General features: G+C 40.1%; 1 protein-coding gene across 5 annotated transcripts; it reads left to right on the forward strand.

Moving 5' to 3' along the window:
- The first annotated feature begins 14,088 nt into the window (after positions 1-14,088).
- LOC122414468 (serine protease inhibitor 42Dd-like) lies at positions 14,089-35,139 on the forward strand. Of its 5 annotated transcripts, none has more exons than XM_043425756.1 (11): positions 14,089-14,353; positions 29,743-30,300; positions 30,835-30,960; positions 31,086-31,252; positions 33,008-33,187; positions 33,438-33,642; positions 33,715-33,929; positions 34,172-34,363; positions 34,478-34,628; positions 34,702-34,743; positions 34,902-35,139. In XM_043425756.1, exons 3-11 carry the CDS (start codon positions 30,921-30,923, stop codon positions 35,030-35,032), a joined length of 1,323 nt encoding a protein of 440 aa, XP_043281691.1. In that variant the 5' UTR covers positions 14,089-14,353; positions 29,743-30,300; positions 30,835-30,920; the 3' UTR covers positions 35,033-35,139. The 5 variants fall into 5 exon arrangements, with proteins under 5 accessions (XP_043281691.1, XP_043281696.1, XP_043281694.1 ...); XM_043425759.1 differs by lacking the exon at positions 14,089-14,353 and adding an exon at positions 16,783-17,151 and having other exon boundaries at positions 29,988-30,300; XM_043425758.1 differs by lacking the exon at positions 14,089-14,353 and having other exon boundaries at positions 29,630-29,887; positions 29,988-30,300.
- Positions 35,140-72,089: the final 36,950 nt, after the last annotated feature.

Raw genomic sequence — 72,089 nt, forward strand, 5'->3', positions numbered from 1 at the left:
CCTTGTTGCATTTTTCCAACAACATACGTGTCGCCTATGGATGCGAGTATTGGCGACGGACTGCCAGCCAGAAGGACCTATTTCTCAAGGATTACCGTCATTAACTAAAGTACTGAAGCGGAAACTCAATTTTTTAAATATTTTAGGAAAAAGGAAACGAAATTGGGCGACCAGGATGGTAACTTCCTTGGCGTCTGTCAGGGTTGACGTCAGGAGGGGATAAAATGTTAGAATTACTAGAATTTCGAACAGCGAAAATCTCGAGTTTATAATCTTCGAATGATAATACGAAGACAGATGAATTCGACTAGAGCTTTGAATGTCGAAATTAAATAAAACAGAAACTTCAAGGTTCGAAGCACGTTCACGTCGAAAATAGAATGCAACAATCGCCCATAGAACGACGACTAAAATATGGATTTTTCGAAAATTCGATTTGAAAATTACTACAATCAGCAATACTGTGAATATTTGCAACTTTGAAAATATAATAACGAAAGATCAAATATCATTGGGGTTGAAGTACTGAAACACCAAAAAGTCGAACGGTCAAAATAGCGAAACGCTAGAAAGTCGATCGATCAAAATAAAGAAATGCAGCGTAGCTCCAAATACACGCCTCTCACTCACTCACTTACTCAGACCGGTGATCTCCAATTTTAAACATCGTCATTTTGACTTATTTCGCCTTTTCGGACCACCGCTATTCAGCATGGTCTGAAAAGTTTCATAGACTCGAAAAATTCACTTTCCATTTTTTCCTACTCCATTTTGAATTTGAAAATATGAATTTCGGACACTCGTATGGTCCGTTAAAATTGCATTCGAATCGAAAACTATCGAAATACATATATTTTCGAGTAAGCACGAATCCAAAGAAGGAATATTCTGTTAACACATAATCTGCTAAATAGCCGATCGAAAATAAGAATTTCGAATAACTTATTGTTCCCCAATCTTTTATTACAACTATAAAATTTCGAAATATCGACTGCTTTACAATTTGTTCATTTGACATATCGAATCCCATACCCGGTCAAAGTGAAGCGTTCAGTTCCATACGCGTTGCGACTTATTCTCCATCGGTCTGCGATGATAAAAGGAAGTTGAAAGAGCGAGAGAATGAGAAAAAAACAAACGAGGAGAATGAGAAGCACGTGGAGAGAAAATCTTGGGTCGCGATGAAACAGATCGGAGAAGAGGGTCCTAATTAATGACGGTACATACTGCGCTTGACATGTTTACCCTGGCTCCTGCAACAACCCCTTGGTGTATGTACGTATTCCATTCTTTGCGAGGATGTACGGGGCGGGGGGCGTGGGTGATACAGAATCCCTCTGAAGCTCCTCTTTTTCTTCTCCCGCGTTTCTTCCTCTTCTTCTTCTTCTTCTTCTTCCACTCTCATTCGTATTCCATTTCTCATTTTTTCTCGATCCCTTCTCCCGGTATCCTCGCTTATTTCACCGTAAAAAAGGGGCAAATATACTATAGACAAAACACGAGGAGTCGGTGCAGAAGAGTACTCGGGAGGAAGGGGTCGAGGCAATTATTGTTGTACTCCTCGGTGTGTGTAGTCCGGGCTACAGGACTCGGAACTTTAGAGTTCTGATTAAACACCGGCTCCCTTAATGGATGGTCCTTCCGCGATGCGTGACGAGGGAAAGAGAGGGAGGACGGCCTCGCCGAGTTGACTCTCGAGATATCGCGAAATCTACCGAAAAGCGTTCTATTAAGCAGGCGTCTCTGATCCCTCGTGGAGCCTTTATATACGTACACGAAAATAATAACGATATACGAGGACGCTAGTAAAATTCCAAAGGTAATACGTCGGGCAAGAATGTCTAAAGCATTCTGACAAACATACTCGATTTCCGGTTGGACCTTCCGCACGATAATATCGCAACTTTATCTCATGAACCTTCGTCTTCGTCTCTCGACTCTGTTAATTGTCTTTCGCGACGCTACACTCGCGTTTTGTGCCCGCACTCGAAAGCGCGTGGAATCCAGCTCGCATATAGATTAACTTGACGAAGTAATCAGCTAATTACTTCGCTGGAAGTCATTCCAGTTCCCCGTTTCTCAAGATTTTGATTTTCTTTTTACTATATAATAACGCAGCTCGAATGATATCAATGATAAAATTGGTCTTGTCAAATTGACGAAGGTATTAAAACCTCGACAGAACCGCGGGATCACAACGACGATAATAGTGGCATGAATTTTTCATGCACGTCAGGAATCCCATTATCGTGAGAAAAACACTCGCACATAAATCCGATACTCTCCTCTTTTCTCCGCGTGTATTGCGTGGAGCGTCCACCCCGGGTACAAATCGCCCCGGGGGTGGACTCGCGAACGACTTCATTCGCAGTGTGCTCTTCTCCGGTGATAAATAAATTCGCCACGCGATGCCCACAACTTTTCGCGTGGCTTCGAGTACTCTTCTCTCTCTGTTTATATATTCATCGTGCCAATATATCTGTACTCTCCTCTGTATGCAGCCTTGCACAAGGGAAAACGACTCGCTGATTTCTCTCTCGGGCCACATTGCGGCGGAGCTCATCCACGTACAACTTTATTTTAAAAAACGTAGCTTAAAAATCGAAGTCACTCGGACGAAGATTCGTCAAAAGCAGTTAAAAACTGACTCCAAAATGTCTTCGGTTCGTGGCGCGATTTCATAGATTTGATGTCCCGTTTTTTGTGACTTTTTGCCATCAACTTTCAAAGCGAGGGATGACGCGAGTGAGAGATTCCAAGCTGCGTTATTTTATGGAGAAATTTGTTTGAAAGTTGAATTTTAAGATTTTTTTTAGACGCTATAGATGATCAAAATTTATTTTATTGATTGTGACATGATAATACAAAATATGAACAATATTTCCGGAATTTTTCAAACTCAAAGATCGATAATTATTTATTTTATATAATTATCAATTTTACTATGAAGGCTTATTTTTTTTAGGCGACGAATCGGTGCTTTCACTTCTAACGCGGTCACAAAAAACAAAAAATCGAGAAAAACAAAATCCTCCCGTAGATACCTGGTCAATTATGTAATTAAGTGGTATGCCAAATTTCAGGGAATAGGACGAGTATAGATTTCGATTTGTACTGTTCACCCGCGGCTAACCTTTTCCCGAAGTGCCTCTGCTACCATCGAGTCAATTGGTGACACTTGGGTTTTAGAAATTCATCAAATTTTGCTCATATTCATTGTATAGTGATGTCGCACAATCGATGAAACAAATTTCTGTTATCTGCAGCATATCTAAAAAAATTTTTTAAATTGGGCCTTTTCTATGACCGACTTGACGTTAATCCCCTCCCCTTAATGAGTTTCGAATCTCGCGTTATTTGCAGTTGAATCGACGAGGGGCCTTAAGGAGGGGCTGGAATGGGGGTGCGAGAGTGAAGAAGGGCTTGGACTGACAGTGCTTGGCGTTTTTTTCAAAGGAAAGCCGCGATCTGTAGCGTGAAACGTTTCTCCGCAACGTGCTTCGCGAGTCGCCAAGTACAATTTGTACGCTCGTAGAACGCGCGCGGGGCCATCAGGATCGCTGTTGGAGGGTCCCGCGAGCAATTGAATGTCATGGCATTGTCCGGCGTATTTTGACCGTGCGATATTGCCGCGGCGAGTGATCGGGGCAAAGGAGAAGGAGGAGAAGAGAAGGAGAGAGAATACTGACGAGGGATTACACCGAAATATAAGGGTGTGAGGGAAAAATAGAGCGGCGGAGGGTCAAGGAGAAATATAATAGCGAGGTTAGAAGCCCGAACGTACGAGGATGGATCGAGCATCGCGTCGTCTCGCTCTTCTGCTGAGATTTATGAGACGCCCTTTGCTCGACCTAAAGGAGATGTTAAATTATGTCTCTTCGGACCTCGCATTCTTTTCTCCTCCTGAAATATTCTTTTTTGTCTCTTTCTTCTCAATTTTTCATACATTCCAATTTATGTCTTGTGCGGCGGGGGCACCGAGAGGCTGTCTCGCAATAACACCGTGTTGATTTATCCGCCGGTACTGCGAATATACAAATTGTCGATAAATAAGTCTCATTCTTCCTGATTAATTGGATCGTTACAGCCGCGGAGAATATGTGTATACGGTGGGTTGGACATTTTTTCTTTTGTCAATCGTAAAATTAATGAGATCAAATTACTCCTCGAGCATAATATATACATTTTTTCCGGATATCCTTGTCGTTTCGAAGCGATATTTCTTGTTGGTGATATTAACGAGATAGCGACGATCGGGAGAGACAGGAAAGGGCCGACATTTTATAGCCCGGATCGCGATGGGAGCCGCAAAATGGCGTCGTCGAATAAGGGACTCGGATAACGGGAGGTTCGAGGGAGATAAAGGGCAGGGAGTAATGCAGACAACTTGAGAATATCCTGTAACGAGGGACTCTCAAAAATATAAGAGAAGTTCGACGCCACGATTGTCGTGGGTCAGTCTACCGTGGCTTAACTGCAAGTGTCCATTTTTATTATTCCTCTCTCTCTCTCTCTCTTTTTCTCCCTCCCTTTTTTCTCTTGTATATCGACTCGAACCTTCTTTATTCTTGCCGCTCTCATTTTATTTCGCGCTCGCCCTTCATCGCCAAATCCTCCCGCGCGCGCGTCTCTTAGCGAAAGACTGAGAGATTCTGGTAGCAGGAAAGAATCGCGCGCGCGGGGGGATGAGAAAACGGAGAATGGTCGGCGATAAATTTAAGGCGGTTACTGCTTTCCGATGCTGCGAACGCAGGCGGAGGGAATTGAGTGGCTGGAACAACCGCCTGTTCCGATCTCGGTCCCCGCCCGCGCCCGGAAATATAATTGCATTGACACCCAGCACGCGAGACGTTGAAATACCTAGGACATATATTTACAAGCTCGCACATGCAAATGATGAATTTCCCGTGAAAATATACAATTTTAAATAATCCGAGCCCCTAAAAATGCCCTCAAGCGCCCACCTATCTGACTTCGAGTTATTTATCGAGCCAAGTCGAGAGAGTCAAAGTTTATCAAATTCGACGAGTGCTTCGGAGTGCATATCCCCGGTCAGCCTTCCTGGGAATGCGATCGCCAGAGACAATAATACACGCCTACTGCAAAAGCATAAATAGATATACAAAGACAGTCGTCATGATCGCGTTTCGCCGCGTGGAATCATTGCCGCTGGACTACGCCTGTGGTCCCGCGGGCTTACAGCATCGTCCGGCGCACACGGGATAAACGAGTGAAATGCTTGTGACGTCGAGTGGCGCCGGTTCTCTCCCTCTCTAGAGAAAGGATGGCCCACGGATCGCCCAGCAGTCGCTGCACACCAACCTATTCCGTCCATCCTACCATTCCATAATCCATTGTGTCCAATCCCAATTAAACGGTGCTACCATGCGTATGCTCAGGCACTAACCGCCCGTTCTCAACGTACTCGTGAGATATTCTCCATCCAAACATCGCACGCATATCTGTGTGTATACATTCGTATAGGCACATCCACGTTTAGCCGTATCAGGGAGTAGTACATACGCACGTACGCACATGCATCTCCAACTCTGGCCTGCTCGCGTCCGGATCGGGACAACCGCTGATTGGGAAGCATCTGGACCACGTTCGTCTCGGCAATTACCGGCTCAGCTTCCGTCTCTCCTTCAATATATATGTAATATATATATATACAGATATGTTTGTGTATGTACACAATATAGAGAAATGAATTCGTCTGATATATATGCGGTGATGTATATCGATACACGTGTATACGGTACACTGCAACTTGAATCTTTTGGCGAAATCCGATCGGGAAGATGACCTGTTGACGGTGTTCGTATGCTGAAAAGGTAATGACAGTACGATCTGATCGATAGGTCGATTTATTGAAATTTTTGGAGGAAGGATTTTAAGTACGCACTGAGAATAAAATGTGAATAACCAAATTGTGAGAAGGGTCGATGTTGCGAAATTTTTTAAGTTGTGATAGAAGATTTGAGGAAAATAAGGTTATTCGATATTCTTATTTCCGATCGGCTATTTAGCAGATTATGTGTTAAACGAATATTTTTTCTTTGCATTCGTATTTACTCGAAAATATATATATTTCGATAGTTCACATTTCGAATGCAATTTTAACAGACCATACGAATGTCAAAAGTTTATATTTTCGAATTCAAAATGGAGAGTAGTTGTTTTATAGATAGACCAAAATGTAGAGTAGGAAAAAATTGAAGTGAATTTTTCGAGCCTGTATATAGGGTAATATGGGGCAAAACGGACAGTGTCCATTTTGCGCCATAAAGTTGAATTCCGGGGCAAAACGGACTTTCCCGGAACTGAAATTTCATAAAATGCGTAAAATTTTTTTTTCGGTTCCAAATCATTTCCTGACCATAAATCATGGTAGATTGTGGAATTCCACGGTGACATCCCCAAAAAATTCAAGTTTCAGAACAAAATAGATCCCAAATTACTTTCTCACTATCTATTCGCTTTTTGAATTATTTCAAAAAACCACGATAGTAATCAAAGTACGAATAAGGAAAAAAGGTTTTTTATTCATTTTTTACAAAAATCGCACTCGTAGCTGACATCTTCGTCTTCAACACTTGTACACAAGGTGTGTGCCCATTTGCATGTTACACAGTACATCCAATCTTCGGAGGACGACGAATATAACCCTTCGCAAAAAATGCAAGAAACGTCTTCAAAAAACGAGGACTTGGCTGTCTTGGTGAGCTTTTTTTCTGTTTGCTGAACTGCTACATTTCGAAAAATTTCGATATTTCAATTTTTATGCCTCTTGGAGGTTGTGTCCGTTGTGCCCCGGAAAATTTTTTTGAAGAAATTCCGGAAGCTAGGACCATGAATCAATGGTGGGACTCCGATATAGTGCGAATACGAAATATACCCCAGCACGATGGACCCAAAGTTGATTTTTTACATTCCTCAAAAACATGACGGAAATGGGATATAAGATTTGACTCATTTCTTTTCATTTACATCCAAAGAATGGAACCTGAGTGGTCCCATTTCTTTCCTGTTGTCCGTTTTGCCCCGGAAATTTTTTTTTTACGAAATTCGGGAAACAAGGACTGGGCATAAATTTTGGGACTCAAAAATAGTTGAAAGATCATATGCTCATCAATGAAACTTGCTTAAATACTTAAGTGTCCATTTTGCCCCATACTACCCTACATGATCTTTAATATCACACCGGAGTAGATATATTTTAAGGAGCGAAGTTATTATCGAGAATGGTTATCGAAAAAGTTGTTAACTAGCAGGTACATCATCACAGCTCTACACTATAACAACTCCGCTCTTTGAGCATGTATTTAGAGGAGAACTGTTATTGAATACGTTACTGAGAGCAGAATTGTTGACTTGTTGCAACACAACTCGACCCTTACAAATCTACTCGATAACATTTCTACTCCGAAGATTTTTATTTTATGTATGAATGACGTCTCTACTCTTTAACATTTCTAGGTGGATAACACAGAAGATTAATGACAAAAGAGGAGACATATTGATTTTCAAATTTTAGAGTAGAGCTGTTAGGAGCAGCGTTGTTTTTTAGTAGAGCTGTAAAGAGGACGGTTGTTATTTTGCCACCAATCTGAGCAAATGAGTGTGATTTTTATTTTGATCGGTCGACTTTCTAGCGTTTCGCTATTTTGACCGTTAGACTTTTTGGTGTTTCAGTATTTCAACCCCAGTAATATTTAGTCTTTCGTTATTATATTTTCAAAGTTACAAATATTCACGCAGTATTGCTGATTGTAGTAATTTTCAAATCGAAAGAGTGATATAGTCGAATTTTCGAAAAATCGATATTTTAGTCGTCGTTCTATGGGCGATTATGTTGCATTCTATTTTTGACGTGAACGTGCTTCGAATCTTGAAGTTTCTGCTTCATTTATTTTCGACATTCAAAGCTCCAGTCGAATTGATCTGTCTCGATATTATCATTTGAGGTTTATAAACTCGAGATTTTAGCTGTTCGAAATCCAATTTACTAGAAAATCGAAGGGATTTTTGTTCATCGAGCCAAAATCCCTTTAACGAATAAAACTTTTTCTCAGTCTCGTAGATTTTGGTTTTTGAACTTCTCGCTGATAAATATGGGAGTTGCTTCACAGTTGCTAATTTCTAGGTTTAAAGGGTATTTGAATCGAATCTTCAAAGTGAAACTACACACGTGGTAAAGCGTCGATGAAACTTATTCTAATAATGCCTCTTTTTATGTTGCCTCTTTCATGAGTGACTCGGAAAGTTACTCATACCAAACACAACAGTGTTAATTGAGGTATAACTGGATGGATAGCTCGACCGAAAATTATATCTGATTGCAATTTCCGTACTTCGTGATGCAATAAAAATCTGAAAAAATTCAACAACATTTGGGAAGCTATGAACAACGATTATCAATAATAATATTGCCCAAAAGTTAATAACAAATTGTTTAAACAATTAATTATTCAATAATTTTGCGGTGACCTATTGTTTTTTTTTACAAATTTTTTCAGAATTTTCGTGGATTTTTGAAATTTCTTGAAAAAATGTTGAAAAAAATTTTTAAAAATTTGAACTTTGGATATGTTTTAGAAGACATATTTACCATCAGTTGTGAAAAGTCTCAAGGTTACTGGATCAAAAATGTACAAATAGAGCCACTTAAAAAATTTAAAAAAGGGAATTTCAAAAATCCACGAAAATTCTGAAAAAAATCATGACCATTCAGAAAAATGCGCACATTCGATTCGTAAAAAAAAACAAGGGTTTACTGTAAAATTGTTAAAAAATTATTTATTTAAACAATTTATTAATGACTTTTGGGCAATATTATTATTGATAATTGTAGTTCATAACTGTCCAAATGTTGCTGAATTTTTTCAGATTTTTATTGTATCACGAAGCACGGGAATTCCGATCAGGTACAATTTATCGGCAGCTTTTGAAAATCTTTCCTATATACAATGGAATTCTATGGATTGGATACAAATGCTTGTTATTCATTGTTCTCGATTGATTTCGACTCTCGCTTTTCCACGAACTACAACTTTGACTAAATTTTACTTATCCCCAGTTTCTTTACTCAAGTTTTTTCTTACGGATTTACACGAGTTTCGAGGAAAATTGTCGAAAGCAAAATTCATGATCAATTGAAATGACACTCTTGAATATGGCTGTGGCAGTAAGCTACGCAGAGCTTCGTATATGCATCATTTTTTCTCGAGGCAGCTATATAGGAAGTTGTGCACACCCAGGCTCACACGAGGTAAGGTCAGTGCCGTGTATTACATGAAATGGTTAGTGATGCGTGAGTTAACGCGTTGGTCTCGAGAACGAGGTGGAGGATGCAGGCAGTTTGAACCTCGACCACGTGGGGATGGACGCGTATGGCGCGACTGCAGTGGGATCTATGTACTACATCCGTACGAATATACGTATATTATGTGCATCATACCGTGCCCACTGAATTGTATATGCAACTTGCAGTGAGAGAGAGAGAGAGGAAGACGACGATTGACTCTGTCGTTGACCACATGTTTGGGTCAACGTTATATACTAGCCGTGCATTCGTCTTGATCCAAGATCATTTGACGAAGTAATTCGTGAATTAGAAAAGTAAATTGAAATTTCAGGTAAAAAAATGGTGTCAGCTAGTCAATGTTTCGTGAGCTTATGGATCTTTCGTTGGGTTTCGTAATGAATTTTTTCTTCTCCAATGAAGAAAAAAAATAAAAATGAAGAAATTGAAGGTGATGGAATACTGTTTAATCGTCCGGTCAGTATCCATTTTGAATGGTGAAACGAATGATGAAGGTTTCAGTTACTGAACGAAGGGTTAAAACAGTCGTTCGACTCGAAAACTACGTTTTGAATATTTCGATTTATTAGCAACGTGGAAACTTGGATTCAGCACTGAATCGTACTTCAGACGGATTTTCCTATAGAGTTTGAAAATTTGAGTGCACAGGAATGTTGAAGGCTCTGTGCTACAGAGGTTGAAATAAAAAAAAGGTTTTTGAACATTCCAGTTTGGAGTGGCCGAAAGTATGTTATTAAAACGAACGTAAAATAGTGATTCGATTGTTTTCGACGTTTCGCGATGCTCAAACGTCTAAAAAAGAGAGGGCAAACAGCGGACAGATGGGTGGACAGAAATAAGCAGCTATAATTGACTGAAAAAGCAAAGCAACGAATGAATGTTAAAAAAAATTGATCAGAATTGCTTCGCTCGTTCTCGAGTTATATACGAGGCTACTGACAGCCAGACTCTTGTGTAGAGAAGATACAGGGTGTCCTGAAACCGAATTTTAATTATACCACGTCTGAGAAAATCTGAGAATGCGTTATTTCATTCCTGAAAAAATTTACATCCCAAATTTGCTTCCAAAGCAGTTTTTTCGTCACCTTATATAAGTTAATTCTCTAGTCAATATCCAACGATCCAGATACGACTTAACAATTCCTCAATAAATGATCATTATGTTTCGTCCCACGAGAATGCAAAAACCCAATCTTTTGTGAAAAATACAAGACCACTTGGAGTTTCAAAAATCAATCTCTGAAAATAAATGGTCAAAATCTTTGTTCTTTTGCCAATTCCCTTTGAAAATCGAAAAAAAAAAAAATGTTACGAAATTTGTGGACGTTGTGCAATCCCGAATATCTCGATTACACAAAATCCTGCTTATCCCGAATCCTGAAAATGAACCCGAATTTCAAATGAACTTGTGACATTCCCAAGAGATCAACAGTCTTGAGTTCGTCCAACACGAAGCAAATATTTAGGTCGATTTTTCAATTTCCAATCTTTCAAAGTCCAGAAATATTTCTCTGGACACCCTGTGCATTCGCTTTCGCATGCATGGATCTGCACATAAGAGTTGCGGTGGGGGGCAGAGGAGGAAGAGGAGGAGGAGTCGAGAGGGGCAGACTCGTAGTACTACGAGTCGTACTATACGCACGTGCGTGCGTGTAATACGTTGGAGGATGCGATAACGAACGTTGCACTGGGTGCAGCCGGGACTGGCGCGTATGCATTGCACATCAATATAGACTACCAGCCTCGGGCATAATGGTCATGTACAAATGCGTATTTTGGACGAATAGTGTGCATTTCATGGCAACGTCATAAAACCTTAACAAGTTTCTCATGATTAACAGAGTAATTTGGACTAAAATATGATAATCAGAATATTATTGTGAAATCAGATGAAACGATTGGTAATTGAGTATTTTTAATGAAAATACCAGAATTCATCGATTATGTTGAAAAAAGCGACTGATCAGAAATCTCTTCGTGTAAACAATAATTACGGGAGAATTATCAGTTGAAAACTTTATTTGGCGAAAGTGACAGTGGCAAGAACATATGGAAGATTCCCATTGGCCCGAAAGAGCACGATGAACTGCGGTCGTGTTTTTTCCCATCTATAAATACGCGAAAAATGAAATAAATTTCGAACAAACTGTAGGAACTGATGGAAAAAGACTGGCGGCGAACTAAAAAGTGCAAAAAACCACACTCTTACCACACTGACACACGCGGGAGCGTGAAACGAAAAAAAGTACTACTACAGCGCGAGATAAAATGCAAATAAATAAACGAGTGGGTGCGATGCCGCATTCGTCCCTCGTAGATGAAGAAAAAATCTTAAAAATTCACGATACAATGAGGGAGGGGAGAAGGCAGATAAATAAATGAGAGGACGATTGCAACGTAGGCAAATCATTTTAACGATAATTATAAAACGTGCTGCAGGATGACTGATAATTTTCCTATCGTTCAAGGATGTTAATAATAATAACAATAATAAGAATAATATTTATTACGAGTTAAGCCCGATTTCCAAATCATTATATGCAAATAGAAATTTACTGTGATGCAAAATCATCGGTCCTTGAATCACGATTCGAAAATGGAAAATTCAGCTGTAAAAGTATTTGCCTTCCGTGATAATAATTCGTAGACGCCACGCTTCCTTTGAGGTCGCACACTCACCACACTGGTGCAAATTTGCACTTGGACTTGTCGAAACGTTTTTACTTCATGCATGAATGTATGGAATTAATGTTACAACGAGACCTTTTCGGGGTAACAATTCCTTAGTAATCGATAACGATCATTAAAAAAATTGAAAAATGAAGTTTTGATATAGAAAAATGGGCAAATTGAAGAAAGGAATTGAAAAAGTTCTAGACACTGAAATTTTCGTTTAATGTTTCGTAGAGACATTCAACGACATGCAAATTTGCATCAGTGTGGTGTCTCTAATGATCGTTCGAATGTATCGACTGCCCCGAAAATTAATTGAAAAAATAGGAAAAAAATATAAATTAATCAATTGCAGTAATGTTTTCGGACGTGAAACTTGAGAGAGAAAACTTAAGAAAGGTCAGAACGTGAACGAAGGAACGAGAGAGCGGTGATGGGAGCGAGGGACAGTGGCGAGATCGCGAGGGTTTGTTCTGTAATAACGCCGGGTATTGTTGAGCTTATCAAGCGAGGCTAATTGGACGCAAACAGCTGTGTGTTTGTCAATGCGCGCACGAACCATAACTGCGTTTAAACCGCGTGTCGCACTCTCGGAATACATACACGTATACACCGTCTGCTTGTAACACACTGATAATGTAATAGGCCCTATCTGGAACACAAAAGCCAACCGTAATAGATATAATTTACTTCTCGTGTGCGTATGACGTTGTTCTTGCTTTTAAATTCGAAAAAAATCAGTGTCCTCGCTAACCAAAACACTGCTGCTTGTAAGCCATCACGAGAAACCGTTTTTTCATTCGAAAAGATTTGATTTATAGCTCATTTTCAATTTTCTGTTTATTCGCTGCTTCGGAAATCCTTTACGTTTTGGTCCCCGACAGAATCTCGTGTAGACAGGCACGTTTTTTTTTTATATTTTTGTGAATATGGTTAGTATTTTCGAAAATTTATTTTTTGTTAAATTCTCATCATGGTCCAGCATCGATAAGAAAAATTCTAGATTTTCAGTTGGATTTGCGCTGCAGAGTCCAAAATTCTTGTGATTTATCAGGAAATTTGACGAATGAAATTTCCAAAATACGAAGAGGAGTTTTAAGTTTCACGAGTTTTGGAACTTTGTACAGTTCAATATTTGATTCGCCATGTTTTCATTAGTAAGTCGTTTCAAAGCAAAAAAAATGTTGCCAATGGATCCTCCGAAATTTAAACAATTTAACGGAAAGTAGCGAGAGTCTATTTGCTGAACCCGTTAATGTCGTCTGATACGAAAATGCGTTTTTTAACCTCTGTGAATTCCAACAGCTTCGAGGAAAGAGAAACGAAAGTACATGAAAATAGAGATATTTTTTTTTTTTTTTTTTCGTAGCAGTAGATACACATTTCGAAGGTGTTTTTCAGAACGGAGTCGAGGTGTATGAGAGTGAAGAAATAATTGAAACGACGTTCTCCGAACGGAATTTAAATCAGTTTAAGACATCACACACACACACACACACACACACACACACACACACACACACACACACACACACACACACACACACACACACACACACACACACACACACACACACACACACACACACACACACACACACACACACACACACACACACACACACACACACACACACACACACACAAATATATACGAGCACGTGGAATTTTATTTTCATTTTGTTTCTTGTACAAGGAAGCTCTCTCGTTCGCAGGATAAACACGAAGCGTGAAACGTGACGCTTTTAATAATCGCACGAGTCTCACCATACGAAGATCGTACGTTCTTATTTATAATAACACATGCGCATTTATATTCTAACTTATAATACATATATTCTGCAGTAGTAGGAAGCAGGTTGCATGAAAACGTAGAAAAACTGCATACGCGAGGTCGGAAAAGAAACCAGAGACACAACAGACATTAGCTCGTTTCATTTAAGTCCTTTTATTTCACTTTTTATCGGGTGTTTTCTGCTTCTTTTTGTTCAAAGAGTCGTCGTACGAACGCAACGCACGCACCAATGTAGAGAGAAAAAGGGAGTTTGGAGAGGCGTCGACACAGATGTCGTGGCACATGTATTTAGCGTTAATGTCTCGTCTTCGTCAACTCGTCTCGCTTTGTTCACCGCAGTTGTTCTTACAATTTTAATCCCGTGGAACAACTCGTAACGAGCAGCCGCTTTTTTTTCGAAAAGTCATCGAGCAACGGGATGACTTTTGAAGACTGTTTGCACTTTGTATTCTGGGAGGTGAAAAATTGTATTGAATATACACGAAACGACTGTAACGAATTTACAGTTGTAAGTTGAGCGTTCAGAAAATTTACTGATTCATTTTTACGGAGAGAAGAAAGTAAGTGTTTTTGGGCTAATTTACGTTAATCTCTCGATTTGCCACTTTTGACACTAGCCACACCTACAGAAAAATCCGATTAGACACTGAGAGAATTAAATGGTAATAATATTCAGCGTGAATTTCACTGTAAAATTTATTGAATGTGCGTTTGACTCCGGGGACAATAAGTTAATTCAAGCGTTAACTTTTATTCTTTAGTATACTCACAAAAATGAACTTTTAAGGAAACCTGAAAAAACAGGGTTTTTACCGTTTTTTTTCGATTTCTTGATTCTTCGATAGGCAAACATTTTTTCATCGCGCTGTCAAAATGGCGGCTGAAGGAATGAGTTTTCATTTCGATGGCGATGATTACGAATGTTTATCGGTTCGGTTTCATGTTTTCGAAGACAAAGTAACATTTATTGGGGTTTTTTGGGTCGCTGATCACGATTTCTGATGTCAGAATTACGAAATTCAAGATGGCAGCTATATGCATTCAAATTTGTTGTATTTTTTAAAATATTTTTTGTAATTTTATGAATTTGTTGTTTTTTTTAAATATTCGTAAACTTTTTGTTTTTTTTTGGTGTGTTTTTATTCAATTTTTAGTCAATTTTACGGTGCATCACGGTAATATGTCTTTGACCCAACGCAGGTATCGATCCCTCACTTCCGAATTCCGTAGCACACACTGAATTTGTGATTTACACACTTCCACAAAGTGATAAACATTCGTACGGAAATTTTAACAGTACGGCGCAGTAAAATTCCCCGTGTGACGTTCATCTAATATTTCCAAATAAATATTGAAATAACCTTCAAAAGTACGGCACCTTTAACCCAACATTTCTTTTGGACATGAGCCTGTAAAAGTTCCTACTTTGAACAATGAATATTGTTTAATGCACAGGAAAATTCAATTATTTTCCAACCATAACGTCATGAATTGCAGCCCCCATCACAGCAATGTCGTCACTGGACGGTAATTTTTCAATAATTTAATTCTCTCCGTGGATATTCCTCAGTTTTCTTTCGCCTTTTCGTTTTCGTTTTATCTTTTTTTTTTTTTTTTTCTCATCTTCTCTGTGCTATTCCATTGCTCGCGAGGCGGCGTGTTCATTATTTATCCACTCAATCGCTCCGAGTAGTCAATCTGCTCGTGGGTTACACTGGATAAAAGAGAACTCGAGTAGCAGACCGTCCGTGTTTGTCTTTTACGGTGCACACTGTAACATTATGCAACGCTTAATGCCACCAGAAAGTATAGATATAGGAAGAAGAACACGCACGTTGCGGTACGAACACACGCTCATGCGAATGTGTGTATCATCGCATTCATTTGAAATACACATACGTCTGGCTCGTACGCTAAATGGCCATTGAGTCAATTACACGGATAAAGTGACCATTGTGCGATGCATCGACATTTTTCTAACCCCGTTTTACCATCACTCGTGGAAGAGAGAGAGAGAGAGAGAGAGAGAGAGAGAGAGAGAGAGAGAAAGCCTGAGAAATATCAAGAGGAAGAAAGTAACGATGATTTTTATCAGTCTCTCCCTCTCATTGTGAGCTTCCGAGCTTGCAAATACTGTTCATTTGACCTGTGTGACGGATAGGCACGCTTAATGATGCGACGACGCGTCCAGGCCAAGCCCCCGTCGCCATTATTTGCTCCCACGTGCCGTGTGTCTTTCTCGTCGAGCTGCCCGAGCCCAGGCTCTTCTATGCGGTTGCGAGAAAACTGTCAATTTTTCGGGAACTTTGGTTTCAACGAATTTCGTTAATTGTCTAAAAGTTTTCAGCGAGCCCATTTCTCTGCTCGTCTTTTCAAGTTCCTGCGGACAGGCTGTCGGCAATTTGATTTTCCCGCAGGAAAACTCGGATGAATTCATAGCGCGCCCCCGCTCCGAAATGAGCCAAATAAAGGGAGTCTTCCATCGAGTCGAGGAGGGGTATGACGATAAATCAGAAAATTACTGTTACCAGATCTTTTTTTACGCTTGAAAGAGGGTCAATGTGAAATCCGCCCGCGCGAAGAATTCTGGGGAAAAACTAGAAAAAAGTGCTCTCGAGGGGGGCTCTCGTCGCACGAACGACGCGGGGGTTCCCGCTGCGGTTTCGATGCGGGGTCTCTCGACATCAAACACTACTGCGTGAGTTCGAGGCTTCGTCGAGTCTCACAACGCCCACCTTTCGCCAATACACGTTACGCTCAATTCTCGGACTGCATCGCGGTGCGGCATTCGTTCTCACCCTCTCGAATACCACGCCATTCCCCAATAATACGATTACACACGTATTTACATTCGTATAACTCGCTATTTTGAGCCTGCGTTTCCAAAAACGCAGGCTTCGGAGTCGAAAGTAAATAACCAGCAGGATGGGCCAGCGCGCGTCGGTGCTCGTTGTTGGTTGGGCGACCGCGGACCGGTAATGGCCGGGTTAACACCACCGTGTTCCGGCCGCCGAGCCACGTGACCGAGCCCGAGTTAATGATCGGTTTATGTGTCACTCGAGTGTCATACCCAAGCGAGTACGAACTTGGCTGTATAACTGTGTTTGGATTCACCGATCTCGAATGTGTTCTGGGTGCGTTACAACCCCTCGAAGTTTGATTTAGTTTTCTCGGGCGATACCACACGCCTCGCGCCGCGAGCGGATGTCGATACACGTGCGTTACAAATCACCGTTATTATACAGGCGCGGCATTGAAACCGCCTCGATCATCCGGTCAATTTGGGAACTTGGATCTCTTCGGAATCGCAGGATATTATTTGCTCCACCGTAGCGGAACCTCCTCGGGGGCGCGCGGGGTAAGAATTAGAATTTTGGCAAAGCTCCCCTCTCGAGGCTCGAGCTTCAGCAGCACTTTTTTCAGGCGCTCTTCTTTTTGCTTGCTTGTCCTCTAAAAGTTTCATCGGACGAGTCTGCCAGTTGTGCGCGCGATATCGCAAACGAGGTGAAATTGCCATTGCCGTGCGCTTGCAGGAAACGAGACGAGGGAGCGAAAGCTCCCTACAACCTCACCTGTGCATTATGTTTATATATAAACGCTCTGCGAATGAGATGAGAGAGAGTCGGGAAAATACTTGTCACGCAAGAGTCTCGGCTCGTACTCTTGCGTGCTCGGGTTTTAACGCAGTCTCCTCTCCTCATCAGCTAAGTGCACGTGCTCTATACTACGATCATCGGCTTGCCACGGAGTCTCGAATAACCGTATGGCCTCGCACCAACGATTTGTTTTTAACGAAATGAAGAACACGACAACGCCAAATAAACTCCCCCAATTTTCTCTCCGCACTCACACACGTCGATTGCCTCTTTTCTCTTATCCATTCTTATCAATTATACAATTTCAAATCAATGGCAATTGGATGGTTTTAAATCCGTTGGGTTTCGCAGTTCAATCTCGATGTAAACATGAGAAACGAGCATTATTTTATAGTTTTCTCTCAAACGTCACACGGTGATTTGTCAGTTTATTAAATCCGATTGCAAATTTTGAAAAATTTCATCGAGCAAAAATCTTTTTTCCATTTATTAATGAAAACAAAATGTCGTTGAAATATTGACATATTTTGTGGTACTCAACGAATTTTTTTGTTTCTTCAGTCAACAAAATTTTCGAGAACACAACAAAGTTTCTTCGCGAGCCGAAACAACGTTTTGTTGAGCCGACGAAACCCGTTATTACATGGAAAAAATATTTTTCAAAATACTCAACAAAATATTCAGAGATTTCACCAAAATTTCATTTCCAGTGTACAAAAATCCACGAAAAATCACTGTGAATCATTGTCGTGAACAATTTTCTTCGAGTCCGACGTTCCCGTGATGAAAATTGCCACGATTCGTCGTGGATGGACTCTTGAGAAATGTGATATTCCCGAGGATTCGTTACGCCATTCGTTCGATTAAAATGATCCGCGAACACTCCAGTTACAGTTCATAAATGAAGGGACGAAATGCATGACTGCATAATTCGAGTTTCTCATCGCGTGATCGCACGTTATTTACCAGATGATCGAGGATCAGGAATAAATATATTCCGGAGGTTTTCTGGATTATTTCTCATAAGCGTCGCTCACTAATGATATGTGGTCGAGGGATAATTTCATCAAACTCGTCCGGCATTCGTCGAGGAAGTAATCATATGGCTCACGGTATAAGTAATGCGACGATTTGCGTGAACTCCGTCGTCGAGTTCACAGGAAGAGGTTTAAGAAGTAATATGTGCGAGTAGACTCAAGCTCTGAGCATATTCATTCTGCACGGCTCGAACGATTCTGCGTCATCGGAAGTGCACGTCAATACGAATTCGCGTACCCTCGGAAAACTCTCATATACGACAAATTATATAGAGAAATGTAGGAGATTTCAGTCGTTGAATTGTTCGTGCACGCGTCACTTTTGTGCATGCAACTGTTCATTTAACGCTTGCTCATTGAAAAGTAATTTTTTAAGTTGCTCATAGCATTGAAGCTCAATTCAGACGAATAAGAAAAGTAGTTATTAATTTATATGGTAGAAAAGAATTACAAATGGAAAAACTACCGGAACGGAAACGGCAATAGCCTTAATTCTCCGGCATTATTCCCGATGATGAAAAACTTTTGTTAAAATGAAATAATGTCTTAATCGTATACAGAATACATTTATCCGATCGAGTGTCATGCAAATTTGCACTCTGTTCAGTACAGTGATTAGAGTAGTTCACGGTTTCTTTCCATTTTTATTACTGCACCGTTATTTTTTCATATTGCCTCTCTTCGTGTGTCGAATAAGTCTTTAAATTTTTTTGGAAATGAATAATTTTAAATAACGAACAAATTTTGTTGCTCATATCTTCAGATGGACCAAGATCGATTTCGTATATATTCAACACATGACCAAAGCTTAAAAAATTTGGAAAGATCGTTGATCTTTCATGTGTTTTATTTATTAGAATGCTGCACACTGAGAAAAAAAATGGTGATTCAATAGCAATTGATGTTATTGGAAGAGTTTTTTTTTTCATGAAATGTTTTCGGAGAGAATGAATTGGCAGTTTGATTAAAAACTGTTTTGTTCGTTTAATCAAGTTTGGCCTTGTGATGTTCATGTATATTTCATGGGCACCTGCTCGTAATGGCACATTCCGTTATTCCAATGACTTATTTTTTCTCTCCGTGTATACAAAGTTGAAAAACGTGTAAATTACGTTGGTGACGAAAATGTTGTAATTGTGACAAAATCCTCTCCGAGGAGAAAAAAAAAAATTCAAGTTTACTTGATCGACGACTACTGTCCATTTTACATCGAAATAAAGTTTCATGAATTCGAGAAGGGTCTCGCGTCATTTGCAGTGGAATAGGGAGCGAGGGCGAAGAGCGAGAGAGGGAGAGTGAGAGATTTAGATAAATCCTGATGGGCCTCGATAGCAAAGCTCTCACAGGATCCTCCATCGGTATAATATGTATTCATACATACCTCAACTGCTAACGCACAAATAGACGTAACTGGTGTAAATCAACGTTTTGATATTGCGAAGGTCTTGCCCTTTGGGCGGACAACAAACATGGGAATATTTATATACACATGGAATGTATCCGTACCATCACCCCTGATGGTTTTCGCCCATCGCTCTGTCGTCCGTACTAATCTGTGGTCCAGTCGTAAACCGTTTAATTCCGTTTTGTGATAAACCGTCCGCGTGAGCCGTTGGCCGTTTATGGCCTCGATTTTGAATGCGTATTCTCATGCATGTACGAGTGTACCGCCATGATTCCTTGTTTCGTACAACAAACGTTATTCATTTGTGCATCGAGGAATACGCTGCCCTTGGATGAACGAGGAAATATATATATTTCCTATACTATTCGAATAAATTTGTAATTGCATAAAAAAGTCTCTGGATCATCGATGGCGGTGGACGTTACAAAAACTAACGTAATCGTCAGACTTGACCCAAGTGGACCCAAGTAAATTGGATGAATTTTCAAAAAGTTTTTTTTTAGTATTGCGGCCTTTAAAGTATATCATGCCCGAAAGATCTTATTTTATGGATGCGTCTAAATTGGATCCAAATATACAATCACTTTAAATAAATGTCAAATTTATTAATTCCAAATTGTAAATACATTTTTCAAATTATTCTTTGGGGAATGAAATTACAAGCCATTAATTAGTCGGGGATCCATCACTCACTGAACCCCAAATTTCATTCGTCCCTCGCAAAAATACTGTAATTTTTGACGTAAAAAATAGCATCAGAGAGTGCAAAGAGAAAACACAAAGGGAAAGACAGAAGCCTTTGACAGAAATGGCCCAAGCTAGGAAGAAACAAAATACCAAAATAAGCAAATGTGAGGTTATACGAGTGCTCGTTAACAATTTCGTTCAATCTTTAACGCAATATATCTTCATTACTCGTAAGACAATTGTCTTGACTTTTTTCCCAGACCTTAATTTATACTGCATTGTTATAGTGTACTTTTTCATAAACTTCGTAAGAAGCGTTCGTTCGTTATACGGAAAGATAAACGATTTTTTACTCGTAGTCTCTATAACCACGTGTATTTTTCTTCACATTCAAACACGTTTATCTCAACAACGAATAAAACGAACCTTTTAGAATTTGATGTGCGTGTCAGTCGACTAGCTATTCAAACTCTGTATATAAATTTCAAAACTTCCTTAAGAAAATCGTTTCGTGTATGAACCAACTCAAATCGAACCACGAATCATCAACCGACTGAAAATCAGTTTTTTCTCTCCAGATAATGTGCATGAATATTGAATGCCATGCTTGCGGAGAGCAGAGCGAGCTGAAGATGAGGAAAAAGTGAGAGGAGATAAATTCGTGATTTACGTTAAACTTCAGTGAGAGATACGGGGATTTAATGTGAGCTCGGAGCCCGTTGGCATCTATCAATTTAATTGGGCAATGTTAATTTCAGCGACGATAGCCTATAAACCTGCGCGCGAGGAAAAGGGGGATGTTGGTATTGCTAACGAGAAACAGCACGGGTTAGTTCGAACGAACGTCGAGATCCTTCTCTCTCCCCCCCCCCCCCCCCCCCCCCGCCTCAGCATCCGCTCTGGATCCTTTCCTACTCTCCGAAGCACGAATCGCAAACACGTTTCATGTGTATGATGTCGAGTCAAGCTGAAGGGAGACAGCGAGAGAATGCGCGCGGGTCTCTCAGCTACTGGCTACTGTTAATCAGTTTAGAGTTTATGTCGACCATAAACCGTCCTCTGATGCTTTCCTCTTCGACCTCCCCCCTTACCCAGGTCCACCCCTACGGTCTAGCTCCTCCATCATTAATAAAACCCCTACAGTCCCCCGCAGTTGATATCTCGAAAAGTCGAGCCAAATAATGCGGGATTCCACAGGTTTTCAAATAATCGTATGAATATTTCGTCCTTGAGCACGAGTTTTCTCACCCTTTCGAGACTCTTTTTGTCCTAGCTCTCGCAATTTTAAGGGTGCCAACAAAACTTAATCCCCAATAATATTATTTTCTGAATAAACACATTTTCAAACGGTTCTCCAAGTCCTTTTAGCGTGCCATGTCCAGTGAATGAGTCGTTCGAAGAGAGCGTACCAAAATGGTAGAGCCGTCATCGCGATTATTCTGAATTTCATCAATTCGAAGGATTGAACCGTTTCAGTAATGAGTCTGCGAATCTTGATTCTTATATTTTGAAGAATCGATCTTCAAGTGTCAAAATATTCTGACTTTTGACGTTCAGAATTACCACAATTTGGATAATCGAATTATTCTTTCAGCAACAACAATGCAGGATTCGTTCGTGAGTCATTAATCACTCTCGGACATTTGGTTTTTTTCGGAGCCTCTTTAATTGAATTCACTCGCGGCTTTTGTGAAAAGCGCGGTTGAAAATTTCCGTCAGGGGAGAATCCGGGGGTGGGGGACGAGTGGAGTGAAAGGTGAGTACACCGAGGAGAGCGGCGAGAGGGCGGGGGCGGCGGACGCTTAAATATTTCGTGCATGGCCGAACGTTTAATCCTACCGTGCGAGCTGCTCGGGTTGATTAATCGCGAGCCACGCATGATGAGGGCGTAGAACGTCCAGCAGTCGCGTATATTTGCCGGTAGCGAGAGAGATGCCAAAATTGTCGAGAGAGAGAGAGAGAGAAAGAGACGAAAACGAAAATTTAAAAAATTGCATCGCGTTTGGGTTTGAGAAGCGGTCGCGTGTGATACGATGACGAATGCCGGAGGGCTTTATCACACACACCCACACACACACATACACGAGGACCAACCGAACGCTGGATTATGGTGAATGCCACGAATTTCCGAGGGTCACCCTAACCCATCCCGACCAGAATGAATCCGTCCACAAAATTCGTACGTTTCGACTGCGGAGCTCCGTCCCCAATTTTATGGGATTACGCGACCACACATACGCGAATGTAAGTCGATAAAATCGATTTTTCAAACGTTTTTTTATTTCATGTAACGATTAAAAAAATCGACTATAAATGTACACAGAATATTGCAATTTGATTACCTGAACGCTGTTCACATTGCGCTGGGTTGGTGATTAACTGGTTTTCCTCTCGGGTTGATGCATTGCTTTCTGGAAATTGAGATATTTCGATACGAATCGAGGTTTTCGGAGAAATTGTAAAAATATTATTTTTTTTAATCCGTAGACACGACACTGGTGCAAATTTGCAGCCACGAAAATTTCAAGTGTTGAGCTTTAGAATTCCTTTCTTCAATTTGCCCATTTTTCTATATTAAAACTTGATTTCTCAATTTTTTTAATGATCGTAATCGATTACTATGTAATTGTTACTCCTAAAAAGTCTCGTTGTAAGATTAATTCCATGCATTCATAGCTGAAACAAAAAATTTGAAAAGTCCAAGAGCAAATTTGCACCAGTGTGGTGAGTGTGCGACCTTAAAGGGAGTGTCGTGTCTGCGGGTTAAAGATGACTGTGGTGAAGTCGAAAAGAACGAAAATTGTTGAGAAATTTCCAGTTACAGGAAGTTTTGAAAAAAGTAAGTGCTGCTATTCAAAATTATTTAGAAAATAATACATCGAAATGAATGTTGACGGACTTTTTAAAAATTTTTCACTCGAAAATCAAATCGGATTGAAATTTCAATCGATCCTCACTCTCTTTGGAGGTAAGTGTTCTCCTGATCATTTTTTTTAGACCTCCAACGAATTTTTAATAATCACGAGGCAACGAATAACGAAGATGTCATTCGTGAAGAATATCAAATTTTCGTAGCTCCCTTCATTAAATTCGATATCCCAGTTTATTGCTGGAACCCTTTGAACTTCCTGGATATGCTTACATTATTGAAAGTATGAAAGTCATCATCAGCAAATTGAGAGTCGAACAAGCTTACCATATTTCAATGGTGCATTTACTACCCACCAGCAGACCAATGCAATCGAAGATCATTTTCGAAGAAGTTCATTCATGAGAGCTGGTGTCGAAAGCCTCAAAAAATGGACTTTACAGAAAGAATCGAAAAGCATGCTCCATACGTTCTGTCAAATATATTTTTTCTGAAAACACGTAGATATTGCTGCTGCTAATAACCTTCGTGGATTGCCTCTTTGCATCACATGCATGAAATTTCATTTTTTCAAATATTTCTTTCCCAAAACGAGTCCATCTCGAAATATGATTTTCCTAAAAAAAATTCTTCCCATTCACATTTTTAGGTACTTGAAAAAAAATGTAGCAACGCAAAATTCTATTTTTTCTCCACATATTCTGTCTCCGGATACTTTCCTCTACGAGCAACGCATCTTCATCAATCGAGTGAGAGTTGAGAGTATCTGATTATGAATTGTCATCACAAAGGACGAGCAGTAGAAGTCAGATGATCGTGTCATTTCGTTGAAGAGTTCGTCATCAGTGAATTAGCCGAAAAATTGTAACCTTCGGAAATTTTTACATTTCGGGGTAGCCGGAAAATCCAGTGTGATCGAAAACACAGCGAGTCAGTCTGATGAACGTTCGCAGTTGGTTTAGCAAGAGTGCTTTACGCGGGGGTCCCTGACTGATACATTTCTAGTTTTAACGATGATCCGGGCAATAACTCGAGGCTTAACTATGAGACTGGCCTCCGAATATCTATACGAGCCAGATACATTTCTGTATATGTTCGGTTGGTGCGAGTTGTAGTCCGGCGTATCGCGATCACCAATCATTGGTTATGTCTCCGCTAATTAACTAATGTTCTTCTCTATGCAAATTACCGTTTCGAGTGCGCTTGCAATTCTGTTTCGATAATCGTCCTCCGAAAAGGGAACACGCACGAGGCTCGATGCGATATATTCGTTGGATTATTGAAGGTCTATGTATGGTTACTCGATCCATGTCCGCGCATCGATGATCACAGGAATAAATTATCGATACTGTGCGTTTATCGAAAATGAGTTATTTCGAAGGGTTTCGATATTTTTTGAATCTTCCGTATTATCAATGACTTTAAGGTAGTTCTTTAAGGTAGCTTTATGCACAAAGAGCTTCCACGGGCCGCTCTTTTGTGCTATTTTTTAAGTCACCTTAATCTTAAGGTAGTTCACGCACGAAACAATTTTTTTAAGAAAGTCTTGGAATTTACACAGAGTTTGAATGGGTAGTCGACTGACACGCACATCAAATTTTAAGGGGCTCGTCTTATTGGTTGTTGAGATAGACGTGTTTAAATACGAAGAAAAATACACAGGGTTATAGGGACTGTGCGTAAAAAATTGTTTATCTTTCCATATAACGAATAAAAATTTCTTACGAAGTTTATGAAAATAAGTACACTATTATAGTGAAGTAAATAATGAAGGTTTGGGACAAAATTCAAGACGATTGCGTCTTGCTATAGTAATAAAGACACATTACGTTAAAAATTAAACGAAATTATTAATGAGCATTCGTATAACCTCGCGTTTTCTTATTTTGGCATTTTGTTACTTCTTGACTTGGTCCATTCCTCTGTCATAGCCTTTTGTCTTTTTATTACTACTTTTTTCTCGATCCATTTCCCTTTGTGTGTTTCTCTTTGCGCTCTCTAATGCGATTTTTGATAAATATTCGATATCGCCGCACCAGCTGTAATCGGCTTGTAAATTTTTTAATGACTTCTGTATGACCTGAAAACATCATTAGTATTCATGTTATGTTGGCGCATGACCTTGTTTAAGATATTTTTTTATTTTTTTATGAAATATCATAAATTTGTGAATATATATTGTGACGAAACACTCGCGCGACGGCCCGAGCCCGTCGAAACTAACGAAACTCCGCGATCTTTAGATCGCGGACAAAACATCGCGGCGACCACGCTCGTCGCTGTTGACAGGTGGCGGTCATCTTAGGCCGGTAGGCATGAGCCCGAGCGGGGCAACCGGCGCCGCTCTGAATTTCGCCGCGCTTTAATTCCTTTTGCATTTTGTTATTTCAAGTCGCCCGAGCACGTAAATACGATCAAAATTTTCAGAAAAATAACACGAGTTTAAGAAAAATGATCACAAGTCAAATTAATAATGTAAAATCTAATCACAATGAAAAATGTAAAAATCGACTGCGACGCATGCGCGGGCAGAGCGTTGATGGGCTATAGGACGCGTACGTGACTTTTAGCGATTATAATTATTTGAATCAGATTAAACAAAGTAATAACGCCAAATCAAAGAAAAAATTAAATAATAATTGATCAAATTCAGGTTTTTATTGTTAAAAATCGAAATAAGCTGAAAAACATAAAAAGCGGTAGTCCGCGCATCGTATGTTAGACCGCTCCACTAACGGGCGAGCGTGAATCATGGCAACGGGCCAATCAGAGTAGGCGTTACAGAAAGGTGCGCAGAACCGAGCGAAAACGGAGATTCTCGGCGCTCGAGAATTTTGTAGTGGGGACACGGGTATAAGAAGCGCTACGCGACTCATTCGGCAGACAGTTCTCCCTGGCTAAAGAATCAACTCGGACCTCTCTTAGTACACCTCTACATCAGCCTCAATAATAGTCAACCTATCCTCAAAATTTCTGGGGTTCCCGTAGCGCGGACTCTCGGATCGACTCGGCGACGTCTCGATCCCATAGCCCGTGGACGGTGAATTGCCTATTTTCCTTGGATGCCTGGATTCTCGGAGCGACTCGGCGACGTCTCGATCCCATAATCCAGGGTCCGCACCCAACCTCTAAAAAATTTTCCGGCTTTCCGTTGCACGGAGTTCTCGGATCGATTCGGTGACGTCTCGATCCCATAACACGTGGACGGGAAGTTACCTCTACCCTGTAGATGCTCGGACTCTCGGAAAGATTCGGCGACGTTTCGATCCCATAGCCCGCGGTCTACTTCCTACCTTTTCACACTTTATTTCTTTCTTATTGTTGAGGAGGATTAAAAAATTATCCTATTATCAAAAATTATATTCTCGTTTGAAAAACATTGTCCGAGGTGGTCCAGGTAGGGAGATCTAGATCCATTTTAGAAAATAATCATCCAAGAGGCGATAGATAACACTAGAATTTATATCGAATCAAAAACGGAGATAAGAATTGTAAAAGTGAGAAATACTCTTATTTGATTTTAAAAGCGAGCGTAACAGGACATCGGAAAAACCGCGTCTAATAGCACGAAGCATCGAATCGAGAGGTTTTTAAGTTCGAGGCGTAACGAACGCGACCATTTAATTTAAAATTGTTTTATTTCTAATTATTATTTTTGTACAATTAAATTCCGAAAATTGAGAAATTAAAAATTATCTCAGACAGAGAATTTGCAACGTTTTCGGGTCTGTCGGGTCTTTTTCTCGCCAGATCCGATTAAACAAAGCAAGACAGTTTAAAAACAAAAAACACAAAATTGTTTTCGAATTAGCGAGCAAAGGCGCAAAATTTCTTTTATTTTTGTCAGAATTCGGTCAAATAATTGAATAAAATTGATTATTTTTATATTTTACCAAAATTAACAGTGTCCGCGTTTCCTTCATACCTGCTCCTTATTATTAAGGTTGCTCGAACCGACGCGTGGCGGCGTTCAGGCCAGATCGGCAAGAGCGTTTCGTTACAATATATCTTGGCATTTAGTGGGAATCAAAACATAAAACTATGATGATAAAAACATTTTTGATTCGTGTGAGGACCAACACACCTTCGATGGGTGCGGAATCGTTGGGTGGGTTTGGAGCGTTATCGCTGGTGCCGCGACATCGAATATTTACCAATAACTCTGACATTAATTTAAAGTGGTACGTGAGCAATAAAACAATCCACAATGACCTACAAGTGACGCACATGAAAGAAAACTTCCAACACAACTCAGCAAAAGATACATATGGAAAGGCTCCGGAACTATCCCAAAACACTAGGGCAAGAACTATTGGATCGCCTTAGAGAAAAAAAAGACTTAAACGCGTAAAGCCCCTCGATCTTGTGAACCGAAGGAACTTCTAACAAACATTAGATGGAATGTCATTGGACATTTAATCTATAGCGGGCGTAGTGATGAAAAGTAACATCGGAACTAATAAATGTCTTCTATTAAGACAGATTGTAGTTTTTCAACCAAGTGAAAAAAAAAAATTTCAAGTCATTGTATATTTAATTGGGGAGTAGAAATCGATCCAATTCAGAAACCCATAAAATGCGATCCTTCGGGCATAATCTACCTTAATTGAAATCGGAAAAATTTTTCTTTCAATTTCAATGAATTTCTATGAAAATAATAACATGGTAATACAATGATCAGTTCAATCAACATCGAAGACTAATGAAATTGGAATCGAGCAAACGTTCAAGTTCATAAAATCGGGGGACTGAAACTCCGCATTAAAATGAGTACAAAAAAGTGGTTATTAGTCCTTCGAGGCGAGCTATAAAAGTTGGTACGATCGAAGAGGGCAACGTGCACTGGATGCAATGTAGCAAAGGGCATCCCGTTTTACGAGGCTAAGTGACGCGTGGCACGCACTGACCTCCGTCAACGTCGTGACGTCGCTGGGACGTACGACAGAGTCGCCGACGACGACGTGGTCAACGGTGCGTAGACTCGAGATTAGCGGGAGCGGAGCCCTTCTCGCAAAAAGCCACACGAGCGAAAACCGAGGGCGATTGCGAGAAGGTTTGACAGAGATGAAAGTGCACTCACGGAAATTAGACCGCTTTCAATTAGTTGCAACGTCCAATAATTAACGTGTTTCTGCGGTAATATAACGCACGACACAACCCCGCATATATGAATGTACACTCGATGCACTCCCTGCTCTATTTCATTCCGGTGTTTTGGTGTCGAGCAAAATGGCTTAAAATCGATTCACATTAGTCTCACTATTTATCTGGCTTTCCTATGTCACATTCGATGAGAATTGTGAAGAACAAAATAATCTCGCACGAGTCTGCTGCAATCATTTCCAAGTCTCACCCATTACATCGGCTCTTATTATCTATTATATTTTTATCGTTACATATCTTCGAGCATGGAATCATTTTTTCTTGCGTGTTTATTACGCAACCGAATTTTGGGATATTGCGTGTTATTTTATTGTAAGATCGAAACGATGAGCCAAAATTTCTCGTGCCACTTGTTTATACATACACGGAGAGACTTTTATACGAATATTTCGGATGCTATGTTTTATAGCAGCGCTGTTCTATATCGCCATATTCTATTACATTTCACCAAAGTGTATAGTAATTTTGATGCCGAAAGCAGGTGTCTCAAATGTTACTATGCACGACAGGCAAAATTTAGGTCTGCGACATTCTTACATCGAACGATGTATCGATATCCGAATGTCACTCGGGTCTTTGGCGAAATGTTAAAAATTGGTGAATTGGACTGGACAAACTGCTTGAAATTTTACTATGTGCCACTGGTTAATTTTCATGTTTATATTCGCAACGCCTCGCATAATTGGTGGGCGCATGAATTTTGCTATGTTATTGAGCAAAATTCAGTGCGGTAAAAGGGAAAATACGAAACTAAACAATTTTTCGTATAGCACAGAGAAACGAAAATCATTTCGTTATATTTACTATGTTTTTGATCAAAATTCGCTCGGTGTTCATTTTTGATATAGTACAGCGCGTTATTTACTACGAACTGTGGTAATTGTTCCCCAAACTTTTGCATTATTTGACACACTCTGTAGCGATTATTATTATAATATCGATGTGGTCTGACGTTAATATAAAAAAATAGTAATTTTTGCTATAAAAGTCTCTCCGTGTATTTTGGACGATTATGATAAAACTTTGAAAAGCGTGATGCGACGTATTAATGTTTCCCAATAGTCGATCAAATACACTTTAGACAATATGCAAATTCATTATTCTCGTATCTCATCTGTATCAATAACGTATCCGTCGATTTCGTTATGATTCGTGAGTTTATCTAATATTGTAAATAACGTTTTTTCCGGAGAGTATCGTCATTCTATAGTAGAGTCGACCGAATTTTGGTGTCAATGCCGAAGCCGCCGCAGAGTGTCGACACTCTAGTAGCGTCGAACGAATTCCGGTGTCGATGCCGAAGCCGCACCGTAACACGCTGTCAGCGCATTACGAAAGTATGGTCATGTTTAGACAACTGGAAAACGAGTGATATTGTCTAATCATTTTTCAATTTTTTTTTTTTTCGTACACGCTCGAGATCTGCGTCTCTTTCAGACGTTGCACCAGCGATCGCGTAGCGTTTTGGCCGAAACGACGAGGCGTGTCGATTTTACACGCAGAGCGCACTTCGACCCCTCTCATTGATTTCCGATGTTTCTCCTAATACGAGATTCATGAAGGGGGAGGATCACGAGATAAAAAGTTTCGTACGTCGGTTAGAGTAGGCAGTTAGAAGAATTCCGAAGTGTCGGTTAGACGACTTTTGCATTATTTGAAAAAGGTAATTCTTTCACCCGAAATCCCTGCTTCCGTCGGATAGATTTTAGCCGATTGGATCGGAACGCGAGAGTCCTCTCTAATCCAAAAGGTAAGTTTGGAAGCTTTACAAAAAAGCATAGCAAATTTATACAGAATTTATAGATAGTTTTACGAAACATTTTTTTCCATGCATAATTTTCTAATTAGACGTTTTGAAACGACGTACATTAACATAATAATTCAATATTTCTTCTATCCCGTTTTAATATTCTCGGTTGCCATGAGCAAAATTATACAGAATTTCTAGATAGTGTCACAAAACATTTTTAATCGTGCATAGTTTTCTAATTACACTTGTTGAAACGACGTAAATTAACATAATTCAATATTTACTCCATTTTTTCTATTCCGCTTTAATATTCTCGGTTTTCATGATCTGAATATAAAGTCAATTTTTTCTGCACTCCCGTGTCACATCAGTTTCAACATTCTCCAACGACACTTCTGTATAACGCAAAATTATTTTGCTATATATCAATTTATTTATCGTTTCTTTATTTTATTTTATTTTTTTCAATATTTCGTAATTGTCGCTATTTTTATTGTTGTTCAAGAGTTTATATAAGAGCGAATATTTTTTTAGCGTTGAATCTCCTTGAAATTTTGGACCACGAAACTGCTGCTGGCTGTGAAAACCATTTTATCGGATCGTTGATCGATCGTTCCGTTATGCTACGTGACTTTAGCCAAACTCCGAAAATGTATTGCCGTAAGTAGAAAATCAAATTCGTTAAAAAGTTTTCTTAATATTCCAGCATCAAAAACAATGTTTTCTCACTATTTTTCCATGTGTCGGATCTACTTATTTCGATCTCTCCGTATTGGAATTAAAAGTTTCAGCTTCGTTACTGGGAATTGTGAGCTTGCTCTCCGTAGCAGTCATTACTGAGGCAGTAAATCCCGTTCCGTATGATAAATATCCTGCGGACGCAGTGCAGCTAAGATATGCTCAGGAAGCCATTGTTAAGAGTTCATATCACTTCACGCATAGCTACTTGAAGGTATAACTATGGAAATGGTCTAAAAATTATTGTAATCGACAATATCAAAGTGTGGCGAACTCACGCTATTTTTTCTGATTCAAGAATTATGTACATGGGTTGTTTATTTTCACGCTGAATCTTGTGAACGGCAAACTGAATTTTCATAAAATGTCTATTCGAAAAAGAGTATTCAGGATTGGCGGGTAGGGTTCAATATGTCAAATAACCAAATTGCAGAACGGTCGATATTTCGAAATTTTAAAAGTTATAAAATCAGATTGGAGAAAAATAAGTAACTCGAAATTTTTATTTCCGATCGACTATTTAACAGATTACGTGTTTAATCGAATATTTCTTTTTTGAATTCATATTTACTCGAAAATATATATTTCGATAGTTTCATTTCGAATGTAATTTTAACAGAGCATACGAGTGTCAAAAATTCATATTTTCGAATTCAAAATGGAGAGTAGTTGTTTTATAGATAGACCAGAGTAGTACAGAGTAGGAAAAAATCGAAAGTGAATTTTTCGAGTCTATAAAACTTAGATATGAAGAATACCGATGGCTCGAAAAGGCGAAAGGCAAAATGGCGATGTTTTTTTTATTTTGATCGGTCGACTTCCGTAACGTTTCGTCATTTTGATCGTTCGACTTTTTGGTGTTTCAATATTTCAAACTCAGTAATGGGTGGGGATCAAATGTTGGAATGACTAAAATTTCGAACAGCTAAAATCTCGAATTTATAAACTTCGAATGATAATATGGAGACGGATAGATTCGACTAGAGCTTTGAATGCCGAAAATAAATAAAGCAGAAACTGCAAGGTTCAAAGAACGTTTACATCGAAAATAGAATGTAACAATCGCCCATAGGACGATGATTAAAATATCGATTTTTCGAAAATTCGACTATCACTCTTTCGATTCATAAATTACTACAGTCAGCGATACTGCGAAAATTCACAATTTTGAAAATATAATAACGAAATATGAAATATTACTGAGGTCGAAATACTGAAACACCAAAAAGTCGAACAGTCAAAATAGCGAAACGTTAGAAAGTCGATCGATCAAAATAAAGAAATGCAGCGGAGCTCCAAATACACGCGTCTCACTCACTCACTTACTCAGACCGGTGATCTCCCGTTTTAAACATAGCCATTTTGACTTTCGCCTTTTCGAGCCATCGCTATTCTGCATATCCAAGTTTTATAGGCTCGAAAAATTCACTTTCGACTTTTTGCTACTCTATATTCTGGTCTGTCTGTAAAACAATTACTGTCCATTTTGAATTCGAAAATATGAACTTTTGACATTCGGATGGTCTGTTAAAATTGCATTCGAAATGAAAACTATCGAAATATATATTTTCGGGTAAATATGAATTCAAAGAAGGAATTTTTGATTAAACGCGCAAAATCTGCTGAATAGTTGATCGGGAATAAGAATTTCGAATAACTTATTTTTCTCCAAACTGATATCACAACTTTTAAAATTTCGAAATATCGACCGTTCTACAATTCAGTTATTCGACATATTGAACCCCACCCAACGATATTTAGTCGTCGTTCTATGGGCGATTGTTACATTCTATTTTCGATGTAAACGTGCTTCGAACCTTGAAGTTTCTACTTTATTTATTTTCGATATTCAAAGCTCCAGTAGAATTTATCTGCCTCCATATTATCATTCGAGGTTTATAAACTCGAGATTTTAGCGGTTCGAAATTTGACTCATTCTAACATTATATCCCCACCTTTTCCCATGTAGGTACTCGCTGAAATCGATCGGCCCAAATTCGTTGTTTCCCCAACTGGTATTTTTCTGACTTTATCTATGATTTCGTACGGAGTGGCTGGGAATCTTAAATACACTTTCGATTACCTTTTATCACGTTTACCCAAATCTTCTTATAAAATTGGATGCCAAGATCTCGTCGATGACTTTGCTGTGAGTACAGATGTATATCGATATCAATAATTTTGCAACGAAGCATTTCTCGACTCCGAAGACAATGTCGGAACGAATATTTTTGTCTCAATTACAAATTAGTTTCAATTTTTCTTTCATTTTTAACATTAATTCTCAGAAGTATATTTTTCTGTTATTTTCAATGATACAAAAATCATGAATATTCTGGAACTTTACTGATCGGACGTCTTCGATAAGGAACGATTTTGAGTAAAAAAATTGATTTCAGAACTATCGTGGGCTCAACATATCCAACGGCTTTTTCGTCGCTCCAAGAGTACAGTTGCGCCCTCAGTTCTTTGATACAATCAAGCGAACTTTCCGTTCAACCGTGAAAAAAATCGATTTTATAAAAAGAGACAAAGCGAACCAAATGATAAGCGAGTGGTGCGCTCACCAGACAGGCGATGAAATAAAAAATTTTATGAAACGAGGTAAAACTCTATACTGCTTCCTCCCTTTCATGACAGAAGAAAAACCTAATGAAAGAATTCTTATTAATCCAGTTAATCCAGGAGATGATGCTTGTAAACGTTTCTCAGCGATGAACACCGTTTCGTTTTCGGGCACATGGTCAAAAAAATTCAATAATGCAGACACTCAACTACGTACTTTTTACTCTAGCAGTGGAGTGAATAAGAAACTACCCACCATGAGTGTTTCGGGATTATTCCGTTACGGAGACTATTCAGAGGCCACCTTCGTTGAACTGCCATTCGAGGTTCTAAGTTTTTAAATTAGTTTAACTTCAACATTAGCACTCGCATTTAGAATGAGTGCATTTTGAAAAAAATGATTTCGTCCGCTTATAGTTTCACCACAGCACAAAAGTGGTTGAATTTTCGTTCACGCGAAAGCGAATTTTGCAAATATTTCGACAGCTCAAAAACTAGAGTATTTATTATTGACGAGAAACGACTCGGTTTAATACGACAAAAAATAATTTCCTATTTTCTATTGTAGAGTAATTCAGATCGTGCCCACAATATGAGCATGTTCATCATACTTCCAAAAGATATTACCTTGTTCAAACGCAGCATCCCTCGCATCCTGTTACGAAGACTGAAAAAGGAATCAGTTTTAAGAGAAATTTATATCGAATTGCCGAAATTTAAAATTGCACTCGCAAGTGGTTTGACAGAGCCCTTCAAACGAGTAAGTACACCGCACTGTGAGATCGAAACTACTTTTTCGCTACAAGATGTTTTTTATTCGTCCCATCCAGTATTTCAATTTTTTCTCAATATATTTCCTAAATATTTTTCCCAGATGAATCTTAGTAGTTTGTTCGACCGGGACACAGCTGACTTCAGTTGCGGAGTGATTAGTCCGGCCCGAGGAGCTGTTTTTAACAGTGTCATCAAACAATTCAATGCGATACATGTCACTGAGGGAGGAGTCGAGGCTGTGTCAACAATCGGTGAGGATTTTTTGTATTCATCGCCGATATAACGAAGTTTTTTATTTCACGTTTTTTCTTGTACATTTCTCAGGATGCGGTAGCGGTCATTTAAGGGAACCATCGCAAGGGAATAGTAAGAATTTCCAATGTCGATAACTTTGAATACAATTTTTTTTTGGTTTTTGATGAGTTACACTTTAAGATATTTTAGTGAGCTTGAGAATGAATCTATCGTTACGATCTTCATGAGTAAATGAATTTTTGAGTTTGTATTTTTTTTGCTTATTATAGCAACAGATCGTGGAGCAGGATCAGAGGCCGACGGACTTCAGCGCTTCATCGCGAATCGTCAATTCTACGCAATAATCACTCCAACAGACAAAAATGCTATAAATTTTTTCACCGTTCAGTTCGACGCTTAAATAATCTCATTTGTCGTTGTCATTTTGCTTTGACTTCATGCTACGTCAGTTGCTTTTAAAACAATAAAATGGAGCAACAAATTACAATAAATTGGAGATAAAAATCATTGTTGCACTTATTTTTATTTGTTCGTTTGTTTTTCAATCGGATAGAACTTTGACGAACGAATTCGATGCATTTTGCAAAAATTTGCAGCCTTCGAAAAATCTCAATCGCATTTGATGGTGCTATCGAAGGGGGTGAGAGAAATGAATCTTCGAGGGTGTTTATCAACAACAACAAAAAAGATTAGAAATACAGTGCAATGAGTCGAGTGGGGTGAGAATCATGCGCAATCGTCGTGAACAAAAGATCGAGTTGACACACTTTTTGGGAGTAAAAAATGTGGGAAAAACGTGGTAAAAGATGAAAAAATGAAAAATTAGATGCGATCAAGATTTTTCATACGTGAAAGAGAAATTTCCATGAAAAGGTATTTGAATTTCTCAGACTGCAGATAAAATTGATAAAGACTCACGACGTCCGGAAATTGTACGAAAACTTTAGACTTGATATAAGTTTGGTCGCTCCGGTGCATTTATTTCCGGTCTCTCGGGCTCGAAATTTCGCGCCTTGTAGATGAGACGGTCTGGCTGGCACCGTTGCAACCGTTTCGTATTCTCACTTTTCTCTCTTTCCACCTTTCTTCCACTTTCTCGGCCATGGACCAGCGAAATTTCCGTCGTGAGATATGTGTGACAATAAAATTCCTACTACGACGAATTTGAATCGTGATATTATTCAAAGTGCGCGGTTTTTCTCGCAATTTCGTTGATTCTACGTGTAGCTTGTAGCTTCTTTCAAACCATCCGCATCCTTTCATTTTTCCTTCTTTATTTTCCTTCTCTATCGTCTCAGCTACGGAGGGTAGTTTCAAATAAATGGGATGCCCATCCCGAGGGCTTTTCTCAAATTTTTTCTTCAAATTTTCTGACAGTTATTTTATCGTTTTTTAATAAGAAGACGCACGGGCGGATGGACAATCATGAAAAATGGTGTTCGAAGAACCACTGAAAAGGCCTTAAACTCAGAGCGTTGTAATAAAATAGAAAATGAAACCCTTTCGATATTTTTTTTCTCAATAATCCGACGATTGTATGCAAAATTCATTTTCCAAGAACTCTCTTGCGAAAATTTATTTGTATTGACCCAGGAATCGTCGATGTCTCGATATCAATGGGGAGGGAGGCACAAAATGTTATTTCGCGAGTCGAGGGAGCAGTAAACGAACTCCAGCTTTCCCTAAACGTGTCAAAATAACCCTTCGGACTATCACGTGCGAGTTGTAAACAAACCTTCGGAATTTCTATAATTTAGAGCAATCGTAAGTTCGCAACGCGTTCTTGGAGCGTCAGTTTTCGTGGATTTCTCAATTGTTCAATGATCTTTGTTTGCTCGAGTTTTGCAGTGCCTCGCCACAGAGGCAAACGTTCCATCGTGTCTTGCCTGGCAAAAAATCTATCGAGTAAATATTTACGTACGTAATGGCACGTGTATAGAAAAGTTTGGGAGAATGGTAGAATTCTTGAATATTATATTGCAAAAAAATGGTCTCGAACCGATGGAAACTTTGATAATAAAAGGCTACGAGCATATAATAACAATTCCCCAATTTCTGTATCCATGAGTAAGAAAATAATAAATAATTTTGGTACTATGAACGATAAAACATTTGGGGAAGAAAAAATATTTCCCTATTGTTGTTACGTTATCTACGGTAATTTAGAAAGTGCAAACGATAATAAGAAAAATTTATTTATTTAATAACGACGTTTCAATGTATCTGAAATCATTGTATAGTCAAAAAATATATGTTTATGTATGTGCCCCGTTTCTATCTGCATGGAATTTTTAATACATCGCGAGAAAACGTACATTACGTGCCTTATCTTAAGCCCCTTTCCCTTCGCTTCGAACATTTCTCGTTCGTTATAATATATCTTTGTGTCGTTCTCTCTCTCTCTCTCTCTCTCTCTCGTTCCGTTGAGGTCGTTTCCTTCACCGTTTTCGTTTTTTATAACCCGAGTCTATAATCTGAGCCGCCCGGTTATTTTCTAGGAAGAGAACTCGTCGCATATTTCTATTGCAACTCGGAGGAAACTTATGCATTTATATATGTGTAACGGAGAGTAACGGGTCGAGGGGTTGGGACGACACGATAGACTACGAGAGAGCATATACATGTATACGAGTACGTTGCGTTTCGCGATAGTCGATCTTTCGTCTGCTCGTGCTACCACCAGACCGCCCGGTACAAAAAAGCGTATGAAAATAAAAAAACAGCGAATCGCTAAAAAGAAGACAGGAAGTAGAGAAATCCGCGAACGACCCCCGCCACCATTGTATTATTTTTATTATTCCTATTATGCAACTTGGAGCCCAAAGTTTTATGCGTTTTAATCAGAAAACGCCTCTGTATAAACTCGCGTTTCTCCTCCTTCTCTGCCCCTTCGTTCCGGGCTCTTTATCTCTCTTATTCTCGTGTCCACGAGAGAGAGTTCATTTGCGCTAATGAAATCAGCGTTATCTCTTGCCCAGGAGCTTCCTCGTATTGCGACTCTCTACTTTTCTACTTCTTTATTATTACTATTCTTGTTATTATTAATGTACTATGTGTCCTTTCTCCATTCGGTAATCAGATAAAAAAATCATTTGACGAAAACAATTATCTTTTGATCCAGTTTCGTTATCTATGATCGAGCTTTCTTCGGTTAAATGATTCGGGTCCAATCATCAATAAACTTTCTATTTGCCCCAAAAAAATGCCCCAGAGTACCACTTTTGTTTATTTGTTTCAATTTATTTATAATATTTGTCCAAGTATATATACGTCATGGAATTATTAAAATTGTACCAATCGCTAGACTCTGTCAACAAATGTATATATCGAGAGGCTACGTAAGGTTGAACATCGTTGCAGATAATATAGTACGTTATCTCGGGTCGTATATTTACCGCGGGTAAACGACGAAATAGAGAATTTCCAGTGTGTGTCTTTCCCAGAGTTGCCGTTTCTTTTCTTCTTCTTATTTTCTTTTCTTTTTTTTCGCAATACCTTTTCACCCTCGCGTGGAGCCCAGCATCCCTTATAGTCCCATTCCAGGCTTTCCTCTCTGTCTCTTTCTCCGTCCACTTTATTTCTATTCGCTCTTTCGGCCCTTTCCACTTTGCACGGGCGCGTCTCTATACAATATAAGCGTGCCTTGGTACGTGGTTCTTTCTATCGTTGGAACGGGCCGAGGGGGGGGCGGGAAAAGTAATTGGAGTCTGTCACATACCCGTGGCTATTCTTCCTCCAACGACAAGAAAGGTTTTGCTCCTTCGCGATCGCCCATCGAGCATCTCCCTTCATCCCCTTTGCCCTCAACATATTTTCTCCTCTCTCACTACGCGTTTCCTCTCATTGGCCATCCCGATAAATCTTGGCGGAGTGACCTGAAGAAAATAGTGTTTCAGGCACATGTCCAAGAATGGGAGCGCTCTCGGACGACAGGGAGAGAGAGAGAGAGAGAGAGAGACGGAAGAGACCTTTGGACTTCTCTACTTTCACTCTCCTTCGCCACGAAGAGAATTGAGAAAATTCCCATTTTCAACAATCCCGAGCATTCACGAATCAGTGGTCAGCGAATAATCCACCGGATGCTCGCTCCGCGTTAAACTCTCCCCGTTGTATGAGCGCGGCAAATCGATCTTTTCAATTCTACCCGCACCGATAAATTCTACACGTTAATCCCCACCGCTCAATACAAAGGATCGAATTAAGCGGGAGGCACGGAAATTTTCTGCAAAGCTCTCCTCGAAGGTTCTCCAGTTCCCAAGATATTGTTCTGCTCGTGGCAACACAAATTGGCATAAGTATATTTCTTAATTATCAACTGTTGAATTGCTCAACTGCTTACGTATTTGAATGAACTTATATAAAGAGAAGACAAAGTTCGAATCACCAGTCTGCGACTGTCAACTGCATCTCGACTTTGTAATCTCATTTCCAGCTAAACTTATCGTTAACTTGTTTCAAAGTATTGAGCTTCGGAGTTCAACTCATATTTGGCAACACCCCTTAAATTACCCGCCAACGACGACTCGTCCCTACGCAACGGTTTTCGCGGGCACAACAATATCCAAGTGTCAAGAACAAAATCACATTTTTTCATTTCTACAATGGACCTGAGATAAGATCCCTAAAAACTTTGAGAAATTTTTGGAATAAAAAAACTGAATATTACTCATTTTTTATAAACATTTTCATCCACTTATTTGTAAAAATATCCACCAAAATCCCTGTTTTCCGATAGCTCGTTACCACGCGACAGTATCGGCAGGCACTTGCCTTTCATTAAATCGAACAAATTAATTGGCCGTATTATTGAATTTCGGGGAACAACTACGATGCGACGAATCAATCATAAAACCCTCGTTTTTTAAACTCCAAGCAATTATTAATTAAGAAACCATATTCCAGACTCGCGTTGAATTTTTTCAACTCAATTATCGAGTGGAAGACTATCGTGGATAAAACTCGTATAAAATGCAAGATAGTCTCTCGTTATAACGCGATAGGTGTGAGAGCCAAAGCAGGTAACGAGATAGCTATAACCATACGTAAAAGTATTAGCACACTAGCTCGAATGCATTACGATCGCGAGTCACTCGCAAATGGGATTCAACGAAGAGGGTGTTATATTTTATCAAGCGCAGGTCTTTCTATCCCGTGCTCACGGGCTACGTTCGATGCATATTTACGCGGCAGTATCATATTATGCTATACAACTAGGGGAGGTTGCTAATCAGCTGAAGTAGCCCCCGTTCTATACGAATGTTTTAACGCTCGAGTTTGATTTTACGTATTTTTCAACCCCTCCTTTGCACCCTCTCGTAGTAGCGCCGTCTCGGGAAAAACGAGGGATAGCGTGCCTTGGGATATTAGTCTGATAATAGCCGTTCTCGTGTTTACCTCCAAGAGCTCTTCGCATGTATATTTCTACTCGTTCGAACCTCAGAATGACGCAAAGTCCGCCACAAATACGCCTCATAAGCCCCTTTCACTCTGAGCCCAATTTCCATATTACCCTGTCATTCCTGTATCATCCGACGAACTTGTAGACCCTGGCACGATAATTTACGTGTATTTTTATCACGTCTCCTCATAAAATTGCAAGCCTGCAAATTGAATATATAAACGAATGTGGAATTTTGCATTTTATAATCCATCCGGTACACCTGCGCTTCATTTTTCTTCTAATTATTTATAAATGATGCCTGACAACTGAAAAAATTTTTAAATAGCAAGCAATCGGACGCGAGGGTGTGCGTCGAAAAAGAACTTTGCAGACGAACGCGCGTCGATTGAGACTCGAAATAGCGGACGTGTGAAGAGCAACGGTAAATCAGATCCGAGTTTTGAAGGGGTGAGTCCATCGAAGTACTCCTGGAACTTTTGGAGCAGCTTTTCCACAATCGAATCCAATTTTGAGTTCGAAATCTCACTCATTTTGCAACAATTTCATCACAAAAGTTTCAAAAGCGTGAATTGATGTAGTATAGTATCTCAAATTCTTCCAACGGTTTCTTTGCAAAAAGTCTGAGACTCGTCTTGCGACCGAGTTCATTTTATTAACTCAACCGCCTTTTTCATTATTTTAATCGAATCTAAAGGTTCAGAGGGAATGAAGCTTCCGGTTGACTCGCTTTTCGGCATAAGCGAAAATGGGTGAAAATCACTCGCTCTTGGGTGAAATCAAGTGCCTTAATAACGTCATATAACGAACAAGCCGATCCGAAAGTTGTGCCAAGCGGTTTTCCCACAATCGTACGAAACGAATGGAAAATAAAGGAGTTGTCCGCAACCACCATCGCGCTTGGCTAACTATGGTGGTTATGGGGTTAATAATAGAGTCCAACTCGCCCATGGAGTCTCACGAATATGCGCATTTCTCTAGTTATTTCGACGCAAAATTCCGTATCCCCGTTCCTGCTTCGATTCTTTCTACAATAGCTTCGCTCTCTCTCCCTTTTCTAGTGCACTTTTCAACCTGTTCGCATTGTGGTTCTCCTGCACCCCCATTGTGATTTGCGTCGGCAACCCTTCGCCATTGCATCCTGTCTATTGTCGACCTTTCCTCCCATAACGCACGCAAATATATTCTCAACGAGAATACAAAAAGACGATTAAACTATGTCCAAATAATTTCTTCATCTGGCCTTTTGAAATTCAATTTTATATCTGTGCTCACGGGTAAAATACGTTGGGAAACATCGCTATGATTGTTTTCTTTCTCTTTGTAACTTCAACTTTGGATCAAAATTGAAAATCTCATCACCAAGCACTGTCAAGTTTATATACCCGACAGGGAGTGAAAAGTAAAAATTATCGTCACAACAATAAAAATCATGAAAAATCTCAAATATTGCAAGTTTTTAGAGTGCAAAATGTGAATTGTAATGAAAATGTAAAAGTATCTTTCGTTACAGGAAACTTCATTTTATTTCTATTCAAACTTACATTTTGTTTCGTAAATATTGGCAAACACTCTTTTCCTCAACTTGCCCTCATTTTCTATTGCTGAATCGGTAATTTTCACCTTCGACTTTCGTCTCGGTCAAACTTTAGAAAAAAATCTTTCTTATCGTGTGAAAAAAATGTCACTATCAAAAAATTGGCGACTTTCTTGGCTGAAATCTGGTTTGATCGAAATTGATCTGAAGTTCGGGAGCTTCGAGTCTGCGCTTATTCCAAATGCGATTCGCTCGACGACAGAAGATTTTACGAGTCGCACGTGTGCATGGCCCGAAAGAATGTATCGACGCACAGGTGGAAAAATGGGTTACGAGGGTCACGGGAAGCGACGAGGATGATTGAAAAGCGAACGCAATGAAAAAAAGTGGTTCGCAACATTTTTGCGAGGGTCGCTTTATTTCGGAAGTTGTGGGATCTAATTAAGGGGATGAGTAATATTTTCGTGATAGGGTACTTGGCTTGTGGGGATCGTAGGTGGGTCATTATGGTGAGTGGTGGTGGAAGAAAAGATGAGCAACAAAAAGCAAGGGCAGACAATGGCGCGTAGGAGTTTTCACGCTCTTTAAGCATCAAAGTTTCTCTTTACAGAAATATAAACTCGTACATTAAGACCCACGGATGATAAAATGCGAAGAAAAATGCCCGTTGAGTGTGGACGTACGGCGGGGTGCCATATGTCGTCACTTTTTCACCCCAGAGCGAGTTTCGCGTCTTGACCCAATTCATTTCGTCACGTTCGGTGAACTCGGGGAGCGCAAGGCCGTGACCCGATCTTTTTTCATTCTTCTTCACTTTCCAATTCGCTCTCCTTTTTCTAGCTGTGCACTTGTCCTTTCATGCGCCGAGGCACGCAGAAAGACACGGTCTCGTGTGCGCGACTCTGTTTTCCGTCTTTCGCAACTCACCCGATTATAAAGAGCATTGAAAAGGACCCCAAATTACGTTAGTTTCTTAGTGGAACGATCCTTCGAACTACTATTTCCGACCTCGAATCGCGCGTACCCCAATATCGTTGAACGGAAAGTAACGGAAAGTTCGAGGGTATGAAAATTAATGGACGCGGCACCGCAGCTGACATGATTTTCAGCGGCCTTCGGAATCAACCGGCGTAGCAGGTGCCGCGCCACCCTCCCCTAGTGTTCGGTTGGAAATAAGGTCGGTACGATTTTTTAGCCTCTTCGAGGAATTACACTATAAAAGCGATGAAATTATACGGATTTTTTTCACCTCGCGAATGAAACTCTTTGCTTCATCGTGGAGATAAAAATGATTTTCAATTTCACAAAACAAAGTCGCTCGCCTCGTTCGAAATGGTCAACAATGGGGTTTTTCACAAAATTCGTTAATCATTTCCCTCGTACTTGTTAAATTTACGACCATTTCCACAAATTTGTACGCGCATTCCAGTTTCCAACGATCCGGCAAACTATCGCAAATTTCTCCAATCGTAATAACATTCAACAAATCTTCGAACGGCCTCGTCTCGAATGAGTGATTGCAATTTTCCCAAGAATTTTTCCTTATTGTTTGAGTTTAGGCTCGGTGCGTTATGGCTCATCGATCTCCCGAGCTAAGCTCGTATCAAGCTAAGCAAGCTTATTTGTACGTGAGAAGGCCTCGGAACACACAGAACATGTCGAAACGTAGCCCTGAGGGTTCAGCTTGCTGCGATAGCGTTCTCTGTGTATTTCGCATGTGCACATGCGGAGACGTATGTGCGGTCGAGTTTCGTACGTTAGACAACAAGGATGAGTAGGTGAACATACGTCACGGACGGTCGATCCCCTGGGTCCAGCAATGCCTTTGACTTTGATGTTATACCTGCAGAGCGCGTCACGTGATCGAGCATTATAACGCAGTTAATAGGTAAAACGGACGAGGACAGACATTTATGGACGAAACGCGATATGAGCTTGAATTATCCTCTGCTACGAATCGAGACTAAGTGCAGCTATTCCTAAAGTGGCATCCACTTATCGATCATCCAACACCCCCGGAACTAGACGAGCATGATAAACCCCATAAATTATTTCCTGCAACTGCGATGTGGCGGATTACCAATATTTCCGACGAAACTCCAGCACGTAGCCACGAATTTCCATTCTGGTCGGTTATTATGAAATTATTTAAAATTCAGAGTCAGCTTTCGATCTGCTTGCACAGGGGGACGTTGAATAAACAACGAAATGAAGTAGCCGACCGGTCACCCAATAGCGTCGCGAACAAAACGCTTCCAATTAGCTTTGACCATTTTTATCGTTTTTTCTAATCAATTATAATCCCTGTTCAATCATTGAATGGCAAACGAAAATAAATGCCGATACGGAATTAAATTAACGATACCGACAAACATTTGTATTGCTGCGCATTATTGGTCCGGAATTATTGAAAATCCGCACAGCCTCGTTCGCTTTCGAGCTTGATAACTTTGGATCAACTGCAATTGGATGGGCGATTACGAATATCGTGTCGATTGCTAACAGAAGTTTTAACGGAACTGCAACGAAATCGATCGCTCCTGAAAAGTAGTTAGTAGAAAACACGTGTTTTTCTCCCCGCAAAATCAATCGATTCGATATTCTCCTTTGTCGGATATTGTTAGACGGAAACGAGCGAGAAATATCCGCAGATTGAGCTGCGGTACGATGCAATTACTATGGAGGATTAACGTCGGAGATGCGCGGTTGCTGCGCGACACGGCTATGCACCGTTGATGGGGGGTCGGGACTCTCAGTCTGTATCGTCGCTTATAGCGAGGACGAAAATCACATCAGAGCAAAGGGACCGGATGTGTTAGTGTGAACCCTAAACCTCTGAGAGTAGAGTCGGTCATATGTGCCGATACGTGCGCGGAGGCGTATATAGCCCGGATGCTTTCAGTCACTTCCAAAGGATAATCGCAAAGCGCACAAATTCCGAGATCGCGTGTCCGAAGATTGAAGGGATGTGTGGAGCGCATAGCTGCACGGTGGATTCTCTCTGTGTCCTGCCAATAAACACCGATTCTATACGCGCCCAAACGGAGTCCTGCGTGGTGCGAGTACGGCTATTTGGCTTTTGGAGAATTTACGAAGCGATTCTCTAGTTTGTCCTGCGGTGGGCGGAGGAGGCTTTTCTCTCTGTCATTCGTTGCCTTGACAGAAACAGAGACAAAGAGAGAGAGAGAGAGCGACGCCAGGCACTGCCGGCCCTGCAATCACACGGGGCTTGGCTTTCTCTAATTAATTTGAAGCAACGCGCTTAATGTGACGTCGCATCGTCCAAGAGAATTTGCGAATTATGGAGAACATATTATGGTCCATCATGATGGCACAGAGTGTGTTATATTGATTGACTCGCTGCTTCTATACACCTACGCAATCTCGAGACTGGCATAATCCATATCCGCGAATCATTCGCTCCAACTCTGGACATCCAGGCAAGTCCACGAAACGGGGAGCACCTCCTCGAGGAAGCGTATCAACTCCTACGATCGGAAAGCTCCGACAGAACGATCGCCGCCTTAGCGATAGACAGAAATGTCGCTCTCGTAATATATTATCGTGTTCGGAGGCAGTCAATCGTATAAATATACGTCCGCTCATATGTGCGTACATCACAACTGCTCCTTTGGCACAGAGTCTCAGTTAATTCTGATTTAGAGTCCCTGACGACGCGACTGCTACGAAGGCACCGAGAGGACGATCATGAGATGATCGTCCACGAGACGTCATCTCTCCTCTCTCTCTCTCTCTTGATCCCTCTTGCTTCAGGAATATCCACTATCGAAATACCGCATGAACGACGCTGTGATTTGTAGACGTCAATACTGCAGGGGAGGTCTATATACGTGACGTATCTCACCGATCATAATTACATCCCGACTCTCGTACCAGGCAAATCCTGGCTTTCTCCAATGTTGAGATGACGCATATATACGCGCACACGCGCCCTCCGACATTCCTCATCTTCTTCGTATCCGGTGCACCAGAATTTGCCTGTCCTCCAACGAGGGAGAAGCCCTCATCAAACTCGCGGTGCACCACTCAACATCCTGGCTTCTATGTACTGCACAAATTTTTATCACTTTTTATATATCCAGCAAAATTTCTCTTGTCGTTAGCTTCCTCGATGGGGAACTTAACCGCGAACAGTTTTTTTAGGACTCTCACTTCCGTTTTTAAAAATTATTCTACTATTGAGCTTTCTCTGTTCTTTTTATTCTCAGCCTGTATGATGGAGTCAACCTCCTCAGACTGATTTTATTTTTTATGGAATAAGACAGGAACGGGAGATGGAAATTCTCATTCACTCGATGCTTGCACGACGTCATGGTTTTCGTAGAGTTATTATAATTGTTTAAACAAAAAAAAATTCATTCTGGATATTCAACTGAACGAACGAGATGTTAAGGTAGTTCATGCACGACATGATTTTCTTAAGAAAGTCTTGAAATTTACACTGAGTTTAAATGTTGCCGAGCATATTAAATTTTAGAGGGTTTGTCTCACTGGTTATTGAGATAAACGTGCTTAAATATGAAGAAAAATACACAGAGTTGTAGGGACCATGCGTAAAAAATCGTTTACCTTTCCATATAAGGAATGAACGCTTCTTAGAAAGTTTATGAAAAAGTACACGATAGCAATGAAGTGTGTAGTGAAAGTTTGGGAAAAAGTTTGAGACGATTGTCTTACTAGTAATGAAGAAAATTTTGAAAATTTTCGAAAACAATTGGAAACGCTATCGCTCCGGTAAAGAGTCTCTGGCAGCAACTCGTCATATCTTATAAATGTACTTGTCTCAGAGTCGCTGCCGCGACTCTAGATATATTACGTTAAAGATTGAACGAAATTGTTAATGACCATTCGTATAACTTCACATTTGCTTATTTTGGCATTTTGATTCTTCCTAGCTTAGGCCATTCCTGTCTTTCCCTTTGTGTTTTCTCTTTCCACTCTCTAATGCGATTGTAGTGTGTAGTGAAAGTTTGGACAAAAATTTGAGACGATTGTCTTACTTTACTTAAAGTTAAAGATTGAACGAAATTGGTAAAATGAGCAAAATGAGGTAACCTCACATTTGATTATTTCGCCATTTTGTTTCTTCTTGGCTTGGCCCATTCCTGTCATAGCCTTCTGTTTTTTTATTAACACTTTTTTCTTGATCCATTTCTCCTTAGTGTTTTCTCTTTGCGCTCTCTAAAGCAATTTTTTACGTAAAAAACTACAGTATTTATTTTCGCCAGGGACGAATGAAATTTCGGGTTCAGCAAGTGATGGCTCCCCGATCAATTTTAATGGCTTGTAATTTCATTCGCCGACAGATAAATTGAAAAAATGTATTTACAATATGGAATTAATAACTCTGACATTAATTTAAAGTGATTGTATATTTAATCGGGGAGTAGAAATCGATCCAATTTAGACACACATAAAAACGATCCTACGAGCATGATCTACCTTAAAGGGTCGTTGGGGAAAATGTTTTAGAGTCGAAACGAGTAATTCAATCAACAAATAATGAATTATTTATTTATTATTTTTTCAATTATCATTATAGAGTTTCCATAAATAATATTTTGCCAAAAGTCTTGGTCATACGATTCCTATAAAATCTATTTCTACACCTATTTACCTTTTTTTTTCTTTCATAGGAGAAATAAGGGTCGCAGAGGATCGCAGTCCTTATGGGTTTGGTGTTTGTTCTTCTCTTCAACAGAAGAGAGATTCATCTTCGCTTGGCCGAGTCCGACTCTCAGTCACGAGTAGATGGCCACGGTTAGGAAGTTTCGTTGGGGCAGAAGTAATTTTCTCTGACGACGGGTAAAAGAAAAAATCAAAGTACGAAGGGATGGAAAATAATCGTTGGCAGGAGAGAAATAATGGTCTGGACACGGAGACAGTGTACTTATATTTTTTACATTTACGCGTCAACGATCCCCGAGGATAAAAATTATCTCTTTGCTCCAAGACGACATCTTGTTTTCTTCATTTTTTGACTTCCCGAGAACCCTTGCAACTGAATAACTAAAAAAGGGCTGCAGGAAGGACGAGGAAAGCACGAGGGATTTCGAAGGGTGAAGAAAAAATGTCTATTAGTATAAATACGGTTATAATATGTATGCCAACTTCGTAAAGGGGATAAACAGCTAGTAAATCAAGACCTCTAACCCTTCTAACCCTTCAGGAAGATTCGAGCCTACTGCAGACCCGAAATTTGACTAGGTTCGCCCTAGCTTGGATTTGTACTGTAAGAAGGGCTCAAGTGACGCAATTCAAAGCACCTCCAAATTCCTGCAGTGTCTTTCTCATTGTATCCTTCGACTTGGAGTACAATATACATATAGTCGCCTGTCCAAGGGGTCAAACATTCTCTCGTGCGCTCGAACCTTTGATGGGTTTTAGTCGTGTCTCGTATGTCGTACGAGACAAAATCACGAGCTCCGAAATCCCTAAACCCGAGAGCTCTTCTCGTCCGGACAGCCGGTGCAACTCCGTAATCCTAAACGACGATTTGCTCTTCGCGTTCACACCCATATGGACACTTCTCGTCTTGCAACTTTGCGATTCGTGTCCTGATCCACCCGGGGTCAGGGTTCGTTCCGGAAAGGGGTTCGAGCTAGATTTTTTTTTAATGGATTAAAAAACACGACACTGCGAATCTGCCTTCGAAATTTTCGTCGCTGCTGAAAGTGGTGGATTTCGAAAATTCCTGAAATTTTTATTGCAGTTTAATTTTTCATGGAATTTCTAAAAGAAACAATAGATCGTGCCTATAAATAATTTGCAATTAAGGAAGATCATGCCCGAATGATCTTATTTTATGGGTGCCTAAATTGGATCGATTTTTTACTCCCCGATTAAATATACAATCACTTTAAATTAATGTCAGAGTTATCAATTCCAAATTGTAAATACATTTTTCAAATTAACTTTTGACAAATGAAATTACAAGCCATCAATTAATCGCCGATCCATCACTCACTGAACTCAAAATTTCATTTGTCCCTGGCGAAAATACTATAGTTTTTTATATAAAAAAACGCATTAGAGAGTGCAATGAGAAAACACAAGGGGAAATGGATCAGGAAAAAAGTGTTAATAAAAAGACAGAAGGCTATGACAGGAATGGGCCAATCCAAGAAGAAACAAAATGGCGACATAAGCAAATGTGAGGTTACCTCATTTTGCTCATTTTACCAATTTCGTTCAATCTTTAACTTTAAGTAAAGTAAGACAATCGTCTCAATTTTTTCCCCAAACTTTTACTACACACTTCATTGTTATTGTGTACTTTTTCATAAACTTCTTAAGATAAGCGTTCATTCTTTATATGGAAAGGTAAACGATTTTTTACGCATAGTCCCTGTGTATTTTTCTTCATATTTGAGCACGTTTATCTCAATAACCAGCGAGACAAACCCTTTAAAATTTGATATGCGCGTCAGTCGACTAGCCATTTAAACTCTGTGTAAATTTCAAGACTTTCTTAAGAAAATCGTTTCGTGCATGAACTAACTTAATTTATAAATCAGTGATGAAAGAAATGATGAAACGAAGTAGATGGAGGTTTATTGTTTTCCCGGAAATGAGCCATTTTCATTATCCATTTTCGAAGCCCTGTATTTCCCTGGCAATTTCGAGGGTCTGAGAAGCCATTGAGATATTCCCTGGACCGCGCGCGCGCGCGCGCGGATATTCCGCTCTCTTTACCTGTATCAACCTGACAACACTCAGCGAGGATGATTCTCCAGCGAAATAATTTAACGAGCCGAGTAAAGCCATAACGTGACGTGTATAGGGCGGTTTCGAGTAGCACCAAAAACGAGACTTTGCAAACTCGAAGCATACACGTTGAACGTCTGCAGACCTGCACGCAAATGTGTATTCCCGTATATGGGTTATTCCAAGCACAAGCTCGATAATTTACGAATGAACTCATTCCGCTCAATCATCCCCTGCGAGAGTGGTTCAGCCTTTGGTCGAAAAAATATCTCTTTTTTCCTTGTTTCAAGAAAAATTTTCAAATTTCAAAATGCTTCATCAAACCATTTCATACCTTGAAAATATTTGAGATAAACTAGCAGTAATCAGAGCTGCATTTTTCCATGTGGAAAGTCCTGTGCAGGTAATCGTGAGAGCTGAAGCAAAGGCGAGTGCGAGAAAGAGATGAAATGGGATACAGCGTTACGTTGAAAGCCGAGCACACGTTACGGGGATAGTTTGGAGTTTGTTCGTGGTACCCAGAAGCAGCTTCTGTCCTTTTCTCCCGAGTAAACACGAGAACATTAGCCGCGGAGATGGGGCGCCGGAAAGTGACAGAGAGAGAGAAAGAGAGAGAAAGAGAGAGAGAAGATCGCCGTTCCCGGATCACCGAATTAATCCGCCATTAATTCAATCCCGGGCTGGCTTTTCCTCGTCCCTGAGTATGTGCAAGTTGAGTGGTTGGTTCAGAGGAAGTGAGAGCAGAGTGAGGTGGCCGAGTGTGTAAACCTCTTCGCTAAACAAGATGGGTAACTCGCGCTCGGACTTAATAAATGACCGGGATCGAGATTCTCTTTATGTAAACATCCACATGTACAATGAATTTTCGATGAGAACTGGAAGGGCACAGCCGGGTCTGTTCCGCATGCGGAGTCGTCCGGCTCAGGGCTTTTTGATGCTGATTGCCGAGTTCACGTCCAGTCCGGGTAGACCTGGAACTATTATAACAGCTTCAAAGCTTCCCTTCCACTTGCATATTACCTGCTGCTTCAGCTCCATCTCTCTTCGTCTCTTTCCCTCTTTAATGTTGTCCATATATGCATATGCGGCCTGTGATTAATGTCACACCGGAGGGTCGAAATCTCGTCGATTTATCAAATTAAGGGATGCTCTGAGCAAGATAAAACTCGCGGCTGTGGAAAAGAGCGATCGAACCCCTTTCTTCTCGCGCATTGTTCTCGTTCTCTGCGTCCTAAAATAAATATAGCAACTTATGAGGGCACGCATATATCGGTGAGAATGGAAATGGCGGTTGTGTCATGATTTCGTGCGTGTTCCGAGGCTACGAATACGTCCGTGTGACAGTTTGGAGTGAACGAGATTATGCGCGAGTCATTCTTCTCCGCGTTCGTAGACTTTTCGGTCGAAATTTTTCTCTCGCGGACAGGGGGTGCTCCTTGTCTGAGCATTTTGAGAGATGATCAGGCACGCACGCGGTTCTGCAGCTTCGCTCGTTCTTTTAGCTGCTCGCACAAACAATCGCCCGGTTGACCGTTGTCCAGTTCACAGAATGAGAGGAGGAGAGCAATCTTCCCGTTACTTTGCAGGCTGCGGGAGGAAAGGGGTGAAACGGGCCGAGAGGGGCCTGAAAAATGAAGGAACATGACTTATCTGTATCGAAGAGTCTCGTGAAAGAAGCGCGGACCGAGTGACAGAAGAGTCTGCGAGTCTGACGACCGAGTGACGTCCGGAGGAGGCGTGATCCCGTCGTTTTTTCATGTCACGAGAGTTTGTCCTTTACCGTGTGGGAAAGTTACGAAAAATATGATCCTGTGAACCAGCAGATCTTACCATCAGACTCTTCGCTGTGCTGACTCGAAAAGGAGAGAAATTATGACGAGCCTTGGGGTCGAATGTCGTTCTACGACTCTCTTCTCTGCAGAGATCGAAAAAACACTGCGAAGAATTGTGCAACGAAATACTTGCAGCTTTCGTGAAATTACGATGCTCCAACACGCGCTTGGATCAACGAGCGAGTTCAAACGGTAACACGTCGGCGCGAGAGAGACCAAGAAATCTACTGAATTCAGGCACGATCGTCCTACGATAATGGCTCGTGCGAGCTGCAATAAAAGAATCAGGTTTTTTCAAGTCCGACATTTCGACATGATCGGCCGAGTGTTTTTTTAATGATTTTTTTTTTTTTTTTTTTTTTCATTCTTTACGATATTACTGCTCTCTTTGCATAAGGTTGTCTCGACGAGCTCGTATCTCAAGAGATGACGAGCCTCGACGATACGTCAGAAATTATTTCACACATGAGCTCCTACCCCCGTTTCGTTCCAGCTCTGATCACGTGCGAGGGTTTTAAACCCAATAATACGCTAAGAAAGTATCTCCGGATTGAATAAATCAAAATATTTCACTCAACGAGCTCCATGCTCAGAAACAACTTCATACGATTTTAAAATCGTTGCCAAATCCTCGTTTTTTTTCAAATTTATTTTCAACTACAAAGAGTTCCAAGAAAAAATAGAGAAAAATGAGATTTCGGAAGTTAAACAACATTCGAAGCAGGTTTTGGATTTTCATATTGATCCTGAGCACCAGTTCAATGGTACGAGCATTATTTATTATCAAAGCTGATCCAGCGGTTGGGACTCGAGTCAGAAAAACGTGAAATTTCATGAGCATTCCCGAGTTTTTTCAACCGAAAAGCTGTCATTGGAATCTCAGAGATAAACACGATTGCAAACTTGTTTGTTCGTACGTTAACGATCAATAAAACGAACCGTGATTATAATTCGTTTGCCCGATTACATAAACAGTATAGGAATGAAAAAATTTGCGGGGCTGCCGGCAATATATTGTAAATGGCGACTTCGTTGGAGCATCGGGAATATCGAATTATTGCCTTAATTTACAAATGCGACGTGTGGTCAGCCGGAAAATGACAGGATTGCATAATCCAAGCGCGTATATTCACGCGTAGAATATTTCAACGATGCGCAGGAATGAATATGCAAATAAATAATAACATTTGTTAACGCTTCATTAGCGTAGTAGTGCGGTTGGAAAAAACGAGAAAAAATGGGCACGAAATTCGTGGTTTTCGAAATAATAGCACTTAACGTATACCCGTTTAAGGCTCCTTTTTCCCCGAGCCGAATAAGCAGGGCGAGAGAGGGCAAACGTATTCGCAAACACGCAAATTTCAAAAGGCACACTCGACTATCTGATGTCACGCGGCGGGCCGCATAACGACAGAGAAACACATATTCATATAAATGGATCGGTATAGTTATACGAAATACGTGAAAGTACATTTTCGTATGTTTTATATACAGTTGGAATTGAAGCGAGATTCGCCACCACCGTCGTCTCGTAGGCCCGGGAGCCCTTTGACGACGTATGCAAATATAGATCGGCGATGATAAATTGCTCTTGTCAAGACAGCCGGCATTTCGCACGAGCCCATTGAAACCCGTTTTCCATAGAGATTCAAACACCGAGAGCACACCGAGGGCTTTCCCTTTTCTCGGTTCCTCTCTTTCTCTATCTCTCTCTCTCACTCATTCACTCACGCTATCGCACTTATCTTCCGCTTCGCATGCTACACATATCGCATCGCATACGTGTCCCATAATATAATTTTGGCAACGGTTGAGGCCGTGGAGTTGCTCTCACGTGCACGCAATCTCCGTCACACGCATTGCGACCACATTTTATTTATAACGAGAAAGCCGAGAGGGTTCCACGCATTTTTGAACCTCCGGTCGACTCTGCCAATCGAGGATGCTCGATTAATGTTTTTGCAATGTTATTTTGAAACTTGTTTCTTCGTCATACCAACTTTTGACGTTTGCCCAGATTCTTCTTTCAAGATTTCAGGATCAGGAGTTTGGAAAAGGCCAGTCAATCCTCCCCGTTTTGTCATTAGTATTTCCGCAACTTTTTCGATCCAGGGAGAGTGTTTAACTTCCTTGAAACAAAAATTTGTTTATTGTCTTGTGACAACATGAAGTAGAAAGTTATTGTTACGATGGATTCTCGTCTGTTCGGAAGAAAAAGAGCATAAAAGGGAGTTCAGTTTGTTTCGAGACATTTGGAATGGAGATTTCGGAAGTCATAGAAACGAAGGAAGAACAGAGGATAGAAGAAGCGAGAATTCTGGAGACAAGACATGGAAAATATTCATTAATAAATAACATCCAACCTAATCATATAAAATAATAAAAAGTTATTGTTTTTGTAAACGGAACAATTCAATCCTCACTTTTCACGTTGTCTTAAAAACAATAATCCATACAAAGACTCATTTAATTAAATACGATTTTTCTATGTTTGGCCATTTCGCAAATCCTCGAATAGATTACGACAAGATAATAACGTGTGTAAGAAATCATTAATTTTTCAAGTTCCTCTTTTGATATCTGCGTGTTGAAAAATGTTGCAAAAGATTTTTTTTTTCCTAACCGGAGTATCTGTCACTGAGAAGCTCGAGGGGTCTTTGGCAACGTGAAATTAGGCGTGAGAGATAGAGAGAAAGAGAATCGCAGAGGAGATCCCTTTGCTGAGTTGGCGAACGTCGCGCTCTGACGTCTTCAAGGTTCATCGTATATGTATGTTTCATAGAAAGACTTAAGTTCTCTCCCTTCGTCGACTGAGCCATTATCGTTATTAGTTCGTTACTGCGGTAATTAGGCTACTAGCAAGTGTACACTGAAAGAGAGAGAGAGAGAGAGAGGAGACAGATGATATAATTCGCGTTCAGTATCTCGGCACCTCGGGCTCGTACACGTTAATCTTCAACAAGATGTTCCTCAGTTCGTACCAAGTTTCCCGTCAAAATATAACAAACCTCAACGCTAAGTATAACACGCCCAATCTCCCTGAAATATCGTCGAATTGTCCGTGTAATGCAAACATGGATCGAGAAGTTTAATCAGCGATATTGGAGCTTGATTCAATTTGATATTTACGACTCCTCTAAGAAAATTTCAATCGCGATTGCAGTATTTCAACGACGCAAAAAATGTAAATAATCGTCACTCGCAGAGCTTCTTTCTGGTGGTCTCTGTTTTAGGAAAAAAATGAGCAAACCCATTTTGGGCGATCGATTTTAATGTTATAAAACAAACAGTAAAAGAAATGAGCGTCCAGTCGTTCGTTGAGTCAAGTTTTTTGTGTTTTTATCTAAAGGCCACGTCCTGAAATCCCTTTTGAATGAAATATTCGAATAAAAATGTCTGGCATTGGATCAACGAAGCTCTGACTCGACTTGGCCATGATTTCCCACTTGATTTTTTTGAACGCGTACTTATTTGGGGTGCAGATCGTTCCGATATTCCTTGGGCTCATTCTTAATCCCAGAACAATCGATTCTATGGAATAATTATCATTTTTCAACTGCGTGAATACGATTGTGAGACAGGGCGCTCTATTATTCTGTTGGATCTCGCAGCTAATCGAGAAGCCTCGAAGGTACGCCTTACTGCATAAGTGCCTCTTCCCTATCGCTTTCGACTGCGCCTATCCATTCGTCTTCAGCTCCCGCGAGCGCTAATGTGATTAAATACTGTGCGGCAGGCTTTCGCAGTAATAATACAGCAAAGCGTGAATTTTCGGTTGCTGCTCTCGCATCATCCTCTCAAATAGTAACTCCGCACGCCTGTTTAAGAGGCCTACGATCTCTACAGACTCGTATATGAATGATCCAGCACGCTAAGAGTCGAGGTACATCGATGAGAGCTTTCACAAAGTACGTCTCTCTGCTCGCCTCTCCCTTTCTCAGCAGCAGCGTTTCCTCGCTCTCTCTGTCCTCTCGTATTGTATGCAGCATGTCATCGAGAGACTGTCTTCCCATCGACTCCATCGTCCATTACGGTTATTGGCTCGTTGCTACCGTTATTAGCTCATTATCCTAGCGAGGCTCTTCTAATATCCTCGCGTTCGTCGAGCAAACGAGATCTCTGGAGGCCCAAAGGGCTCGTGTATTGCTGCGCGGAGACAAATGTCAATTCAGAGGCGTACAATATTCCCTGCGAAATCCTCAACAAGTTCGAATGGCTCAGCTCCGTCGAGAGATTATGTTTTCGATTTTTTTTGCGGCAGAATATATATTCAGCCTGAAAACAAAGAATCGCTCGAAAAAATAAGTCGCTTCAATCGTTTCGATGCATGAAAAACTCGCTCCCGATCTGCTTCGTTAAAATTACATTAAAATTGGACAAAATTACTCTCGAAGATTTCACGGTTTGGAAGCCCTTCCGACTCGGTCCTTGCTCCATAGAAAACACGAATCGAGGAATGAGGAAAATCTATTTTTTTGGGAAGTGGATCGATAGACACGGAAGAATGGTGATCGAAGCCTCAACTTGCAGTGACAGATAAAAAGAGTTCCGGCTCGTTCCTGGCCCGTGAATTCAACGTGTCTCGGATTTTTTTTCCGCGAGAGCATACGTTAGAATATTTTTCTCCAAGTATAATTCAAGGCACGAGTATAAAATATAGCGAAAGTGCGAGACCAGTTTTGATTTAAGTTTGCAGCTCTGCTGGCTGCTGCGATGCAAACCCGAGATAAAGAGCGGACCCCCCGCGGGAGCTCGATAATGAGACGATTTAGCAACGCGAAATCGACGATAAAAGTGTCGACAGCATTGAGGCGCGTAGAAAATAATAAAAGCTGGCGCGCGAGAAGGCAAAGAGACGGGGAAGAAAACGAAGGGGCAGAATGTCTATGGTCGTATAATATATAAGACCATAATACACGAGCTTGCCACGTCTCTCATCTTGTCTTCAAACAAACTCGAGTACCTTTCAGAAGCTCAGTCAAAAGTCTCTCTCCATCATCTGAGAGGGACAAAGAGAACGACGCGCCGGAGGAGAGAGACAAGAATAAAAAGATTGCGAGGGATGAAGAAAAAGGACTGACTGACTGGTCATTTTTGCTCGACGATTTCAACGGTCAAACGTCAAAACGCAGGAGGCGTGACACGATCCTTTACACCGAATACAAAGAGTCTCCTTTCAAACAACGCAATTTATTTCTCGCGCGATAAAAAGATAGTAAAAGCTTTAACATCAAATAAAATACACACACACAAGAGTAACAATTATACGCAGCCATGAAAGACCGCGTTTCAATTTTTTCCAGTTTTCGTTTAAAAAGCTTTTTCTTCTAGTGGACTCAATATTATAATTGATATTTCTGAAATTTCGTTCCAGTACGACCATTTTGCGAAGCTCCAGCATCGCGACGCTTCACAACGAACTTCATCGAACCATGCCACCATAAACTCGATTTTATACTCGTTATTTCAGAATCAGATGTATTTTCGCTCATGGATACAAAAAAAAATTATATTTTATCGTACATTTAAAAGGTTTTTATGATTAAAAACGTAGAAAAATCGCTCTTCGTCAGATTCTTTTAAATATGTTGCTTTTCTTACGGCGCCTCCATCAATTTTATTCGCAATGGCATAGTGCCCCTCTGAGCGCTTTCTCCCGTTGCCGCAAACACACTGCGAGGAGAGCACTCTCAACGAATATAGGCTCGCTCCGTCTCTCTTTTTTTCTCACATGGCCTCTTTTGGTGCGAAATGCTCCAGGGGTGCAAAAGCCCATACAACGAGTGCATTCAACCCATATAAGCATCCGCATCCACTCTATACATGTATACTATATGCCTTTTTTCAAACGTACCCCATTCCTTTGCATACTTCTGTACGCCCAGAACATACAGGGTGTTGGAAAACTGATACGATCTCAAAGTTTCACACGGTGTTTGTAATGGCAAATAAATCTCAATCTTCGAGCTGAATCCATCGACTCGTTCCTGGGACATCGTTAGCAGCATCATTTTCACTCTCCACTTTTTTTTTTTTTTTTTTGATAATTACACGATTTTATGCTCTCACCAAATAATTTTGGTGTTCCTGACGCATTTGGATGGATTTCGGGTTGCACCATCGGTGATGCGATTCGAAAAATTCGTGCTGAGATGTTTCGGATCAATCAACGAGTCTCGGCTCCAATTTGACGTTTCCTGCATTTCCGAACGTTGCACAGCAGAAGGAAAAGTCTTGGGCAGAGCTCGTACGAATAAAAAAGTCACGAAAACGAAATTGCTATTCGGATCCCAGTTCGTTTGATCTCTAACTATCGTCACGAGAACGATCAAAATATCCGTCTACCACTCGACCAGTCGAATCGGAATCGCAAAGAACGTTGGCAACAAATATTTACATTATTTACAACGAGGAAACAACTCGACGACTACATTTCGAAAAATCTTTACTTCATTCAGTTTTTTCACAGTGTTTCATCATCTTTATCGATCTTTGGTAACGTTTGCTAAAAGTTCTTAAATTCAAGTGGATTTTTCGTGTATTTCAACGCACATTTCTGTTCGGTATTCCATATTTTGAACACCCGGTACATGTACGCGGAATATCCGGAGGATTGCGCGGCTTTTCTGAGACCGTGCTGCGTGCACTATGGGGAGGAGAATGTATAGATTCATAGAGGACGTTGACCTGACCTGGTGAAACACATATGGGAATCCTGTGCGTTTCTTTTATCGCACGTACGAGCATGTAAGCGCGTGCGTATGTGTTTAAACATTATTCACGCATCGTTCTTTGAATATATGGGAAAATATCCAAAGCATAAAGGGGGTGTAAGAGAGGGATGAGAGCGGTGAATGTACGAGATGCAATTCGTAATGAGTATTTTACATGGGGAGGCTTCCACGCCTTGCCGATCCCGCGGAGAGTGCAAAGAATCTTTCTGTGTACGCACAAGCAAGAATAAAAGGGTGAAATACGCGGATGGTGGTGGGACGTAAAAGAGACGCGTAGTTTCCGACCGGTGGCAAAGTCTTTGCGAATATTAGTGCGTGTGCGCGCGTACATTCGTTGGAAAATCAAACGCAAAAGAGGGCTTCGTGCGGGAAAAAAGAGACGAGCGAGTCACGATTCCAAACACCCGAGGCTGCGCTCGTCATTCACCGCTCTTTCGTCTTCGTCATCTACCTATTCCTTGGAGAAAGAAAAATTTCGTTTTGTGATAAGAAAAAAGATTGGGAGGAATTTTGTCAGGACTCGACGCCGTTGAATCGACGTCGCTCGAGCAATCGTCCCAGAAAGCGAGTCGATCTCCAGCTGATCCACGCTCACCCGTGATTCCAATCAGCTAAAAAAAACTTCTGTTTTTAACCACCCTGCATGAGAGACTCACATATATCTTGGTCCTCGACAAAGCGATCCCAAAATCTCCAACGTTGCCGTTACCTAATGTTGACCTTCCAAAAAGATGAAAATCGCAAATGAAAAGTGCGCGATTCTGAGAAAGCAGAGATCGCATTGGCCCCCATCGATCCGGTCGATGGCGAGGATGCAGTGAATACGCTAAGTGCAGTCTCACAGAAAGCCTGAGCGAAGGGCTGTAATGGCCTGGAGGGAAACACTGAAAGAGGGCGGACGAGGGAGCAGGCAGGGAGGGCACCCAGGCAGCCATAGAAAGGGCACCCATCAGTATTATGCGAGACAAGTACACACACACAGACACAAATATATCCACGCATGGATAGTTTACATGCGAATAGAACAGCGAGGTGAGAGGGGCAAGAAATGACGACGATGATGGTGGCGGTTGCAGAGGTTGGTTAATGCGACAATTAAGCCGCGGGGGCGGTTCAGCAGTGCCTGGAACTCACACACCCACATTTTTCCTCACGCGAAATGAATGAGGCCTCGATTACACCTATGCGCTTGTGGTCCTCTTCACAAAAAGCGTACGCAACGAATGCTCAAGCCGCGCGCATAAATCCAAAGCATATTCACAGACGTGTGAGTGTTGGCAAGTATATCAGAAACGCTTATTAAATATTCCGCTGCCTCGAAGCAGCCCAGGTTCCCCTTGACGTGTGCCATGGTATCCTCCGACACCTTCACCTGAAAACGGCCTTCCAACTTTTCTTCCTGAGCAACACATAGATTTCATAGATTTTGTCAGCGTTGAAACGAAGACTGGACAAACATTTGAGAGCTGGAGTCGTGAAAATGAGTGTACCAACGTTGTCGATCAAATGACAGAATCATTTTTTAATCATCCTCGGAATTATATGATCCTCAAGTATTTTCCAGGACAAAAGGGTAAACGATGAGATTGAATATCATCAATTGGAGGCTCGTGTATTGCATGGGACAAGGCAGTACTAGTTGTACGCACAAGGGTCAATGAACTGACGCACTTGGAGAATAGGAGAGAGGAAATAGAAGGGCATCGCGGTTGTTCTACTTACAATTAGTGCCAGGTTCGTTGACGACGTTGAGTGTGTGTTTTATTCCCACATACACATGTTTATGCACCCATAGATGAGATGCTATAATTGAGATGTCATTCAGATGGGAGTTCAAGGGTCTCTTATTTCCTTCTAGAAACGAGACTCTGCTTCTCAGTTACTTATACACCGAACTCCCGGAAGGATCTCTTTTCTACATTTCTCTATGCCTCTCTCTCTCTCTCTCTCCTTCCTTCTCTTTCTCACCGTGGCAAATGTGGTTAAAACATACGGCTAGAGAAATACCCGTGAGATATTCTGCATTTGACGTCCATACATGAAAATGTGGAAAGCGTTTAATGGGCTGGGCAGAAAGGGCGGGGTGGGGGCCAAGGATTAACAACCGGATAATGAAGTCGGTGTTTCATGCTCTGTGAAATTACTCTCAATCCATATGACCATGTCCAACCCTTTGCGCCTTTCTTCCCCCTATTTTACTCCAATGCGCCCCCCTTTTTTGCTTGTTAGAACATTAATATCTTCATCGTCATTCGATACTCGTGGTTGTACTCAACGGGGCAGTCGCTCAAACGAAGTTCATTCATAAGGATTTTCTTTCGTGAGCTGCAGCTCGTTCTATCACTCGGAATTCCAGTTGAGCATCGGTTCTCCGCATGGAGTATCGAAGGCCACTAAATTTTGATGAGATTATGGTGACTCCCAAATTGGTAGAAAATCCAACTCTCTTCGCAACCAACGAAAGTCGACTTCGTCGTAAGGATGTTGGGAAGTTACTCAAAAGTTGTGAGATCGAACGATTATTCGTGACAATAAAACAAATGTTTTTTCTGGAGGGAGCGTTTTCGAACTTTCTTCCACAATTGATTGCGCTCCCTCATTTGAAATTTCTCTCCGTGTGACTTTTCGTGTGGGCCGAATTCATCGGGAAATTTAAGTCGCGGAAACAGTCTCGGGAGAATCGAAAAATTGCAAAAACACGGTGGGAAAATTGGCAAATATTCTATTCCGTTACCAAGAAATCGACGCAACTTGTTCAACGAAACTCTCACATTTGACTGAAGATTTTTTCTATTGAATTTACCCATTTTCTGTATATTGTAATTCCAGATAAACGCGATCACTTTCCCTCACTTTCCTTTCATGTTTTTCTCGAAACTCTCGGTCAATCGTTAGGCACCGCAAGTCAGGATAAATTGAATGTCTACTCGCTGGACCCAACTTTCATGGTAATGCTTCGATCGAATAAAATCTAAGAAAAATAAGAGCAAGTTACGATTTTTATGATCAGAAATGAGTTCTGATAGACACAGTTCCCTCTCAAACGAATCAACTCCATTCACGTTATCGCCGAAGTTTCTCAAATTGTTGGATAACAACCGAATACTATTCATAGAAAATATGTGACAATACTGGGTAATAACAAAGTGAAAGAGGGAGACAAAGCGAGAGGGAGATCGGATGTGCAATCACGAGTGGCCAAAGCTCTCGAGGGTTTCGAAGCATCGAAATCGTCCCTCCTTTATCGTGAACTCCCTCTCGCGGGTATTCGGTTAGCAAGAACCCTTCATCGTTAGGCTTTCCGCCCGGTGTCGAACGAGAGCGTTGAGGGTGAGTAAGGAAGAGGGAGAGAGAGGTCGTTTAACGATGATGACTGCGCTCTGTAAGGGTTGATGATGATTCTGCGGCGCGAACCCCGATGATCCATCTCGTCCCTCTTGCTCTTGTTCCCTCGCACGACATCTGCAGGATTTCTCGTGGTGATCAACGACAACCATTCCACGAAAGTCGTTCGATCGAAAATATCTTCGATTCAGGATGTTTGCAACCGATTTCAGGAGCTTTTCACCACGTAACTAGGAAAATTTTCGTTACAAAAATCCCCGACGCTTCTAAACCTTGGGACGGGCTCAATTTTCTCAAGGATTAGTTTCCGACCAGCATAATCACTGAAATAGAAATTCTAAACTAAAAAGTGCAGAATTCTGAAAGGTTTAGGTACACCATCGCGCGGAGTCGATCCGGAGAGTGTCCTCAAGCGAATGAACAATTCTGTACGGACGAGTAAACACAAAATGTTGCTGGATCGTTGGAATATTTTGGTGCTCGCACTCATCAAATTTATTCGTTCGTAGCCAACAAAATTTCAAATACTCGTACAAAGTTTTTATACCAAACCAAAATTTTGTTGAAGCCATGAAACTTTCGTTCCATGCACAAAATATTTAGTTGAACCTACTCGACAAAGTATATTCGAAAATTTCAAAAAACAAATAATTTTCAGTCGATTCAACGAAACGGTGCATACGCCACTGTCATGATGCTGCATTGTTCGCGAGCGATTTTCCAAACGCTGTACCTCGTATCGAAATATACTAAGCTGCATACGAACAGGAGGGTGAAAAGTCAAAAGGTCGTATCTCACGTAATTCAACTTGGCGAATGATACTGGGCGGACCCATTAGGATTACAGGAATCGACATATATCCACCCATGACTAGTTACATCCCCGTAAACTTCAGAACCTGAAATTACTCGTGTATACACGCGAGTATATCGTGCACGTCTGCTCTGCTTCGCGTCGATATATAATACAGCTTGGCAATATTGGAATGATGAACTGCGCGGATTGAAAGCGATCACGGGTGTTAACAGCGTTATAACGGGTCAGAACCTTCGCAGAGCTATATTGCACTGTTAGGGATTCATGATATTTCCCGCAAAGCCAACCCTCCGATTGAGCCCTCCGCTAGCGCCGTTTGCCCTTCGCTTTCAAACTCCCTCCTCAAAAATTTTGTGAACATGGCCTTTTTCGTGCGAAACGCGTGTAATTTTCGATCGTTAATTATTCATTCCCGTTATTCTCGTTGATATTGAATTTTCGAGGGTTTTTTAAGGTTTTTTAACTCGTCGGATCGTCGCAGCGAGAGCTTTGAAATGTTTTCTTTTCCAATGCCTCCTCGCAGTTTACATAATTTTTGTTTGAAAAACATTTGATGATTTGCGATAGAAATCACTGACAGAAGGCATGGAAGTTGCGACTTGAATCGATGGAGTAAAATATGAAAATATTCATAGTTTTGTGGAGTGTTTAAAAAGATGAGAATTCGATTACGTTGGAGGCTTGTGGAGTGAAAAATTTAGGAGCTGCGTGTGTCAAATTTTCAATTTTTTTACTCGTCCACGGTGACTCGCGGTAGTTTATTTCAAAATTACATTGAAACCGTAAACGTTTGCTGGTGACGTTTCGTTAAAATTGAATTCACGTCAAATCGATTGTGAATATTGCACGAATATTACAACGTTGCGTGTGACGACGTTGTAACCGATTTAAAGGGCGAAAACCTGGGACGCTAAAAACTCGCGATGGCATAAAATGGAATTAACTTGTAACTGGATATAAAAATCGTTTTCAACAGCGTGTGGATGACAAAATATTTAACACTTTATTTTTACTGGCGAAGTGATGAAAAAGATGAAAATTTCACGTCGACGTTCAACGTCACCGTTAATTCGCAATTCATCGTGCAAAAAAAAGTAATAAAAAATGAACTGGCGCCATGAAGGCTCCCTTTACTTTTTCAATCTTCCCCAATGATTCTCGCCGATGAATTGTTTTCATTGAGGACACTTTGAAACATTCGTCGATAAAAGTACGAATAACGTTCGCTCAAATGAAATAGGATCAATGAATTTTGAGTGGGAATAAAATGTTAGAATGACTATAATTTCGAACAGCTAAAATCTTGAGTTTATAAACTTCGAATGATAATACGGAGACAGATCAATTAGGCTAGAGGTTTGAATGTTGAAAATAAATTTAAAACAGAAACTTCAAGGTTCGAAGCACGTTTACGTCGAAAATAGAATGTAACAATCGCCCATAAAACGACGACTGAAATATCGATTTTCTGAAAATTCGACTGTCACTCTTTCTATTCATAAATCACTACAATCAGTAATTATTGTGAATATTCACAATTTCGTAAATATAATAACAAAAGATTGAATATTAATGAGGTCGAAATATCGAAGCATCAAAAAGTGGAACGATCAAAATGGCGAAACGTTAAAAAGTCGACCGATCAGAATAAAGAAACGCAGCGGAGCTCAAAATACACGCGTCTCACTAACTCACTCAGATTGGTAATCTCCAATTTCAAGCATCGCCATTTTGACTTTCGCCTTTTCGATTTTTTGCTGGTCTGTATATAAAACAACTACTCTCGATTTCGAATTCGTAAATGTGAACTTTTGACATTTGCATGGTCTGTTAAAATTGCATTCGGAATGGAAACTATCGAAATATATATTTTCGAGTGAAAATACGAATTCCAAGAAGGAATATTCGATTAAACACGTAATCTGCTAAATAGTCGATCGCAAATAAAAATTTCGAATTACTTATTTTTCCCCAATCTGATATGACAACTTAAAAAATTTCAAAATATCGAACGTTTTACAATTTGGTTATTTGGCATATTGAACCCTACTCTGAATTTTTATGAACGTTTTGATGAATATCGTACTCGAGACGTCGCGAGAGCTCGAGTCTTCCGAAAATCAAAGCCGCACTCGTCCAAACATATTTCGATGAAAATTTTACCGCGTAATTGTTAATTTATCAATTTCGTCAAAGGGATTGCGATGGGAAGAGTATCGTGATAGAATTTTCATATACAAACGAAAATCCATCGTCCATGAAAACTGATGAAATATTCGCTGACCATGCACGTATCACATGTAATGCACGCATCGCAATTACATTTTCGGAATAACACGATACGCGTGGTATTGTAAATTTGAAGCGCGATCGGTGAATACCAAAGCGTAGTAACCCATCATTATACAGTTTGTAACGAAACCAATGTAAATTTGTACTGTAATTAATGGAGCGTATCTTCTGGTGAGAAATGTACGATTATTTTACCTGTCGCCTGTGTTCGATGTCCATTAATTCGTCCTTCGTCCAGCTTCATTAATCATTGTTTATTTACCGATCGCCCATGGGCAATATGGAGTATAATCGGAATTTTCGCACACACGTGCGGTAGCGTCCAAACCCAGTTTTCGGACGAACTAGTTTAGCCTGCCCAACGATTTTTCTTCCTGTGTTAAAAATGATTGGACGAAAAAATCTTTCGATTTCTGAATTACTGGGTACTTGAAGAATTGTTCGTTTTATTTTCAGCTGATTTTTTAAAAATGCCTAGAGAAATGGGAGTAATTCGTTAATGAAGCTGAGGCCTGGATTCAAGTTGCAAAACTCGAATTTGTCTTTGCATGAGAAGTTTTTTCATTACTGACTTTTTCAATTTCATTTTTCTATTTCCACTTATCGACTTACGAGTTTTTTCAATTTTATGGGCGAAAAAAACTCTGAAAAATCTCGTGATTTTCGTAACTTTGGTGGATTTTTTTTCGATTTTATGGCTGCACGAATAAAAAAAAATTCTGAAAAATCTGATGAATTTTTCAACTACGGTGGAATTTTGCTTCCAAAAAATAATGAAAAAGGCAGGAACAATGCATTTTTGGATAGTTCGTTGTGGAATTTCACGCGTTACGATACGTGTAAGCATCGTAATAAACCCGGGCAGACACGACGGTGGCGTGAGTCCATAATAACCTGGTCAATTCGCGTCCCAGTTCATCGCAGTATTTGAATGCTTTTAGAGCTCGTGGAAGGGGTTGAACGCAGGTTTGTAATTTACAGATGCTTCACGCAGAGGGCAGAACCGCAGCGATTTTGAGGACGATGATTGAACGCGCGAAGCTTTATCTCATATCGTCGAATATTGTGCATGTACGTGCATAGATGAATGTTGTAATTTCGTGTCACGTGCAAAGCTCTTCGCGCTTTCGGATCGGCACGATAAATCCCGCCGTATTCCTCCTCGTGATTTATTTTTGATGAATGTTTTTCAGCTCGAATGATGAATCACACACGCTGTAATTATTTGACAGCAATACATTCGGGTTAAAGATTTTAAGATATACGAATTCGCTCGAATGTCATTCGATTATTTCGCGAATGAGATTCCCGTGATGAACAAAAATGAGAGCTGAAGTCTCAATGAATCTACAGGAAATAAATCAGAACTGTCAAATCCCAGATTAAATGATGCACTGTACATCAATTGTTTTTGTTGCTGCACAAGTTCACTGGGAGAGTAACAAAACTACGAAAAACTGCAAATTGCGTAGAATTACAGTAGCATTTTCCTGTGATGTCGCCTGCAGCTCCATTATTTAGTGTTACAAAAAATATGAAAAACATTGGTTATTGAAGGCATGTAAAAGTAGATTCAACGCCGAGTTTTTTCAGCGACTAAAAACAACAAAGGAAATGTAATTGCTTTATTTCAATGAATTTTATCGTCGTTTTACAAATTTTTAAAGTTGAAAATATTTTTCCGGTTATTTTCAAAGCCTGGTGAAATAAACAAAGCATTTTTTCCCACCAGCCTCAATCTATTAATGGAAATTCATTTGATTACATTTGCAGCATCGTATTATTCATTACGATACTGTGTAATGGAACGTGTGCTTGGGGCGAAATGGGGAAAAAAATATTTTTTTGTGAAAAGAGACTGGCCGGTAGAGCGATATAATAATATGAGTTGTAATAACACGAGAGACAATTGTTTCATGGACATTTGCATATATGTGGTATCTTTACATCTCGTTAACGTCCCTTTCAAATGCGTTTGTTCGCATCGAATGAGTTTCCCGTGTTGCCGGTTCGCTTAATCGATTCTCGGGGCGAGCCACAATATTAATCGAAGGCAATCAATACACGTGTATAACCACGAGAGAGAAGAGCGAGAGGCAAAATAAAGAGGGGACTCGAGTCGCTCGACTGATAGTCGATGATGCGAGCTTCGAGATAACGCAATTTTCTGTTTTTTTCTTTCTTTCTTTTCCACCAAAAATGCACGTCAAATCATGGGACTCGAACCGGCGCCACTCGTTTTGTCAACGCATTTTATTCTCCTCCATTCCCCCCCTCCAGCCTCTCTCTCTCTTTCGCTTTTCCTCTTTTTGCCTCGTTGTACATCGGTGATGTGGATGAATCGGTAATAAAAGCTTGACGTTCGCTCGCAACGTTTCGTATCGCGAAATTGCATCGCTTCTCCCCACTCTCAAACCTCCATTCGAATGCTCCACATTCTATGACATACACGTACGAACAAATCGGAGCTTTGCTTTAAAAAGGGCTCGAGGAGATCTCGTCGACGAAGATTCGACGCCTTTCTAAAAATACGTCATCGGAGCAAGTGTATAAATATAGCACCAGAGTGTACATGTGTATCGATGTATTTATTCGATAGATGCAGAAACATCCCTCTTGCCAAAGCAAAGGGTAGTTCGGAAGAATTGAAACGAAGCGCGTCTCGATGACTAATGATGACACATTGCTTCATTCTGTACATTTCGGTGGATCCAGTGACACGTACGCTATCGAAAATACTCTCGGAAACTATTATTTTGAGGAGAATGGAATTCCTTGATTTCCAGGTTAGTGTCTCGCCTGGGAAATGCTAATTGCTTTTTGATTTTTTGTTTTTAAATTGTTATTGATCGTTGTTTTGGTCCATTTTTCTGGCCACTGTCACCTCCAACACAAACTTTTCTGGGGTCATCGAAGTGTAAATGAAGGTAAAAGTGACTCGTAACGATAGGGTGTTACGGTTTTTTTTTGAAAACTGTTTTAAATTAATCCTGAGATCGTAATGAACCAGTAGAGTTTTAATTTTAACTTTACACGACCAAAAAGTGTCTTGAAAACTATTGTTTATTTATGGTACTGAATTTACTGAACCAAGCGACAAGATTTGTGGAAAAAAATGGTTGATTTGTTCTTTCTGCTTTCACAAAACCGTCGTCGATGATGCAATTTTAATAAAATAAATGATAAAAGTCCACAAACGTGCATAATAACTTGTAAAATTTTAAAATAACACAGAACGCAGAATAATAATGTGGATTGTTTACTACGAGAGTGACGTCACGTTGGAATCCAATATGGCGGATGGCGTTTTAGACATTTGAAAAACAGATGCAAAAAGACGATTTTGAAAATTGAGTTATAAAATTTACGTTCCATTTTGATGAATAATTATTAACGCTTCTCGATTACTTTTTACAAAATCTGTCATAAACATGCATTTTTATATTTTTTCTTATGCATTGTCAAATACCCTATCGAACTTGTATTAGTGATCGTAGGTTTTGAGTAGTCCAATGTAAAAAATTGTCGGTTCGTGATCTCGCGTTATTGAAACTGACGTGATATTTTCAGTAGATTTTTTTTTTATCGCTTGTGCGCATACACAGTTCGGTGTCAATTAGTTTCGAATGCAGCGATTCATTCGTACGATAAAACTTTGTTCATATGTATATTTGCGAAAGGTATTAATTAATGAAAACTCTCATGGTTTTACCTCTTCCATATTTACCTCTCGTTCTCCGGGGCTCTCGACTCCTCTATCTCACATGGCAACTTTTCATATCACACACAAAGGTCCATTTTCCTCATTTGGCGAAGTTTATTTACGATTCCCAGGTGCATACATTTATCCACCCTCGGTCCATTATACATTCATTCGTTATTATTGCGGGAATAAAAAAGATACGAAGTTCCCTCCCCGTGTTTTTGCTTGAGCGCAAGGAATTAAAAATAATCATAAAAAAAATTGTTTTTCTCTTTCGTTCTCTCCACTTTCATTTGTCGCTCTTTCGAATTATTCCCCATCCACGCACAAACCCCACAAACATGCATATACGCCCGTGCTCGCACACACTTTTATTGCGAATTAAGCGTATAAAATTCAGCGAGCGAGAAAGAAACGTCCGAAAGTCATAAACGCATATATGCGTGCGCGCGTATCCGCGTCGTATAAAATAACGCGAATTCGAGATTTTCGCATTATTCAACATAGAGAAGAGCGAGCGTTCTCAACCTCCCGATTTCGCTCCATCCCCGTTGCTTAAACTCCGTCCATTTCCCTCAATTCAACTCAAAAGTAGTAAACAATTTTAAAAATCATTGAATTCCATCAAAAAATTCAATTCAACTAATGGAAATTAGTTGAATCTACAAAAAATCTACAGAGGCAACAAAAATACGCGAATAACTCAAAAAAAAACCCCGAATTATCCTCCTCTTCAGGCTCTTTATCTAATCCGCGAGAAGGCACGTTCAAAGGACTTGTACGATTCTTTTAACCTATTCCTTCCACGAATCCGAATTTTCTACAAATAACTGATCTGTTAATTTACAGCACCTTAAATTTCAGGTCAGATTATTGAAAATTTAATAAATAATTATTTATTCTAATTATAATTAAAATGATCACAGGGATTCCATCGTTATCATATCTCTGTTCAATAATTCATACAGCGAATATTTCTAAATTTGTGATATAAACTGTCTCAAAGATAGAAAAAAATGTAATAAATCCATAGCGTCAATAAAAATAAAAGGTTACCGAATGTTTAAGGAAGATCGTGCGTTACTTGTCGTTCAAAAAAGTATCTGAACTTTTTTGCTCTTTTCATGATGAAAAAAACGATTAAAATTTATTCTCGCAATTATTAAAATTATGTGTAACTTATTTGTTGAGATTGATCAATTTTTAATGTAATGATAACGGTTAAAATACTTTCGTAGTTAAATTGTCAAGCAAAATGTGACAACAGCGATTTTCTATTTACATCCATATGCATATCTACATTTTAGACCAGCTGGCTCATGGTCTTGGCAAACCTTCCACCGTTTATATCGTTATTACTTGTTAACCTCAAATAAGTGTTTTTCTTTCTATTCCCATGTGATTTTCACCGGTAACAAAGCTTTCTCAAGACATCATTGATATATGAAAACATTCTATTTTCTTATTCTCGTTTTTGGCTTCTTAACGTTGGAAGGATCCTATTTCTTTAAATCTAAATGGTCGCACAGGAAGTGTGCCTGCCACAAATAACCCTTCAAAAAAAACGTAATTTTCGTTAATTGTTTTCTCAACAACTAGAAGGTAGATCCTATAATAATTCCAGGAATAGATGCAAGCTGTATATATTTCTAGAATATTTCCAAATTTCAACTCTTAAAATTGGAATTTTCGATATCCGTGAGATTCGCGTAAACTTTGTTAAAAGAGATGTTAAGGATGTAAAAGCGGTTCGTACTAGTCAATGGACAGACTTTGATGATATTTATTCAAAGAAGTTACCACGGGCAATCATATATAGCACAATATTATTAAGAAATCTTGTAATGATTTTTTTAAGGTAAATAATATTGAAGTTCATTTCATTACGAAAAGGATTTTATGCAGAGTTATTAAGGACGTTGAGGCTGTACAGTCATTTTTTTTCCAAAAGTTATGACCTGTACCTTTCAAAAGTTAGGCCAGTTTACAGTTTGGCAATGTTGCATACACTTTAAAGAAAAGTTGGGGAAAAAAAGACGAAAAACTGGTGAAAGCTCAGTCGAAAACACGAACGGTGACGATCCTAGCCTCAAAAAACTGCACGGGAAACAGATTATTATTAACCCTAGAACGCATGACTGGGGTGTGAGCACACCCCACGCGAACTTCAAACTACGCTCCCGTCCTAACAAGCGACATTATCGACTGATTATCGACGGATTTTTTTATATATAAATTCAAATGAAATTAGTTTTATCGTACATCATTCTTTTCGTTATAAAAAAATGAAGAAAATGGTGTAGGATAAAGTCAGTTTAGCATCGTAGGACCGGATTTATAAGCAGAAAAAGAGTGGGGTGCGTTCAAACCCCGGTCATGAGGTTGAGGGTATGAAAAAAGGCACATGAGGTGTAGGGTTAATATAATCTCAGCGAATCTCCTAATAAATCTGAAAAAAATTGACATAATTCGGCAAGCCTCGTTCATGTTGCCCAAAAAATTTCATATTTTTAGCATCATTTTTAACGGAGATATCACCGAATGTGTCTTGACTTCCATAAGATTACATGTTATTTGGCTCAAATTGTTATTGATTTTTCTCAGCAACGACGCTCCTAAACTGTCTGAAAATTTAACTGATTTTTTTTTACACTTCACTTTATAAGATGCACTCGGTTTAAAAGCGATGACATCATTTTCATTCTAATGCCTCAACTTCCTTAACGCGACTCGGTAGTGCAGTGTGAAAAGTTTATGTCTGACAACATCGGACGTAGCCAGTTGACAGCTGAGGTTAGAGTTTACCATAACGACAAAAAAGTCCCATTCACGGGGTTACGAAATCCTAAGGTTCCGTGAGCATTTGTTGTCTTTAACTTTATATTTCTAATTCAGATGACCGTTAACTCCTTTTTTTTTAACGAACCGTTAAAATCCTCAGGGTTCAATGCATATAATAGACGTTTTTTATGATTAACATTTGATATAAAAATACATCAAATTTTGTCTTATACAGGCTTCGAAGTCATTGTGACTATATATGACGCATAAAACTGTGTTTTTTTGACTAAAAATATTTCGATTAAACAGTCGTTAAGAGACCTTGAAATTTCACAGAGATTAAGTTTTAAGCTTGGACTATAATATACAAAAAAATTAGAGTGCCGTCTGAAATGGAGCCTAGTGCTTATAAATCCTTAACGATAGAAGTTGGAAAAATGGGAGAAGCAGAGAAGCTTGTCTTATAAAACCGCTGCTTTTCAGAGGTTAGAAATCAGTCCAAATTCCGAGTGCCCCATATTTGCACCACCAAAAAATACGCTCATGCGAAATGAATACCTTAATATCCTTCTATTAAGGTCTTCATCATACACTTTATTAATAAACAATATATATCATTCAATCGCTCAAATATATTTTCATAGTTCGATTACATATTCGGACGATACTACCGCAGCTTTTATTTCACAAATAATTTATATCATCTGTTGAAGCAATAATATGGGAATATCGGTCTCTGTAGTGGAAGTATTAACGGAAACATGTTTGATCGCATCGGAGATACGTTGAAGTGCGAGTAATACGAATCCAAGAGCATATATCGCGACCTGTAGCCACGTGTGTGTGTTTCTGTGTGGCTGTGTGTAAATATAATATGCATATATGTAGTGCACGTATAAACATAAGGTAGGTACGTATATTCTGGTAACTGCAGCGTGTGTTTGCAATGTATGGATCTGTGTACACATATATGTACACAATTATATATGTATTTACATTTAAGGGGTGCAGGCGGTGGCATCACGTGGGTTGCATCGCTCGAGTGTTGCTTCGTCAGCCCCGCCGCGATATCGAAATGTCCGATCGATCGTTAAGATACCGGAAGTGACGTCGTTACCCCTGATAATCCGACCTGTTCGACCAGATATTTGATTCTCGAAATTTCGATAACATTCTACAGCCCGCTTGCCTGCCCCTCCGCGAGTCGTTGCACTTGCGAGTCTGTTGATAATTCCGTATACCGATCATAAAATTACACGATCTTCGCGAGTCGTTTTACCAAATGAGAGC

The sequence above is a fragment of the Venturia canescens genome, chromosome 8 (assembly GCF_019457755.1).
Source record: "Venturia canescens isolate UGA chromosome 8, ASM1945775v1, whole genome shotgun sequence".
In the NCBI taxonomy this organism is placed as follows: domain Eukaryota; kingdom Metazoa; phylum Arthropoda; class Insecta; order Hymenoptera; family Ichneumonidae; genus Venturia; species Venturia canescens.

Bases quoted from the DNA above. Each gene is read 5' to 3' on its own strand.
- LOC122414468 (XM_043425756.1), top strand. From the start codon at position 30,921: ATGCTACGTGACTTTAGCCAAACTCCGAAAATGTATTGCC. The intron at 33,930-34,171 runs GTTCTAAGTTTT...TTTCTATTGTAG, and splicing joins TCGTTGAACTGCCATTCGAG to AGTAATTCAGATCGTGCCCA. The intron at 34,364-34,477 runs GTAAGTACACCG...TATTTTTCCCAG, and splicing joins TGACAGAGCCCTTCAAACGA to ATGAATCTTAGTAGTTTGTT.